Genomic DNA, 72,089 nt, shown 5'->3' with positions numbered 1-72,089 from the left:
CAGAAAAGGCTGATTTGGTTGCCATGAATTCCGAGCTCCTACTGAAGTTGGGTGCAGCATCACCGGACGATTCATTTGTTGAAATTCGAATGGTGGAGGCTGCGGATGATGGCGAATTAAAAGCAGCAAAGGAGCCCCAGTGCAAGGTTACAAACAGCCCTGCAGCCTATACGTCAAAAACACATGACGACGATACTGGGAAACGTCTGATGTCAGAAGAGTTAACGGTCAACCAACTCCTTCATATGCTGAGGGACAAGACTCTGAAATGGGAAAAACTTGAACACGAGCTTCAATCTTCAAAGGAAAGGGGTTCGGAGCTCTCAAAAGTTATTGAAATAGCTGAGGTTGCAACACAGACTGAGAAGATTGCAGCAGAGCAGCCCTTGGATGCCAAGAGTACGCTGACTCACGTCAATGTAGAACAACAGAATGCTGAAACAGCTGCTCCAGTAGAGGGATTGAATAGTCCGATCAATCAATCTCCGAATGAAGTTGAAGTATTGAAATCACAAATGATGTCATTAGTAAAAGACTTGCAGGAAGCCCAGAAAAAGTTGGATGAAGCTGAACACATGAAGAAGTCTCTTCAGGAGAGATGTCTGGATTTGGAACAAAAGCTGGCTAACGTCCAGCTGGGCAGGGAGGAAATAGAAGACCCTCTCGCTAGCCTAGTTCAGGACGACACCAAATATTACCACGACCTGTTCTGCCCAGCTTGTGGGGAAATCTTCCAAAGTGCAAAAACCATGAAGAATCACGAAAAGTCTAAGAAACACTGGGAGATGGTGGCGCTACTACGGCAACAGGAGGAAGAGGAGGAGGAACTGTGCATGCAGCTGGGAGTGGAGCCCAGAGAGTCTCCAAGAAGCAGAAAAGGAAAAGATGAAGCAGAAGATGATGACCCATCTGAACCATTATCACCTCTACCAGGTCACGCACGTGGTCCCTCCGAACTGAGTCAAATCAGTTTGGAAGTAGAAAAACTTCCCAAGGTACTCGAGCTTTTAGAAGTCAGCAATGCTGGTTCTGAAGTTACGAAAGTTCAAGCTGTTAAGTCCAGTGAAGGACTATTAGATGAGTCACCCCAGCAACGTGAACCTACTACACCACCGAGGCGTTATCCAGACCGAGTCAGGAAGCACAGGAGGCGCCTCCGCAGAGACTGAATCTGTGAACTGTTTTCCGCAGAGACTGAATCTGTGAACTGTTTTACATGAAGTTGTATATCTATGTTATGATGTTATGTTTAATGGGGAATATATATATCGTAAGCTAAAAAGGGAGGATTGTAGTGTATGTAACCGTTCCACCTTTAAGAGAACTATTGTATGTAGCTGTTCCACCTTTAAGAGAACTATTTTAAGAGTTGCACTACTTTATCTTGGCTGCTGTATACTGTAATACCGGCGGTGACCACACCGGTATATAAGTGCTGTGTAATGATTTATTGGGCAGTTCCGCCCTGACCTTCAACCAGTAAAGTCCTGTTAAAGTTTACTCTTGTGGTCTGTGTAGTAATTCGCAATATAACACACAGACTTAACAACAATACTCAAGGTGTGGTCTCACCAAGGCCCTGTACAACTGCAGCAAGACATCCTTGTTCCTGTACTCAAACCCTCTCGCTACGACGGCCAACATACCATTTGCCTTCTTAACCGCCTGCTGCACCTGCATGCTTACCTTCAGCGACTGGTGAACCAGGACCAGTACAAGATAGATTAAGGCGATACTTAGTACAACTAAATCAGGAGGTACAAGCACTAAATAAAAAAGTAAGGAACCAACAACAGATTAAAGATCTAGAAAGGCAGAATGCTGGACTTAAACCAGACGAGTTGTCCAGAATAGGTCAACAAGTAATGACGCAAGTTATCGGAAGAAAGGGAATGGGGCCCGTTGGATGGGGCCATGTACTGTATTAATGACAAGTGATACGTGTGTTTGTCTACAGGAACCGATGGGTATGCGATGGAAGCAATGGACCCAGGTGAAACCATTTAACACTAAAGACCCCCATTCTACCCTCTCTAGGGGAAAGAGCTTGTGTAGTGTATGTGCCTTTAAGAGCCCCAGGTGTGCTGTAATGCCGGTAATGGCCACTCGGGCTATATAAGCCTGTATATTGTGTATATCCGTTAGAACCCCCCCCAGTCTTTGCTTAGTAAACACCTATGAACCAACTCCTGTCTTCAGTGTCTTTATCAACACACGGACACTACAGTGGCGATGAAGTGGAAACGGACTTACCTGCAATTCGGCAGCACCTCCAGGACATCGATTCCTCGGGCGTCCAGAAGACTCAGGAAAGTGAGAGAAGCTGTGGTTTCACCAGCTGGCCAAGCTGGTGGCAGGTACTGCGCTAATCCTTCCTGGGCGTCAGGCTGGTGCTCCAGCGGCTGGCTCTACAGCTGAGACAGGCAGCGAAATCGGAGGCAAGGAATAACGGACTGGGAGGAAGCACTCGGGAGATGGCCGGCGCGGCAAGCAGGTCAGCATTCAGACCTGGAGAAAAAGTCCGGCGGGAACGAGTCTCCAACTGTAAACAAATAAAAAAACAAAGAACGGAAACCGCGGGAAACAGCGTTGTCATCGGCAGCAGCGGCGGGAAAGTGCCATATCTTTTCTGAAATGCCTAAGTCTGGCAATATTGATGCTTTTGATAGCGAAATAGAGGATTGGACCACATACGTGGAAAGAGTAGAGGTATATTGCACTGCAAATGGAATAGAAGATGAAAAAAAAGCTTCAGTACTGCTGAACCTAATGGGCACAAAGGCATACGGGCTGCTACAAAATTTAATCACTCCAGCCAAACCAAAGGACAAGAATTTTAAAGAAATTGTTGATACCCTGCAGGAGCACTTAAACCCAACACCGCTGCTGATAGCGGAACGATTCAAATTCTTCAAGAGAAATCAACACAAGAATGAAAGTAACGCTGATTACCTGACCGAATTAAGAAAGCTATCAAAGTACTGCCAATTCGGGGCAGGACGAGCAGATTATCTTCGAGACAAATTCGTTTGCGGTCTCTTAAGTGAAGGAACACAAAAAAGGCTGCTTTCTGAAAAAGATTTAGCATTGGACAAAGCTTTCAGTATGGCTGTATCATACGAAGCAGCAGCAAGAGGAGCTGCAGAGATACAACAAAAGACACACGACTTCGGCACCCATGAAATGACACAGGGTTTCGAAAGATGTTATCGCTGCGGCAGATCCACCCATAACCAGAAGGACTGCTGGTTCAAGGACAAAGCATGCAGGCAATGCGGAAAAATAGGACACATTGCACGGGTATGCCGATCTGGACAAAATAAATCAACGGACAGAAAAAAAAAAATCAATAAAGGAAAGTACAGGAAGGTACAAATGATGACAGACAGTAGCTCCGAAGACCAGAAGAGCGATCGCGACTCCGAAAACAAGAGACTAAGCTGTCTCAAATTACATAATGTACTTGCCAAAGATGATTACCAAACCATTTGAGTTAGCCTCACAATAGCAGGGTCCCCAGTTAAAATGGAGCTAGATACAGGATCAGCTCTAACTGTAATAAATCGACGGGATTACGAGAGGCTATTTTCACATATACCTCTAAAAGACACATCCATTATCTTAAAAACATATACGGGGCAGAAAGTATACCCCAAAGGAAAAATAAGGGTGCCTGTTGTATACAACGGCAAAGAAATACAAAAGTTGTATTTATACATTCTACAAGATGGTGGTCCACCGTTGTTGGGACGTGAATGGATCAGAAAGATACGTTTAGACTGGCACTCCATTCAGGCACTGACGGTGACCAGTAAGAAAAAAAACTGATGACATCATACCTGAACGATTAAAAGACATCTTGGCCAACGCCAAAGGAGTGTTTCAGGAGAAACTAGGAACCTTGAAAGGCATCACCGCCTCAATAAAAGTGGAAGATGCAGCAATTCCCAAATTTTTTAAGGCAAGACCGGTGCCATACGCAATTCGTCCAGCAGTCGAGGCAGAGCTGGAGAATTTGGAAAAGGCAGGCGTATTATCCACAATAGATTGGAGCGAGTGGGCAACACCAATCGTTCCAGTCATGAAAAAAGCATTGAATAATGATAAATCTGAAGAACAGAGAAAAATTCGCATCTGTGGAGACTTCAAGGTGACTGTAAACCCGGTCCTTTACACAGTACAGTATCCTCTTCCGAGGATAGAAGATATTTTCGCCTCACTATCCGGAGGGAAACATTTCACCAAAATTGACTTGGCACAGGCATATCTACAGATGGAGGTTGAGGAGGCCTCTAAAAAGTATCTCACGATAAACACACACAAAGGCATGTACCAGTACAATCGACTGGTTTTTGGAGTAGCATCAGTTCCAGCTATCTGGCAAAGAGCTATGGAGCAAGTCCTGCAAGGGATTCTGGGGACTCAATGCTACCTAGACGACATCCTTGTAACAGGAGAAAACGACAACGAGCACCTTGCCAATTTGGAGCAGGTGCTCACTAGGCTGAAAGGACGGGGCCTACGAGCAAATCGCCCCAAGTGCGAATTTTTCCAAAATCAGATATCATATTGTGGCCACATAATTAATAATGAAGGGTTGCATAAGTCACCTGAAAAAATTGAAGCGGTCATAAAAGCCCCAGCACCTGAAAATGTTTCACAATTAAGGTCGTTCCTGGGATTAATAAATCATAAATTTTTACCGAACTTATCAACTCTTCTACACCCTCTTAATGAACTTCTACAAACAGGAGTGATTGGGAAATGGAACGAAGACTGTAAACATGCCTTCCATAAATGCAAAGACTTAATCACATCCGAAGAAGTTTTGGCTCATTACAACCCATCACTGCCAATCAGACTGGCGTGCGATGCATCCCCTTACGGCATAGGAGCAGTATTATCCCATAAATTCCCTGATGGCTCAGAACGGCCGATAGCTTTTGCGTCACGCTCATTAAACTCAGCTGAGCGTAACTATGCCCAAATCAACAGGGAAGCACTCAGCCTGGTATGGGGAGTGAAGAAATTCAACCATTACCTACACAGACAAAAATTTACCTTGTTGACTGACCATCAACCCCTCGTCTCCATATTCAACCCTAAAAAGGGTGTTCCCATTATGACAGCGCAAAGGCTACAGAGGTGGTCCCTTTTTCTAGGGGCACACCAATACAACATAGAATACAAAGGATCAAAACAGCATGGGAATGCTGACAGTTTATCGCGCCTACCGTTGCCAACGGTAGAAGAGGCACCTACAGTAGACCCAGTAGAGATGTTCCACTCTACCATAGTGGAATGTCTACTAGTAACAAATTCTGCCATTGAAAGGGAGACGAGAAATGACCCGACTCTCTCACGGGTCTACGATTTAACAGTGAAGGGATGGCCAGCACATGGCGAACTACTGTTGTCAGCATTCTCGCAAAGAAGAGAACAGCTGTCAGTATGCCGAGGAACCTTGATGTGTGGATCCAGAGTGGTGATTCCACCCAAACTCCAGGATAAAGTGCTAAAGGTGCTTCACGAGGGGCATCTGGGTGGAGTGAAAATGAAGAACCTAGCCAGGGCGTTTGTATGGTGGGCAGGTATCGATGGAGACATCGAAGAAATGACCAAGAGCTGCCTAGGATGCCAGAAGGTCCAAAACGCTCCACCACAAGCCCCTCTACATCCATGGGAGTGGCCCTCATCTCTCTGGAAAAGGGTACACATCGACTTTGCTGGTCCATTTATGGACTCAATGTTCTTAATCGCGGTTGATGCACACTCCAAGTGGCCGGAAGTAATAAAGATGTCCTCCACCACCACGGAAAAAACCATCACAGTATTAAGAACCATATTTGCCAGGAATGGGCTGCCGGAACAGATCTGTTCTGATAATGGACTGCAATTTGTGTCCGAAGAATTCAGGAAGTTCTTAAAAAACAATGGGGTTAAGCACTACACGTCCACCCCATACCATCCCGCCAGCAATGGATTGGCTGAAAGGTTTGTCCAGACATTCAAGAAGGCCATAAAGGCCATGGGTAATGAAGACATAAAACTTCAGCACAAGGTGGATAGCTTCTTGTTCGCATACAGGAATGCAACACATATGGTTACCAACCAAACTCCCGCCATGATGTTCTTCAATAGAAACCTAAGATGCCGGCTGGATTTGTTCAAGCCCAACATCAGAAGGGACGTGGAGAAGCGGCAGTTTCAAGGCATGAATGAAAGGCCAACTAGAACCTTCCAGATAGGTCAACAAGTTTTGGCCCGGGACTACCGTACTGAGAAATGGCAGCCTGGAACAATCTGCACACGACTAGGACCACTGATGTATACCGTGGACATCGGAGAAAGCATAATAAGGCGCCATGCTGACCAAATCATAGAGTCATCCGAAAATGGACAACCTACACCACAACTCTATACGCCTAACGATGAAGTAGAGATACCCATATCTACCTCCGATCCAGTGATACTGGAACCCGATGAACCCGACACTGGCATTCAAGCCGAATCAACCTTGCCAAAAGAACCTACTACACCACCGAGGCGTTATCCAGACCGAGTCAGGAAGCCTCCAGAGAGACTGACTTATAATTAATTAACTACAGCAATGAGTATGTTATTTTTCTTATAATACGTAATTAATAATTACTTAAAATATGATGTACTGGTTAGCTAAAAGGGGAGGAATTGTAGTGTATGTGCCTTTAAGAGCCCCATGTGTGCTGTAATGCCGGTAATGGCCACTCGGGCTATATAAGCCTGTATATTGTGTTATATCCGTTAGTACCCCTCCAGACTTTGCTTAGTAAACACCTATGAACCAACTCCTGTCTTCAGTGTCTCTATCAACACACAGACACTACAATTGTGAAGGGGTTGGATCGGGTGGATGTGGGGAGGATGTTCCCGATGATGGGTGAAACTAGAACTAGGGGGCATAGTCTTAGAATAAGGGGCTGCTCTTTCAAAACTGAGATGAGGAGGAACTACTTCACTCAGAGGGTGGTAGGTCCATGGAATATGCTGCCCCAAAAAGCTGTAGAAGCTACATCATTACATAAATTTAAAACAGAAATAGACAGTTTCCTAGAAGTAAAGGGAATTAAGGGTTACGGGGAGCGGGCAGGAATTTGGACATGAGTCTAGGTTCGGATCAGACATGACCCTGTGGGTAGCGGAGCGGGCCCAGGGGCTGTGTAGCCTGATCCTGCTCCTATTTCGTGTGTCTAATTCTGTTAGATTCAGGAGATGGTTCTGTGATAGTAGATTGGCGGTTAGGATCAGATCAGCCATGATCTTATTGAATGGCGGAGCAGGCTCGAGGGGCCGATTGGCCTACTCCTGCTCCTATTTCTTATGTTCTTATGTTCTGTATCTAACCCGTGCTGTACCTGCCCTGGGAGTGTTTGATGGGACAGTGTAGAGGGCGCTTTACTCTGTATCTAACTCGTGCTGTACCTGCCCTGGGAGTGTTTGATGGGAAAGTGTAGAGGGAGCTTTACTCTGTATCTAACCCGTGCTGTACCTGCCCTGGGAGTGTTTGATGGGACAGTTTAGAGGGAGCTTTACTCTGTATCTGACCTGTGCTGTACCTGCCCTGAGAGTGTTTGATGGGACAGTGTAGAGGGAGCTTTATTGTATATCTAACCTGTGCTGTACCTGCCCTGGGAGTGTTTGATGGGACAGTGTAGAGGGAGCTTTACTCTGTATCTAACCCGTGCTGTACCTGCCCTCACGAGCAAATTTAGCTAGGGTAAGTAAATCAGAGAGTTAAATGCGTGGCTCAAAGACTGGTGTGGGAGAAATGGGTTTTGCTTCTTGGGACACTGGCACCAGTACTGGGACAGGAGAGAGCTGTTCCTTTGGGATGGACTTCACTTGGCCAGTGCTGGGACTTGAATCCTGGTGAATCAAATAACTAGGGCTGTAGAGAGGGCTTTAAACTAATTAGTGTGGGGGGGGGAGGTTTCAAGAGAACAAAAAATAAAAATGTCAGCGGAGAAGGCAATAGAGCAAGGTAGCAGTGGGGGAATTAAAAACCAGAGCGTGTCAGGGACAGAATATATAAAGATAATAAAGATAAAGTAGCAAAGGGGGTAAAAGCAGGAATAAATTGTCACAAAACATATTTAAAAGTTCTTTATCTGAATGCACGCTGCATTCATAACAAAATAGATGAGTTGACGGTACAAATAACTACACATGGGTATGATCTGGTGGCCATTACGGAGACATGGCTGCAGGGTGAACATGACTGGGAACTAAACATCCAGGGGTATTTGACTATTAGGAAGGACAGACAGGAAGGAAAAGGAGGTGGGGTGGCTGTGTTAATAAAGGATGGAATCACTGCAATAGTGAGAAATGATATTGGGTCAAAGGATCAGGATAGTGAAACGGTTTGGGTGGAAATAAGGAATAATAAGGGGAAAAAGTCACTCGTGGGTGCAGTCGATAGGCCTCCTAACAGTTGCAACTCTATTGGTCGGAGTATAAATCAGGAAATAGTTGGGGCTTGTAATAAGGGAACAGCTATAATCATGGGAGATTTTAACTTTCATATTGACTGGACAAATCAAATTGGGCAGGGCAGCCTTGAGGAAGAGTTCATAGAGTGCATTAGGGACGGGTTCCTTGAGCAGTATGTTACTGAACCAACCAGGGGCAGGCAATCTTAGATCTGGTCCTGTGTAATGAGACAGGATTAATAAAAAATGTCCTAGTAAAGGATCCCCTTGGAATGAGTGACCATAACATGGTTGAATTCCAAATTCAGTTGGAGGGTGAGAGAGTTGGATCTCAAACCAGCGTACTAAGCTTAAATAAAAGGAGACTATGAAGGTATGAGAGCAGAGTTGACTAAAGTGGACTGGGAAAATAGATTAAGGTGTAAAACGGTACAGGAGCAGTGGTGTACATTCAAGGAGATATTTCACAACTTTCAAGAAAAATATATTCCACTGAGGAAAAAGGGGCGTAAAAGAAAAGATAGCCATCCGTGGCTAAGTAAAGTAATAAAGGACAGTGTCCGACTGAAAACAAGGGCATATAAAGTAGCCAAATCTAGTGGGAGGATAGAAGAGTGGGAAGCATTTAAAAGCCAGCAAAGAATAACTAAAAGATTAATTAAGAAAGGGAAGATAGATTATGAAAGTAAACTAGCAAAAAATATAAAAACAGATAGCAAGAGTTTCTACAGTTATATAAAAAGAAAAAGGGTGCCTAAAGTGAATGTTGGTCCCTTAGAGGATGGGACTGGGAAATTAGTAGTGGGGAACATGGAGATGGCAAATACGCTGAACAAATATTTTGTATCAGTCTTTACAGTAGAGGACACTAAAAATATCCCAATACTGGACAAACAGGGGGCTATGGGGGGGTGGGGGGGGGAGGACCTAAACACGAATAAAATCACTAAGGAGGTGGTACTCGGTAAGATAATGGGACTTAAGGCAGATAAGTCCCCTGGACCTGATGGCTTACATCCTAGGGTCTTGAGAGAAGTAGTGGTAGGGATTGCGGATGCATTGGTGGTAATTTTCCAAAACTCCCTGGATTCAGGAAAGGTCCCAGCAGATTGGAAAACTGCTAATGTAATGCCCTTATTTAAAAAGGGAGGTAGACAAAAGGCTGGAAACTATAGACCAGTTAGCCTAACATCTGTGGTTGGTAAAATGTTGGAGTCCATTATTAAGGAAGCAGTAACAGGACATTTGGATAAGCATAATTTAATCGGACAGTCAGCATGGTTTTATGAAGGGGAAATCATGTTTGACAAATTTGCTCGTATTCTTTGAGGACGTAACAAACAGGGTGGATAAAGGGGAACCAGTGGATGTGGTGTATTTGGACTTCAAAAAGGCATTTGACAAGGTGCCACACAAAAGATTACTGCACAAGGTAAAAAATCACGGGATTGGGGGTAATACACTGGCATGGGTGGAAGGTTGGCTATCTAACAGAAAACAGAGAGTTGGGATAAATGGTTCATTCTCGGGCTGGCAATCAGTAACTGGTGGTGTTCCGCAGGGGTCAGTGCTGGGACCCCAACTCTTTACAATCTATATTAACGATTTGGAGGAGGGGACCAAGTGCAACGTATCCAAATTTGCCAACAATACAAAGATGGGAGGGAAAGCAGTGAGTGAGGAGGACATAAAAAACCTGCAAAAGGACATAGACAGGCTAAGTGAGTGGGCAGAAATTTGGCAGATGGAGTATAATGTTGGAAAGTGTGAGGTTATGCACTTTGGCAGAAAAAATCAAAGAGCAAGTTATTATCTAAATGGAAAAAAAACTGCAAAGTGCTACAGTACAAAGGGATCTGGGGGTCCTGGTGCATGAAACACAGAAGGTTAGTATGCAGGTACAGCAGGTGGTCAGGAAGGCCAATGGAATCTTGGCTTTTATTGCAAGGGGGATGGAGTATAAAAGCAGGGAAGTCTTGCTTCAGTTATACAGGGTACTGGTGAGGCCACACCTGGAATACTGCGTACAGTTTTGCTTTCCATATTTAAGAAAACATATACTTGCTCTCGCAGTAGTTCAGAGAAGGGTCACTTGGTTGATTCCGGAGATGAGGGGGTTAACTTATGAGGAAAGGTTGAGTAGGTTGGGCCTCTACTCATTGGAATTCAGAAGAATGAGAGGCGATCTTATCGAAACATATAAGATTGTGAGGGGGCTTGATCGGGTGGATGTGGGGAGGATGTTTCCACTGATGGGTGAGACTCGAACTAGGGGGCATAATCTTAGAATAAGGGGCTGCCCTTTCAAAACTGAGATGAGGAGAAACTTCTTCACTCAGAGGGTGGTAAATCTATGGAATTTGCTACCTCAGAGAGTTGTGGAAGCTGTGACATTAAATTAATTTAAAATGGAGATAGACAGTTCCCTAGCAAATAAGTGAATTAGGGGTTACGGGGAGAGGGCAGGGAAGGGGACATGAGTCTAGATTCAGATCAGCCATGATCCTATTGAATGGCAGAGCAGGCCCGAGGGGCCGTATGGCCTACTCCTGCTCCTATTTCTTATGTTCTTATGAAAGAGCAGGGCAGTGGGACTAATTGCATCGCTCTTTCAGAGAGCCGGCACCAGCACGATGGGCCGAAAGGCATCCTACTGTGCTCTATGATTCTATAACATCAGCTTCTCTCTGCTCACTAGTACTGAGAGAACAGGGAATAATCTTTAAATCCAGCCCAGTTATTGGGGTTTTAACATTAACAAGCCCCAGTTGCCTGAATTAACACGTTTCAGTCCTGGATGTGATTAAAGGCATCGGAAACAGTGGAATCGACCCACCGCAGTCACACTGTGGACACTCTGGTGTGTCAGCGGGTGGGATACACCAGGGAATCCCTTTCCACACACTGAGGTTGACTCTAATGATCGGGAGTCCTGGGGTTTCGGATACCAGATAATCAAGCTCACAAGAACACAGATTGTCTCTCCAGGCTTTATTAAGAGCGCTGCATAACACAGATCGGGTGATAATTCCCTCAATCTGGAGAATAGAAGTACAGTGGATTCGCGCGCGATCTTCTCGAGTCTGTTCCAACTGACAACGGCTTAAGTGGCCTGTTCTTAAACACAAGCTTGGTTACCGCTCAGGAAATGGGATTGTTTGGACCCGTCTGTTGGCCGCCTCCTGAACTCCTGCTAATTCAGGGAATTTAGTCCATCTGTGACCAGACTATAACCACAAGCCCGTCTGGTTATCACACCTATACGGTCCGTGAGGTTATTATTAGATTCACACCCAGACGTTGTGCCTTCACTTGTCTGGCACTTCATCCCATAACACGGGTACAGGGGCTCAGTAATGTTTCATTCATCAGAAAAAGACACAGTACAACAACATACTGGTCAGCTTAACAGAATCTCATCATATTTATGTGGCTATAAATATAAAAGTCACCAATAAATCCAGGAGGGAATTCAGGAGAAACTTCTTTACCCAGAGAGTGATGAGAATGTGGAACTCACTCCCACAGGGAGTAGTTGAGGTGAATGGCATAGATGTATTTAAGGAGAAGCCAGATAAACATAGGAGGATATGTCGGAGGAGGCTCGTGTGGAGCATAAACCCCGGCATGGACCAGTTGGGCCGAATGGCCTGCTTCTGTGCTGTACATTCGATGTAATAACATGAACAGTCCACCGGCGCGCTCGAGGCCTTCCGTGACCGGTGGGTACCGGAGGGACTGGCGTGCATCATCACCACCGAAAATAGAATTTTAATTTCATTTAAGTTTCCTTTAAACTTTTTTTTGTTATGTTACAGGTTTTATTGGTTGAGATGGTTGACTTTTAATAGGCAATTGCCTGTGATAAGGAGAAAAACAAAAATAACATTAACAGTCAAATCAAGGGGATCATCAGCACAACAGATTGAAAGATTAAACAGCAGTACAAGAATTTATAAAACATTCATCCATTCCACGTTCATGTCACCCCAGCTGTCGACAGGACCCTGCGCTAAAGAACAGTGTGAACTCGCTGGTGACTCAGCAGGTCATTGGAGCTTTTAAAGCTCTTCCCACAGTCAGAACATGTAAACGCTCTCTCATCAGTGTGAACAAGCTGGTGTGCCAGCAGGTTGGTGGACTGCAAGAATCCCTTCCCACACAGAGCAGGTGAACTGCCTCTCCCCAGTGTGAACTTGCTGGTGTCTGGTCAGAGCCCTGGAGTGTTTAAAACTCTTACCACAGTCAGAACATGTAAACGGTCTCTGATCTGTGTGAACAAGCTGGTGTTGCTTCAGGTCCCGGGAGTATTTAAAGCTCTTCCCACAGACAGAACATGTAAACGCTCTCTCATCAGTGTGAACAAGCTGGTGTCTGGTCACAGCCCCGGATCTTTTAAAGCTCTTCCCACAGTCAGAACATTTAAAGGGTCTCTCATCAGTGTGAACAAGCTGGTGTATCAGCAAGTTAGATGAATCAGTGAATCCCTTCCCACACACAGAGCAGGGAAATGGCCTCTCCCCGGTGTGAACTCGTTGGTGACTGGTCAGAGCCCCGGAGCTTTTAAAACTCTTCCCACAGTCAGAACATGTAAATGGTCTCTCATTAGTGTGAACAATCTGGTGTTGCTTCAGATCCCTGGGGCATTTAAAGCTCTTCCCACAGTCAGAACATTTAAATGGTTTCTCATCAGTGTGAACTCGCTGGTGTTTGGTCAGAGCCCCGGAGCTTTTAAAACTCTTCCCACAGTCAGAACATGTAAACGGTCTCTCATCGGTGTGAACAAGCTGGTGATCCTTCAGATCCCTGGGGCATTTAAAGCTCTTCCCACAGTCAGAACATTTAAATGGTTTCTCATCAGTGTGAACAAGCTGGTGTATCAGCAGGGTAGATGAATCAGTGAATCCCTTCCCACACACAGAGCAGGGAAATGGCCTCTCCCCGGTGTGAACTCGTTGGTGACTGGTCAGAACCCTGGAGCTTTTAAAACCCTTCCCACAGTTGGAACATGTAAATGGTCTTTCATCAGTGTGGACAAGCTGGTGTTGCTTCAGGTCCCGGGAGTATTTAAAGCTCTTCCCACAGTCAGAACATGTAAACGCTCTCTCATCAGTGTGAACAAGCTGGTGTCTGGTCATAGCCCCGGATCTTTTAAAGCTCTTCCCACAGTCAGAACATTGAAACGGTCTCTCATCAGTGTGAACAAGCTGGTGTCTCAGCAGGTGGGATGTGCAAGTGAATCCCTTCCCACACACGGAGCAGGTGAACGGACTGTCCCCAGGGTGACTGTGCGGATGAACTTCTGATGTAGACGGGGAACTGAATCCCTTCCCGCTGTCCCCACCTTTACCCGGTTTCTCCCCGGTGTGACGGAGCACGTGTCTCGCCAGGTCAGGCGATCGGCTGAATCCGAGTCCACACATGGAACACGTGTGCGGTTTGTCTGCGCTGCGATCGCTGCTCTCTCCTTCCATGTGCAAAGGCCGATGATATTCAGGTCCTGATGAATTGAGCGACTCTGTCAGATCCTGATGTGATGTTTGGTCTGAGCTTCCTGTCTGTAAATGCTCCATTTCTAAAACCCTGTAAAAGGAGTGTAGAAAGGGGTAAGAGGGAGAATGTTGTCTCATGTCCCCCTTTCCCAGCCCAGGGGCAGTGAAGCTGATTTTCAGGCCCCAGCTGCTGCACAGGTTGGTTGAAAGTATCAACAGTAATGGCGGCTGCAATTCCCACAAGCCCCCGCGCTCCAGAAAGCGCTCCAGCCGCCGCGCTGAGTTGTGGCTGACACCACGCAGCGCCCCATGGCCCCACCCTCTCCTGCTCCACAGGCGCCCGGCCCGCGCCGCGCATGCTCAGCACACACCCTGGGCCCCTGTCAATCATCCTCCCCTGCACCTGCGCGCTGGGCCCCTGAGCTCCAGGCTGCCGCACGGGGCTTTCTTTGTAAAGTCGGTGTTGGTGAAGAGCCACGATCAGTGAGGGAAACATAGAAACATAGAAGATAGGAGTTGGCCATTCGGCCCCTCGAGCCTGCTCCGCCATTCAATGAGATCATGGCTAATCATCCAAATTCAGTAACCTGTCCCTGCTTTCTCCCCATATCCCTTTAGCCTTAAGAAATATATCCAACTCCTTCTTGAATATATTTAATGAATTGGCCTCTACTGCCTTCTGTGGTAGAGAATTCCACAGGTTCACCACTCTCTGGGTGAAGAAATTCCTCCTCATTTCTGTCCTAAATGGCTTACCCCTTATCTTTAAACTGTGACCCCTGGTTCTGGACTCCCCGGCCATCAGGAACATCCTTCCTGCATCCAGTCTGTCTAGTCCTGTTAGAATTTTATAAGTTTCAATGAGATCCCCTCATTCTTCTGAACTCCAGCGAGTATAAGGCCAATCGACCCAATCTCTCCTCATACGTCAGTGCCTCTCTATTTCTGTATCGTGTAAGAGCAGGGAGGTTATGCTTGAACTGTACAAAACACCAGTTAGGCCACCGCTAGAGCGCTGCGTGCAGTTCTGGTCGCCCCATTGCAGGAAAGATGTGACTGCTCGAGACGGGAGATTTACGAGGATGTTGCCAGGACTAGAGAATTTCAGCTATGAGGAAAGATTGGAGAGGCTGGGGTTGTTTTCTTTGGAACAGAGGAGGCTGAGGGGAGACCTGATTGAGGTGTATAACATTGAGGGGCAGAGAGAGAGTGGATAGGAAGGACCTATTTCCCTCAGCAGACAGATCAATAACCAGGGGGCACAGATTTAAAGTAATTGGTCGGAGGTTTAGAGGGGATTTGAGGGGAAATGTTTTCACCCAGGGGGTGGTGGGGGTCTGGAACTCACTGCCTGACAGGGTGGTAGAGGCAGAGACCCTCATCACATTTAAAAAGTACTTGGATATGCTCTTGAAGTGCCGTAACCTACAAGGCTACGGACCAAGTGCTGGAAAGTGGGATTAGGGTGGAGAGCTCTTTGTCGGCCGGCACGGACAAGATGGGCCGAATGGCCTCCTTCTGTGCTGTAAATTTCTATAATTCTATGAATTGTAGTTAAAGGGACAGACACCCCACAAACTCCGTTCCCTAGCCACTGACTCCATCCCTCTCCCTAACATTTGTCTGAGGCTGAACATAGAAACATAGAAGATAGGAGCATTCGGCCCCTCGAGCCTGCTCCGCCATTTAATGCGATCATCGCTGATCATCCAAAGTCAGTACCCTGTCCCTGCCTTCTCCCCATATCCCTTGATCCCTTTAACCTTAAGAAATATATCTAACTCCTTCTTGAATATATTTAATGAATTGGCCTCCACTGCCTTCTGTGGTGGAGAATTCCACAGGTTCACCACTCTCTGGGTGAAGAAATTCCTCCTCATCTCTGTCCTAAATGGCTTCCCCCTTATCCTTAGACTGTGAACCCTGGTTCTGGACTCCCTGACCATCGGGAACATCCTTCCTGCATCTAGTCTGTGTAGTCCTGTTAGAATTTTATAAGTTTCAATGAGATCCCCTCGCATTCTTCTAAACTCCAGCAAGTACAAGCCAAATCGACCCAATCTCTCCTCATACATCATTCCTGCCATCCCAGGTATCAGCCTGGTGAATCTTCGCTGCACTCCTTTCATGGCAAGAACATCCTTCCTCAGATAAGGCGACCAAAACTGCACACAATACTCAAGGTGTGGTCTCACCAAGGCCCTGTACAACTGCAGCAAGACATCCTTGTTCCTGTACTCAAACCCTCTCGCTACGAAGGCCAACATACCATTTGCCTTCTGAACCGCCTGCTGCACCTGCATGCTTACCTTCAGTGACTGGTGCACAAGGACACCCAGGTTTCGTTGCACTTCCCCATCTCCCAATCTATTGCCATTCAGATAATAATCTGCCTTCCTGTTTTTGACACCAAAGTGGATAACCTCGCATTTATCCACGTTATATTGCATCTGCTATGCTTCTGCCCAATCACCCAACCTGTCCAAATCATACTGGAGTTTCTCGGCATCCTCCTCACAACACACACGCCCACCCAGCTTTGTGTCGTCTGCAAACTTGGAGATATTACATCTAGTTCCCTCGTCCAGATCATTAATATATATTGTGAATAGCTGGGCTCCAAGGACCGATCCCTGCGGTAACACACTAGTCACTGCCTGCCACTCGGAAAAAGACCCGTTTATTCCAACTCTTGGCTTTCTGTCTGCCAACCAGTTCTCTATCCAAGTCAATACCTTGCCCCCAATCCCATGTGCCTTAACTTTACACGCTGTCGAACGCCTTTTGGAAATCCAGGCCGGGCCCGGTGGACATGCGGCCAGAGCCCCGGCACCAGGAAACCCAGGGTGCAGTGCCTCCCCCATCCGAGCCGCCGCTTCCCGGTTTCTTCAGCCTGTTCCACCGAGTCCGACTCAGGACAAAGGACAGGAGCCAGGATCCCAGAATGGCCCACAGCCCCGGGGAGCATGCGCACTCTCAGCGGGGAAATCAGCGCGTTGGATAGAGCGGTTTCTGGGGCGCGGGGCATTGTGGGTGCTGCGGCCGCCATTAGTCAGCGGCTGTCGGGAAGAGTTTTATTGCAGGTGACAGAAGTCGGTCCCTGGCCGCCTGTGTACGTCTTTTTGTTGCAGCAGTTTGAGCTGGAGTGGAGATGGAGGAGAAGCTGCTGGGTTTTCGATGGAATCTGGAACAGTTCCCATGGATTGGAGGGTAGCTAATGTTGCCCTACTATTCAGAAAAGGTGGTAGAGAGAAAACGGGGAATTACAGACCGGTAAGCCTGACATCGGTAGTGGGGAAAATGCTAGAGTCCATTATAAAAGATGTAATAGCAGAGCACTTGGAAAACAGTGACAGGATCGGACAAAGTCAACATGGATTTACAAAAGGTAAATCGTGCTTGACTAATCTACTGGAATTTTTTGAGGATGTAACTAATAAAATAGATAAGGGCGAACCAGTGGATGTGGTCTATTTGGACTTTCAGAAGGCTTTCGATAAATCTACAACATAAGAGATTAGCATGTAAAGTTAAGGCACATGGGATTGGGGGGCAAGGTATTGACTTGGATAGAGAACTGGTTGGCAGATAGAAAGCAAAGAGTTGGAATAACCGTGTCTTTTTCCGAGTGGCAGGCAGTGACTAGTGGGGTACCGCAGGGATCGGTCCTAGGACCCCAGCTATTCACAATATATGTTAATGATCTAGACAAGGGAACTAGATGTCATATCCCCAAATTTGCAGACGACACAAAGCTGGGTGGGCGTGTGTGTTGTGAGGAGGATGCCGAGAAACTACAGGATGATTTGGACAGGTTGGGTGATTGGGCAGAAGCATGGCAGATGCAATATAATGTGGATAAATGTGAGGTTATCCACTTTGGTGTCCAAAACAGGAAGGCAGATTATCATCTGAACGGCAATAGATTAGGAGAAGGGGAAGTGCAACGAGACCTGGGTATCCTTGTGCACCAGTCGCTGAAGGTAAGCATGCAGGTGCAGCAGGCGGTTAAGAAGGCAAATGGTATGTTGGCCTTCATAGCGAGAGGGTTTGAGTACAGGAACAAGGATGTCTTGCTGCAGTTGTGCAGGGCCTTGGTGAGACCACATCCTGAGTATTGTGTGCAGTTTTGGTCGCCTTATCTGAGGAAGGATATTCTTGCCATGGAAGGAGTCCAGCCAAGATTCACCAGGCTGATACCTGGGATGGCAGGAATGATGTATGAGGAGAGATTGGGTCGATTGCGCTTGTACTCGCTGCAGTTTAGAAGAATGAGAGGGGATCTCATTGAAATTTATAAAATTCAGGCAGGACTGGATGCAGGGAGGATGTTCCCGATGGTCGGGGAGTCCAGAACCAGCGGTCACAGTCTAAGGATCAGGGGTCGGCCTTTTAGGACAGAAATGAGGAGGAATTTCTTCACCGAGAGAGTGGTGAACCTGTGGAATTCTGTACCACAGAAGGCAGTAGAGGCCAATTCATTAAATATATTCAAGAAGGAGTTGGATATATTTCTTAAGGCTAAAGGGATCAAGGGGTATGGGGATAAAGCATGGACCGAGGACTGAACTTGGATGATCAGCCATGATCGCATTGAATGGCAGAGCAGGCTCGAGGGGCCGAATGGCCTACTCCTGCTCCTATCTTCTATGCTATCTCTTATGCGGGACCTTATCGAAAGCCTTCTGAAAGTCCAAATGCACCACATCCAATGGTTCTCCCTTATCTATTTTACCAGTTACATCCTCAAAAAATTCCAGTGGATTAGTCAAGCACGATTCACCTTTTGTAAATCCATGTTGACTTTGTCCGATCCGGTCACTGTTTTCCAAGTGCTCTGCTATTACGTCTTTTATAATGGACTCTAGCATTTTCCCCACTACCGATGTCAGGCCTACCGGTCTGTAATTCCCCGTTTTCTCTCTACCACCTTTTTTGAACAGTGGGGTAACATTAGCTGCCCGCCAATCCATGGGTACTGTTCCAGAGTCTATCGAATTGTGGAAGATGACCAGCAATGCATCTACTATTTCTAGGGCCACTTCCTTAAGTACTCTAGGATGTAGATTATCTTCTATGTTTCTATGTATTCAATCTTTCCTTGTAGCTGAAATTCTCTAGTCCTGGCAACATCCTCGTAAATCTCCCGTCTCGAGCAGTCACATCTTTCCTGCAATGGGGCGAGCAGAACTGCACACAGCACTCTAGCCGGTGGCCGAACTGGTGTTTTGTACAGTTCAAGCAGAACCTTCCTGCTCTTACATGATACAGAGAGAGGCACTGCCCCTTTAAATACCTGGGGGGGGCACCCATTCCCCGTTAAATGGCCAAGCAATAATTTTTTGGGAAAAGGGGCCGCAGTCCCCTTTGACTCACCCCCCCACCCTCCCCCTCTCCCTCTCCCTCTCACCCACCACAAATACTCACGAGAGAGAGAGGAGGAAGAATGCTGGTCTTTGTCCCTTTAAAAGTGGCTGCCCACCAAAATGTTCACAGCACCAGGGCTCTTTGTTCTGGATAAAAGTTGACAAGGTTCACTTATTTTTAAATGAATGCAGTTGATGAATAGCCTTGCAATAAAGGTAATGCAAAGGAATAAACACTCACAAGCTGGTTTTTTTTCCACCTCCTCCTCCCCTTCCCTTTAACAGCTCCTGCAGACAATGAAAGCAGGAAAGCGGCCTGCAGCCCACCGAGGTCCCGCCCCCCTCCCTCCCGCGCCGCCATTGGTTGGAGGACCGTCAGCCCGCCCGGTCCTCCCAGCGTTTTCCGCGCTCCTGATTGGCGGCCCCCTCGCGTCAATCAACCCCCTCCCGCTTACGCGCTGACGCCAGCACGCAACGACCAGGGTCGGTTGGATCGGCGCACGCCACCGCAAGGTAAAAAAAAGACACCCTACACAAATGAGGAAAAACAAGAATAATAATAATCGCACTTTAGAGGGGAGGAGGTTGGGGGAATTAATGAGTGTTTTCAATTTGTTTCGCAAAAAAAAAATATTTGAAAATCTTCCCAACGGTGCGAGGCGGGCTGCGCATGCGCTCCAGCCATCCTTTGTCTCCCCACGTGGGCCCGGGGCCCGGACACGCCCACTTGCCTTCCCCTGCACCAATCACAGCGCGGGCAGGCGCTTCTATCAATCGTCACCTGTCAATCACCCTCCCTTCCCGCTCGTGGTGTCGATTGACAGCGGTGTCAGCCAATGAGGTGCAGGAAGGGACGGGACCAGGGCCAGGACTGACAGCAAGCCTGAACTAACTCAATTAAATACCTGCATGCAGCCAAAGAAACACTTTTATTTACTCAGCCAAAAAACAGCAAAGCAAATGAGGTTTGCTGAGTCAGCAAAGTCTATTTTAGAAACATAGAAACATAGAGGAACATAGAAACACTCATCCCACAAAATAGGTCCATTTTATTTCGTTTTATTGAACTATATAAATGCGTTCTTTCCACATAAGCTGCTGGAATATCCAGGGCCTCCGCTCCTCAACTTTTGGGATGAAGAGTACAGACCCTGAATTCCTAAAAGCTATAAAAGACATTGATATAATTGTGTTAACAGAAACATGGTGCCAAAAGGACGTGCCGACCCACTGTCCTCCAATGTACCATGAAATCATTGTGCCCTCAGTAAAGAACACTAAAACACGCAAGGGCAGAACCTCCGGGGGAATATTGGTGTGGTATAAGGGAGAACTGGACAAACACATCTCACCGGTAAAACAGGGAAAATCACACGTATGGCTAAAACTAGATAAAAATATAGGAATAGCAAAAAAAGATGTTTACTTATGTGCGATCTACATACCTCCAATAGAATCGCCATATTTCGAAGAGGAGTTATTTGATACTCTCCACATGGAAATCAGCCATTTCCAGGCCCAAGGAAAGGTGATAATATGTGGGGACCTAAATGCAAGGACCGGTTGTGAACCTGACTTCATAGACCCACAGGGAAACAACCATGTGTTTGGCCAGACCCCTTTAGATGTCACACCAGCCATCGCAAATCGGAACAACCTTGATCGTGAAATAAATAAAAGCGGTAGGGAGGTAGTGCAACTCTGCCGAGCCTTAGGCCTGTACATAGTTAACGGTAGGTTCAGAGGGGACTCCCTAGGGAGACTCACATACTCCTCAACTCTTGGGTCTAGTGTGGTGGACTATACAATCACTGACCTGGACCCCTGCGATATCAACTCATTCACTGTCAGGCAGCAATCCCCCCTCTCAGACCATAACCAAATAAATATGTACCTTAAACTTTCTGCCCAAACTACAGACACAAAAAAGGAACCCAGTAAGCTCCATAAAATAAACCAGACATACAGATGGGCCCCAGACAGTGGAGAAAAATTCATCACAGCACTAAAGTCACCTGATCTCACAAGTAAAATATCAAAATTTAAAGAAAACCCATACGAGATCACCAGAGATGGTGTAAACATGGCCATAGAGGATATAAATATGATCTTCCATGAGGCAGCTGTAAAAGCCGACCTTGTGAAACAGAAGAGGAAGCGTCACAAAAGACAAAATAAAAATAAGAAATGGTTTGACCACGAATGCAAAAATGCCAGAAAAGACCTGAGAAAAATATCAAACCAAAAGCATCGCCAACCAAACAATCCGGACCTACGTACTAGATACAATGAAACCCTCAAAAGATATAAACACACCATTAGGAACAAAACACAAAACTATACCCACAAAATACTCGAAGAAATTGAAAACTCCACCAATCCAAAACAATTCTGGGAAATGTGGAATAACCTGAGTACAACACAATTGCAAGCATTACCAATCCAAGATGGCGACATCTGGAGAACACATTTTGAAAACCTCTACAAAGACATCCCAATAAACGAAACAAACCCAAGTCAACATCAGGTCACAGAAAAACTCCACACATTAGAAGCAACAATTAAAGACAACCAAAACCCTCTAGACTCCCCAATCACATGGAAAGAACTGGCCACAAAAACAAAATCTCTCCACCTAAAGAAAGCCTGTGGCCCAGACAACATAAAAAATGAAATGCTCAAGTTCAGCAATATGGAGATGCAGGGTGCGGTACTCAAATTATTCAACATCATATTACGTTCAGGCTGTTTTCCCGATATCTGGTGCCAAGGACTAATCTCCCCCATATATAAAAGTGGAAACAAATCAGACCCAAATAACTACCGCGGCATCTGTGTCAACAGTTGTCTAGGGAAGTTATTCTGCAGTATTCTAAATAGTAGATTACTTGATTTTCTTAACAAACATAATATCCTCAGAAAAAACCAAATAGGCTTTCTTCCAAAACACCGCACCGCCGACCATATCTATACCCTTCACACCCTCATTGAAAAACATATACACCAAACAAAAAATGGGAAAATATTCGCCTGTTTCATCGACTTCAAGAAAGCCTTTGACTCTATATGGCACGAAGGGCTCTATTATAAACTTCTTCAGTGTGGAATAGGGGGCAAAGTCTATGACCTTATTAAATCAATGTATCTGAAAAACAAATGCGGGGTCAAAATTGGAGACAAACGCACCGATTTCTTCACCCAGAGAAGAGGCGTCCGGCAGGGCTGCAATTTGAGCCCGACCCTGTTCAACATATACATAAATGAATTAGCAGACATGCTGGAGCAAAGCGAGTCACCAGGTCTCCGTCTCCTGGATGGAGAAGTGAAATCCCTGTTCTATGCGGACGACCTGGTTCTGCTGTCTCCCACAGAACAGGGATTACAGCAACAACTAGACCTACTCGACAAATACTGCCAAAATTGGGCTCTAACAGTAAATCTAAAGAAAACCAACATCATGATTTTTCAAAAAAGGCCCAGATGTCAGGAAAACAAATACCAGTTTACCCTCAGTGATACCACTATAGGACACACTATGAGCTACACCTACCTTGGTCTAACTATTACAGCATCAGGGAGCTTCAGCATAGCAGTGAATGCACTAAAAGAAAAAGCCCGAAGAGCCCTATATGCAATAAAAAGAAAATTCTACAACATCCAAATCCCAATCAAAATCTGGCTCAAAATATTTGACAGCATAATCCTGCCCATTGCACTGTACGGTAGTGAAGTATGGGGCCCGCTAAATCACCAAAGCTACACTAAATGGGAAAAACACACAATAGAAGCCCTACATGCAGAATTCTGCCGAAGCATCCTTCGCACCCAAAGAAAAACGCCAACAAATGCATGCAGAGCCGAACTAGGCAGATACCCACTGATAATAAACATCCAAAAACGAGCACTAAACTTCCTAAATCACCTCAAATCTAGCTCCCCAGACACCCTTCATTTCAAAGCCTTTCAGACCCAAGAGCTAAACCCAGAAAAGAGTCCCCTGAGTCAGCTGCTACTGAAACTAAGTACTCAGCCGGACCCTGACCAGCCCCAGACCAACACAGCCGTCCAAACACCAATCCGAGTGAACCAAATCATTAAAAAATGCAAAGAAACCTACCTGGAACATTGGAACAAAATAACCGAAAGCCAAAGCAGATTAGAATGTTACCGGGCCCTAAAAAGAGAATATAAACTGGCAGACTACCTCACGACCATCAGAGACACAAAACAGAGACAGACCCTCCCTCACCAGGTACAGACTAAGCGACCACCAACTGGAAATTGAAAAAGGCAGATACAAGAAATCCTGGCAGCCTAGAGAGAATAGAATATGCGATCAATGTCTGGCCGGCGAGGTTGAAACAGAGATGCATTTCCTCCTAAAATGCGAAAAATTCAACACATCAAGAAACATATTATTCAACAAGCTCAGCCAAACAACCCCAGATTTCAAGGAATTGGATGACCTGTCAAAATTGAGATTAGTCCTAGGAGAAGGAGACAGACCATACCTTGGGGCCAAATATGTAACAACATGTCACAACCTGAGGACTGTTTAAAATTAAGACTGTTTAAAATTAATATTGAACGTACCAAATGAAGTACAAAGACTGTTTAAAATTAATATTGTTTAAAAGTAATATTGTATGTACCCAACAAATGTCAAATCGATTGACACCTACAGAATGTTGGAAAACTGTACCTTTTTGCTATGTAAGCTTTGGCAATATGGTTCTCTGTAAACTTTCATGCCAATAAAGCATTTGAATTGGAATTGGAATTGGAATTGGATAGGAGCAGGAGTCGGCCATTCGGCCCCTCGAGCCTGCTCCGCCATTTAATGCGATCATGGCTATTCAAGAAGGAGTTGGATATATTTCTTAAGGCTAAAGGGATCAAGGGGTATGGGGAGAAGGCAGGGACAGGGGACTGAATTTGGATGATCAGCCATGATCTCATTAAAGGGCTGAATGGCCTACTCCTGTTCCTATCTTCTATGTTTCTATGTTTTTATGATCACGACCCCCACAATGCTCTCCCACTGATACCCCTTCCACCTGCCCGGCTAAGGTTCAGGGGAGATCTGATAGAGGGGGTCAAAACCATGAAGGGTTTGGATGGAGTAAATAAGGAGAAACTGTTTGCAGTGGCTGGAGGGTCGGTAACCAGAGGACACAGATTTCAGGCAAAAGATCCAGAGGCGACATGAGGAAACCGATTTTAAACACAGCCAGTTATGATCTGGAACGCGCTGCCTGGAAGGGCGGTGGAAGCAGATTCAATCGTAACTCTCAAAAAAGAAGTGGGTAAATACTTGAAGGGGAGACATTTACAGGGCGAGGGGGAAAGAGCAGGGGGGAGTGGGACTAATCGGAGAGCTCGACCAAAGAGCCGGCACAGGCACGGTGGGCCGAATGGCCTCCTTCTGTGCTGTTTCATTCGATGGTTCCGTCCCCATAATGAGACCTTCTCAGCCCCGGTGTCCTCCTGGTGAATCTGCCCGGCACCCCCTCCGAGGCCAGTGTGTCCCTTTCTGAGGTGCGGTGCCTGAAACTGAAGGCAGTCCTCCGGATGGGGCCTGAGCAAGGCTCTGGACAGCTGAGGCATGGCTGTGGATATCTGGAGTTGTGGTGTAGACAGTCCGACCTTGTCAAGTTAAGTGGGTGGCGATCAGGAGCAGGTGCCCTTTCCTCCCAGGGTGCCGTCACACTAAATTAGGGCTCATGGGATTGGGGGTAATATTAGCATGGATTGAGGATTGGTTAACGGTCAGAAAACAGAGAGTAGGAATAAACGGCTAATTTTCGGGCTGGCAGGCTGTAACTAGTGGGGTCCCGCAAGGATCAGTGCTGGGGCCTCAGCTATTCACAATCTCCATCAATGACTTAGATGAGGGGACCAAGTGCAATGTGTCCAAGTTTGCTGACGATACAAAGCTAGGTGGGAAAATAAGTTGTGAGGAGGACACAAAGAGGCTGCAAAGGGATATCGACAGGTTCAGTGAATGGGCAAGAACATGGCAGATGGAATATAATGTGGAGAAGTGTGAAGTTATCCGCTTTGAACATAAGAAATAGGAGCAGGAATAGGCCATTTGGCCCCTCGAGCCTGCTCCGCCATTCAATAAGATCATGGCTGATCTTGGGCTCAAAGCCACTTCCCCGCCCGCTCCCCATAACCCTTCACTCCCGTATCTTGCCAAAATCTGTCGATCTCCACCTTAAATGTATTTAATGACCCAGCCTCCACAGCTCTCTGGGGCAGAGAATCCCACAGATTTACGACCCTCGGAGAGAAGAAATTCCTCCTCATCTCAGTTCTAAAAGGGCGACCCTTTAGTCTGAAACTATGCCCTCGAGTTCTAGATTTCCCCACGAGGGGAAATATCCTCTCTGCATCTACCCTGTCGAGCCCCCTCAGTATCTTATGTGTTTCAATAAAATCACCTCTCATTCTTCTAAATTCCAATGAGTATAGGCCCAGCCTGCTCAACCTTTCCTCATAAGTCAACCCCTCATCTCTGGAATTAACCTAGTGAATCGTCTCTGAACTGCCTCCAATGCAAGTATATCCTTCCTTAAATACGGAGACCAAAACTGTACGCAGTACTCCAGGTGTACCCTGTACAGTTGTAGCCGGATTTCCCTGCTTTTATACTCCACCCCTCTTTGGTAGGAAAAATAGAAAAGCAGAGTATTTTTCAAATGGTGAGAGATTGGGAAATGTTGGTGTTCAGAGGGACCTGGGTGTCCTTGTACACGAGGCACTGAAAGTTAACACGCAGGTGCAGCAAGCAATTAGGAAAGCAAATGGTATGTTAGTCTTTATTACAAAAGGATTGGAGTATAAGAGTAAAGTCTTACTGCAATTATATAGGGCCTTGGTGAGACCACACCTGGAGTATTGTGTACAGTTTTGGTCTCCTTACCTAAGGAACGATATACTTGCCTTAGAGGGAGTGCAACGAAGGTTCACCAGACTGATTCCTGGGATGGGGGGATTGTCCTATGAGGAGAGATTGAGGAGACTAGGCCTATATTCCCATGAATTTTGAAGAATGAGAGGTGATCTCATTGAAACATCTACAATTCTTACAGGGCTTGACAGGGTAGATGCTGGGAGACTGTTTCCCCTGGCTGGGGAGTCTAGAACCAGGGGTCACAGTCTCAGAATAAGGGGTCGGCCATTTAGGACTGAGATGAGGAGAAATGTCTTCACTCAGAGGGTGGTGAATCTTTGGAATTCTCTGCCCCAGAGGGCTGTGGAGGCTCAGTCATTGAGTATAATCAAGGCTGAGATCGATAGATTTTTGGACTCATGGGGAATCAAGGGATATGGGGATCGGGCGGGAAGGTGGAGATGAGGTAGAAGATCAGCCATGATCTTATTGAATGGCGGAGCAGGCTCGAAGGGCCGAATGGCCTGCTCCTGCTCCTATTTCTTATGTTCTTAAGAAAGCGGTTTGCTATAGCCTGCTGCCCCACGACAAATACACAGAGGATTTCAGTTATGTGGAGAGACTGGAGAAGCTGGGATTGTTCTCCTTGGAGCAGAGAAGGTGCAGCGGAGATTTAATAGAGGTGTTCAAAACAGGAAGGGTTTTGATAGAGTAAATAGGAGCATGGGAACAGGAGGAGGCCATTCAGCCCCTCCGGCCTGTTCTGCCATTCAATGAGATCATGGCTGATCTGTGTCTTAACTCCACCCACCTGCCTTGGCTCCATATCCCTTTGCTCCCTTGTCTAGCAAAAATCTATCGCTCTGGGATTTAAAATGATTAATTGAGCTGGCATCGACTGCATCCTGTGGGAGAGGGTTCCACACTTCTACCACCCTTTGTGTGAAGAAGTGTTTCCCAACTTCTCTCCTGAATGGCCTGGCTCTGATTTTAAGGTGATGTCCCCTTGTCCTCGACTCCCCCACCGGCGGAAAAAGTTTCTCTCTATCTACTCTACCAATTCCTTTCAAAATCCTAACATCCTCAATCACTCCTTAACCTTCTAGATTCCAGGGAACACAAGCCTAGTTTATGTAATCTCTCCTCATAATCTAACCCTTGGAGCCCGGGTAACATTCTGGTCAATCTGTGCTGCACTCCTTCCAAGGTCAGTATATCCTTTCTGAGGTGCGGTGCCCAGAACTGTACACAGTGCTCCAGGGAGTTCCTGGGAGTTACTGTGCGTAGGTCCCTGAAGGTGGCGGGACATATTGAGAGAGTGGTTAACAAAGCATATGGGATCTTGGGCTTCATAAATAGAGGTATTGAGTACAAAAGTAGAGAAGTGATGCTGAACCTTTATAAAGCGCTGGTTAGGCCACAACTGGAGTATTGCAGACACTTCTGGTCAACACACTTTAGGAAGGATGTGAAGGCCCTTGAGAGGGTGCAGAGGAGATTTACCAGAATGGTTCTGGGGATGGGGGATCTTAGCTACAAGGACAGGTTGGAGAAGCTGGATTTGTTTTCATTAGAGCAAAGGAGGTTGAGGGCTGATTTGATAGAGGTGTACAAGATTATGACGGGTTTGGATAGGCTAGACGGGGAAAGGCTGTTCCCACTAGTTGATGGTACAAGGACTAGGGGACACAGATTTAAGGTTTTGGGCAAGAGATACAGGGGGGATGTGAGGAAAAAAAAATTTACGCAGCGAGTGGTGAGGACCTGGAACTCGCTGCCGACGGAAGTGGTGGAAGCGGAGACACTCAATGTTTTCAAGGGGAGACTGGATTGGCAGCTGAGGGAAATAAACTTGCAGGGCTACGGGGATAGAGCGGGGGAATGGGACTGACTGGATTGCTCTAGAGAGCCGGCTCGGACTCGATGGGACGAATGGCCTCCTGTTGTACCGTTATGACTCTCTGGGGTCTAACCAGGGCTTTGTGTAGCTGTAGCTTATAAGGAGAAACTGTTTCCAGTGGCAGGAGGGTCGGTAACCAGAGGACACAGATATAAGGTCATTGACAAAAGAACCAGAGGCGAGGTGAGGAGAATTTTATTGACGCAGCGAGTTGTTGTGATCTGGAATGCGCTGCCTGAAAGGGCGGTGGAAGCAGAGTCAATAATAACGTTCACTGGGGAATTGGATAAATACTTGAAGGGGAAACATTTTCAGGGCTATGGGGAAAGAGCAGGGGAGTGGGACTAAATGGAGAGCTCTTTCAAAGAGCCGGCACAGGCACGATGGGCTGAATGGCCTCCTTCTGTGCTGTATGATTCTAGGAGCCACTCCTAGAGTGGAGAGGTGCCCGCAGGGATCGCTTGGCAGGAAATTGGGAGGAGGTGGGTCACACGCAGACAGCACCTGATTTCGAGACGCTGTCCTTTTAAAATTGGTCCTCCACAGGCAAGGAGGGACTCGGACCCTTTAATGAAAATCACATTGAAAAGGAGAGTCCCTGTCCCTTTAAGAGCCCTCCGCCCACCACTCCCACCTTTTTCTTAAAGTCTTTGAAATTAATAATAAAAGTTCATGCAGGAAAAATGTGAGGGTGTGACTGTAGTGAGTATCTGTGTCTGTCTGACTGTATGTGTGTGTGTCTGTGTAGAATAGCATCATAGAATGATACAGCACAGAAGGAGGCCATTCGGCCCATCGTGCCTGTGCCGGCTCTTTGAAAGAGCGATCCAATTAATCCCACTCCCCCTGCTCTTTCCCCAAAGCCCTGTCAATGTTTTCCCTTCAAGTATTTACCTCAATCTCTTTTGAATTATAATATCGAATCTGCTTCCACCGCCCTTTCAGGCAGCGCATTCCAGATCACAACAACTTGGTGTAAAAATCTGTTTCCTCTCGTCACCTCTGGTTCTTTTGCCAATCGCCTTAAATCTGGTTTCTGTCCCTTCAGCCATTGGAAACGGTTTCTCCTTATTTACTCTCTCAAAATCCATCCTGATTTTGAACTCTATCAAATCTCCTCTTAATCTTCTTTGCTGCACAGAATGGGAGGAAAAAGAGGGGTAGAGCTATAGTAATAGGGGATTCTATTGTAAGGGGAATAGATAGGCGTTTCTGCGTCCGCAAACGAGACTCCAGGATGGTGTGTTGCCTCCCTGGTGCAAGGGTTAAGGATGTCTCTGAGCTACTCCAGAACATCTTGGAAGGGGAGGGTGAAGAGCCAGTTGTCGTGGTGCATATAGGCACCAACGATATAGGTAAAAAGCGGGATGAGGTCCTAAAAGCGGAATATAGGGAGTTAGGAGATAAATTAAAAAACAGGACCTCAAAGGTAGTAATCTCAGGATTGCTACCAGTGCCACATGCTAGTCAGAGTAGAAATAGAAGTATACTTCAGATGAATATGTGGCTAGAGGAATGGTGCCAGGGGGAGGGATTCAAGTTCCTGGGACATTGGAACCGGTTCTGGGGGAGGTGGGACCAGTTCAAACCGGACGGTCTGCACCTGGGCAGGGCTGGAACCAATGTCCTAGGGGGAGTGTTTGCTAGTGCTGTGGGGGAGGGTTTAAACTAAAATGGCAGGGGGTTGGGAACCTGAGCAGGGAGACAGAGGAAAGGGAAACAAGGATAAAAGCAAAAGATAGGAAGGAGAAAAACAAAAGTGGCAGTCAGAGAAATCAACGGTTTAAATCAAACATGGCCACAGTATATAATAATTCTAATAGGTCTAAGAGCGTTAAAAAAACAAGCCTGAAGGCTTTGTGTCTTAATGCAAGGAGCATTTGTAATAAGGTGGATGAATTGGCTGCGCAAATAGAAGTAAACAAATACGATTTGGTTGGGATTACAGAAACGTGGCTCAAGGAAGGCCAGGACTGGGAACTCAACATCCAGGGGTATTCGATATTCAGGAAAGATAGGCAAAAAGGAAAGGGAGGTGGGGTAGCATTACTGGTTAAAGAAGGGATTAACACAATTGTAATGAAGGATATTAGCTCTGATGAGGTGGAATCTGTATGGGTAGAATTGAGAAATACTAAGGGGAAAAAAACGTTAGTGGGAGTGGTTTATAGACATCCAAACAGTAAGGCGGAGGTTGGGGATGGCATTCAAAGAGAAATTAAAGAAGCGTGCAATAAGGGCACAGCAGTCATCATGGGTGACTTTAATCTACATATAGATTGGGCGAACCAAATGAGTAACAATACTGTGGAGGAGGAATTCCTGGAGTGTTTACGGGATGGTTTCCTGGACCAATATGTCGAGGAACCAACCAGAGATCAGGCCATCTTAGACTGGGTATTATGTAACGAGAAAGGATTAATTAGCAATCTTGTTGTACGAGGCCCCTTGGGTCGGAGCGATCATAATATGATCGAATTCTTCATTAAGATGGAGAATGAAGTAGTTGACTCGGAGACCAGGGTCCTCAATTTAAATAAAGGAAACTATGAGGGTCTGAGGAGCGAGTTGGGTAGGATTGATTGGGGAATGGCACTCAAAGGGTTGACGGTGGATAGGCAATGGCAAACATTCAAAGACCGAATGGATGAACTACAGAATTTGTTCATCCCAGTTTGGTATAAAAATAAAACAAAAAAGGTGACCCAACCGTGGCTAACAAGGGAAATTAGGGATAGCATAAGATCCAAGGAGAGGGCATATAAATTGGCCAGAAAAAGCAATAACCCTGAGGATTGGGAGCAGTTTAGGATTCAACAAAGGAGGACAAAGGGATTAATTAAGAAAGGGAAAATAGAATATGAGAGTAAGCTTGCAGAGAACATAAAAACTGACTGTAAAAGCTTTTATAGATATGTAAAGAGAAAAAGATTGGTGAAGTCAAGCGTAGGTCCCTTGCAGTCAGAATCGGGGGAATTTATAATGGGGAACAAAGAAATGGTAGACCAACTAAATACATATTTTGGTTCTGTCTTCACAAAGGAGGACACAAATAACCTCCCAGAGATGCCGGGGAACATCGGGTCTGATGAAAGGGTGGAACTGAAAGAAATCAGTATTTGTAGGGAAATGCTGTTAGGAAAATTGATGGGACTGAAGGCCGATAAATCCCCAGGGCCTGATAATCTACATCCTAGGGTACTTAAGGAAGTGGCCCTAAAATAGTAGATGCATTGCTGGTCATCTTCCAGAACTCGATAGACTCTGGAACGGTACCCATGGATTGGCGGGTAGCTAATATTACCCCACTATTCAAAAAAGGTGGTAGAGAAAAGGCGGGGAATTATAGACCGGTAAGCTTGACATCGGTAGTGGGGAAAATGCTAGAGTCCATTATAAAAGATGTAATAGCAGAGCACTTGGAAAGCAGTGACAGGATCGGACAAAGTCAACATGGATTTACAAAAGGTAAATCATGCTTGACTAATCTACTGGAATTTTTTGAGGATGTAACTGGTAAAATAGATAAGGGAGAACCAGTGGATGTGGTGTATTTGGACTTTCAGAAGGCTTTCGATAAGGTCCCGCATAAGAGATTAGCGTGCAAAATTAAGGCACATGGGATTGGGGGCAAGGTATTGACTTGGATAGAGAACTAGTTGGCGGACAGAAAGCAAAGAGTTGGAATAAACGGGTCGTTTTCCCGAGTGGCAGGCAGTGACTAGTGGGGTACCGCAAGGATCGGTCCTAGGACCCCAGCTGTTCACAATATATATTAATGATCTGGACGAGGGAATTGGATGTAATATCTCCAAATTTGCAGACGACACAAAGCTGGGGGGGAGGGTATGCTGTGAGGAGGATGTCGTGAAACTCCAGCACGATTTGGACAGGTTGGGTGATTGGGCAGAAACATGGCAAATGCACTATAATGTGGATAAATGTGAGGTTATCCACTTTGGTGGCAAAAACAGGAAGGCAGATTATTATTTGAATGGTAATAGTTTGGGAGAAGGGGAAGTACAAAGAGACCTGGGTGTTGTTGTACACCAGTCGCTGAAGGTAAGCATGCAGGTGCAGCAGGCGGTTAAGAAGGCAAATGGTATGTTGGCCTTCGTAGCAAGAGGGTTCGAGTACAAGAACAAGGATGTCTTGCTACAGTTGTACAGGGCCTTGGTAAGACCACACCTCGAGTATTGTGTGCAGTTTTGGTCGCCTTACCTGAGGAAGGACGTTCTTGCCATGGAAGGAGTGCAGCGAAGATTCACCAGGCTGATACCTGGGATGGCAGGAATGATGTATGAGGAGAGATTGTGTCGATTGGGCTTATACTCACTGGAGTTTAGAAGATTGAGAGGGGATCTCATCGAAACCTATAAAATTCTGTCAGGCCTGGACAGACTAGATGCAGGAAGGATGTTTCTGATGGCCGGGGAGTCCAGAACCGGGGGTCACAGTCTAAGGATAAGGGGTAGGCCATTTAGGACAGAGATGAGGAGGAATTTCTTCACCCAGAGAGTGGTGAACCTGTGGAATTCTCTGCCACAGAAGGCGGTGGAGGCCAGTTCATTAAGTATATTCAAGAAAGAGTTGGATATATTTCTTAAGGCTAAAGGGATCAAGGGATATGGGGAGAAGGCAGGGACCGGGTACTGAATTTGGATGATCAGCCATGATCTCATTGAATGGCGGAGCAGGCTCGAAGGGCCGAATGGCCTACTCCTGCTCCTATCTTCTATGTATCTATGCTTAAGGAGAACAACCCCAGCTTCTCCCGTCTCTCCACGTTACTCAAGTCCCTCATCCCTGGTCCCATTCTCGTAAATTTCTTCTGCACCCTCTCCAAGGCCTTGACATCCTTCCTAAAGTGTGGTGCCCAGCGGAAGCCTAGCCAGTGTTTTATAAAGGCTTAGCATAACCTGCTTGCTTTTGTACTCTATTCCTCTATTAATAAAGTCAAGGATCCTGTTTGCTTTTTTAACAGCCTTCTCAACTTGTCCTGCCACCTTCTAAGATATGTGTACATACACCCCGAGGCCTCTCTGTTCCTGCACCCTCTTTAAAACTGGACCATTTAGTTTATATTGCCTCTCCTCATTCTTCCTACCAAAATGTATCACTTCACACTTCTCTACATTAAATTTAATCTGCCACGTTTCTGCCCATTTCACCAGTCTGGCTACGTCCTCCTGACGTCTGTTACTATCCTCATTGTTTGCTACATTTCCGAGTATCGTGTCATCTGCAAATTTTGAAATTTTGCCCTGGATCCCCAAGTCCAGGTCATTAATATATTATCAATAAAGCAGTGGTCCGAATCAATGTTCACGTTAAGTTGCGCGGCCACGCAGCGGTCTGGAGGTCCCGCGCAGCCGGCTCACCGCCCTATAAATGGAATAAACGCGCATGCGCGGAAATTTGAATGGGTCGTGCAGCCCATTAAAGGGGCCACGCACCTCAAAAAAAAGAGGGGACATTGATCCTAATACCGACCCCTGGGGAACATCACTGTTTACCTCCCTCCAGTCTGAAAAGAAACCGTTCACCACTACTCTCTGCTTTCTGTCCCTTGGCAGAAAATTGGGAGGGGGCGAGTGCAAACAGCACCTGATTTCTCGCCAAGCACTCACACAGGGGAGTTGCCCTACTTTAAATGTCAGTCTCTTACACATACATTATAAAAAAGGGAGACGCTGTCCCTTTAAAATCGGTCATCCACGGGGACACGGTCCCTTTAATGAAAATCTCATAGAAAGAGCGCCTGTCCCTTTAAGAGAACCCCCACCACTCCCATATTTCTCTTAAAGTGCTTGAAATTAATCATTAAAAACGCAGAAAATTAATATTTAAAAAATTAATTCAGGGAGAAAAGATATTTTTACTCACATTTGCTCCCCAGGGTTTCTTGTTTCTGTTTCATCAATTTAAAAACAAACTGCTTTTTTTATGATCAGCCTGTCTTCTATGTTTCTATGTACTTTCAGTGATGACTTTTATAAACTGGTTTTACAGGAAATTAGAAGAGGAGGGGAGAGATTTGAAGACACTCGGTCCCTTTGTGACTCTAAAGTTGCAGCTGAACCCACGCATGCGCCCCATGGCCCCGCCCTCTCCTGCGCCACAGGCGCCCGGCCCGCACCGCGCATGCTCAGCACACACCCTGGGCCCCTGTCAATCATCCTCCCCCACTGAACAGGCCCCGCCCCCTCCGCCCGACTCCGCATGCGCCGCCGGGCCCCGCTCCCGAAGTTGAGCCGCTACCGCGCCTGCGCAGGGCCTCGCATTCTGGGGAAGGCCCGGGCAACCGCGAGAGTCCGGATCACCGGCGGAAAGTGAGTTTTATCAGGGTTTTTTATATATAGCGGAGAGAAGCGCGGGCGGGGAGATAAATAAAAAGAAAATACAAACCGCACCGTCCCAGCGCCCTCCCGGCATGGAGCGGCCGCAGCACCTTGTCTTCTGCAGGGAGCCTGACTGGGTAACGTCATCAACTCCACGGCGGTGACTGACGGGAGCTCCGACCAATAGGGAGAGAGCGGGCGGAGCTCGGAGGACTGAGATGGCGGCGGGTCCTCCAACCAATCGGGGTGTCCGAGGGGCGGGACTTCCGCCGCCTGCTTCTCCCGCTGCTGAGACAAGCGGAATGCAGCAGAGGGCGCTCTTCTGAGTTTGGGGCTCAGGCCTGTTCGTGGAGCAGTGTAGAGGGAACTTTACTCTGCACTGGGCTTTACTCCCTCAGCACTGCACTGGAGGGGCAGCACAGAGTTTTAGACTCGAGTCTCTGGAGTGGGACTTCAACCCACAACCTTCTGACTCAGAGGAGAGAGTGCTGCCGCCTGAGCCACAGCTGACACCCCGTATCTAACCCGTGCTGTACCTGCCCTGGGAGTGTTTGATGGGACAGTGTAGAGGGAGCTTTACTCTGTATCTAACCCATGCTGTTCCTGCCCTGGGAGTGTTTCATGGGACAGTGTAGAGGGAGCTTTACTCTGTACCTAACCCGTGCTGTACCTGCCCTGGCAGTGTTTGATGGGACAGTGTAGAGGGAGCTTTACTCTGTATCTAACCCGTGCTGTACCTGCTCTGGGAGTGTTTGATGGGATCGTGTAGAGGGAGCTTTACTCTGTATCTAACCCATGCTGTACCTGCCCTAGGAGTGTTTGATGGGATAGTGTACAGGGAGCTTTACTCTGTATCTAACCCGTGCTGTACCTGCCCTGGGAGTGTTTGATGGGACAGTGTAGAGGGAGATTTACTCTGTATCTAACCCATGCTGCACCTGCCCTGGGAGTGTTTGATGGGACAGTGTACAGGGAGCTTTACTCTGTATCTAACCCGTGCTGTACAGCCCTGGGAGTGTTTGATGGGACAGTGTACAGGGAGCTTTACTCTGTATCTAATCCATGCTGTACCTGCCCTGGGAATGTGTGACCTGCCCTGGGAGTGTTTGATGGGACAGTGTAGAGGGAGCTTTACTCTGTATCTAACCGGTGCTGTACCTGCCCTGGGAGTGTTTGATGGGACAGTGTACAGGGAGCTTTACTCTGTATCTAACCCGTGCTGTACCTGCCCTGGGAGTGTTTGATGGGACAGTGTAGAGGGAGCTTTGCTCTGTATCTAACCCGTGCTGTACCTGCCCTGGGAGTGTTTGATGGGACAGTGCAGAGGGAGCTTTACTGTGTATCTAACCCATGCTGTACCTGCCCTGGGAGTGTTTGATGGGACAGTGCACAGGGAGCTTTACTCTCTATCTAACCCGTGCTGTACCTGCCCTGGGAATGTGTGATGGGACAGTGTAGAGCGAGCTTTACTCTGTATCTAACCTGTGCTGCACCTGCCCTGCGAGTGTTTGATGGGACAGTGCAGAGGGAGCTTTACTCTGTATCTAACCCGTGCTGTACCTGCCCTGGGAGTGTTTGATGGGACAGTGTAGAGGGAGCTTTACTCTCTATCTAACCCGTGCTGTACAGCCCTGGGAGTGTTTGATGGGACAGCGTACAGGGAGCCTTACTCTGTATCTAACCCGTGCTGTACCTGCCCTGGGAATGTGTGATGGGACAGTGTAGAGGGAGCTTTACTCTGTATCTAACCCGTGCTGTACAGCCCTGGGAGTGTTTGATGGGACAGTGTAGCGGGAGCTTTACTCAGTATCCAGCCCGTGCTGTACCTGCCCTGGGAATGTGTAATGGGACAGTGTAGAGGGAGCTTTACTCTGTATCTAACCCGTGCTGTTCCTGCCCTGGGAGTGTTTGATGGGACAGTGTGGAGGGAGCTTTACTCTGTATCTAACCCGTGCTGTACCTGCCCTGGGAGTGTTTGATGGGACAGTGTCGAGGGAGCTTTTGTCTGTATCTAACCCGTGCTGTACCTGCCCTGGGAGTGTTTGATGGGACAGTGTGGAGGGAGCTTTACTCTGTATCTAACCCGTGCTGTACCTGCCCTGGGAGTGTTTGATGGGACAGTGGAGGGAGCTTTACTCTGTATCTATCCCGTGCTGTACCTGCCCTGGGAGTGTTTGATGGGACAGTGTAGAGGGAGCTTTACTCTATATCTAACCCGTGCTGTACCTACCCTGGGAGGGTTTGACGGGACAGTGTAGAGGGAGCTTTACTCTGTGTCTAACCTGTGCTGTACCTGCCCTGGGAGTGTTTGATGGGACAGTGTCGAGGGAGCTTTACTCTGTATCTAACCTGTGCTGTTCCTGCCGTGGGAGTGTTTGATGGGTCAGTGCAGAGGGAGCTTTACTCTGTATCTTACCTGTGCTGTACCTGCCCTGGGAGCGTTTGATGGGACAGTGTAGAGGGAGCTTTACTCTGTATCTAACCCGTGCTGTACCTGCCGTGGGAGTGTTTGATGGGTCAGTGTAGAGGGAGCTTTACTCTGTATCTAACCCGTGCTGTACCTGCCGTGGGAGTGTTTGATGGGACAGTGTGGAGGGAGCTTTACTCTGTATCTAACCCGTGCTGTACCTGCCCTGGGAGTGTTTGATGGGACAGTGTAGAGGGAGCTTTGCTCTGTATCTAACCCATGCTGCACCTGCCCTGGAAGTGTTTGATGGGACAGTGCACAGGGAGCTTTACTCTGTATCTAACCTGTGCTGTACCTGCCCTGGGAATGTGTGATGGGACAGTGTAGAGGGAGCTTTACTCTGTATCTAACCCGTGCTGTACCTGCCCTGGGAGTGTTTGATGGGACAGTGTAGAGGGAGCTTTACTCTGTATCTAACCCATGCTGTACAGCCCTGGGAGTGTTTGATGGGACAGCGTACAGGGAGCCTTACTCTGTATCTAACCCGTGCTGTACCTGCCCTGGGAGTGTTTGATGGGACAGTGTGGAGGGAGCTTTACTCTGTATCTATCCCGTGCTGTACCTGCCCTGGGAGTGTTTGATGGGACAGTGTAGAGGGAGCTTTACTCTGTAACTAACGCGTGCTGTACCTGGCCTGAGAGTGTTTGATGGGACAGTGTAGAGGGAGCTTTACTCTGTATCTAACCTGTGCTGTACCTGGCCTGAGAGTGTTTGATGGGACAGTGTAGAGGGAGCTTTACTCTGTATCTAACCCGTGCTGTACCTGCCCTGGGAGTGTTTGATGGGACAGTGTAGAGGGAGATTTACTTTGTGTCTAACCTGTGCTGTGCCTGCCCTGGGAGGGTTTGACGGGACAGTGTCGAGGGAGCTTTACTCTGTATATAACCTGTGCTGTACCTGGCCTGAGAGTGTTTGATGTTGACACCAGGTGCTGAGAATGTTAAAATGTTCCTTTTCCCCACAGTGACATCCAGCACCTTCTTGAGCACAAAAATTCACTTTAAGAAAGTAACACAAACCCAGCAGCTTCTCCCCTGGACACCGACATTGAGAGGACAGGGAATGTCTGTAACAAGTCATCAATTAGCTCTCGGCTTATCTTAGAAACAAGGCCTCAATAGACTGGGTGTTTCAAACAAAGCTGATTTATTGATACAGAATATTAAAATCCAGTCCAGTTATTGGGGTTTTAATATCCACGAAATATAAGATGGCCACTAATAAATCCAGGAGGGAATTCAGGAGAAACTTCTTTACCCAGAGAGTGGTGAGAATGTGGAACTCGCCACCACAAAGAGTAGTTGAGGCTAAAAGTACAGATGCATTTAAGGGGAAGCCACATGAGTGTGTAAGGAATAGGAGGATATGTTGATCGGGTTAATTGAAGTAGGGTGGTTGTGGGGCATAAACACCGGCATGGACCAGTTGGGTTGAATGTCCTGATTCTGTGCTGTACATTCTCTGTAACACCAAGAACAGTCAAAAGAAGGGAATCATAGAAACATAGAAGATAGGAGCAGGAGTAGGCCATTCGGCCCCTCGAGCCTGTTCCGCCATTCAATGCGATCATGGCTGATCATCCAAACTCAGTACCCTGTCCCTGCCTTCTCTCCATATCCCTTGATCCCTTTAGCCTTAAGAAATATATCCAACTCCTTCTTGAATATATTTAATGAATTGGCCTCTACTGCCTTCTGTGGTAGAGAATTCCACAGGTTCACCACTCTCTGGGTGAAGAAATTCCTCCTCATCTCTGTCCTAAATGGCTTACCCCTTATCCTTAGACTGTGACCCCTGGTTCTGGACTCCCCGACCATCGGGAACATCCTTCCTGCATCTAGTCTGTCTAGTTCTGTTAGAATTTTATAAGTTTCAATGAGATCCCCTCTCATTCTTCTAAACTCCAGTGAGTATAATCCCAGTCGACCCAATCTCTCCTCATACATCATTCCTGCCATCCCAGATATCAGTCTGGTGAATCTTAGCTGCACTCATGGCAAGAACATCCTTCCTCAGATAAGGTGACCAAAACTGCACACAATACTCAAGATGTGGTCTCACCAAGGCCCTGTACAACTGCAGCAAGACATCCTTGTTCCTGTACTCAAACCCTCTCACTACGAAGGCCAACATACCATTTGCCTTCTTAACTGCCTGCTGCACCGGCATGCTTACCTTCAGTGACTGGTGCACAAGGACACCCAGGTCTCGTTGCACTTCCCCTTCTCCCAATCTATTGCTGTTCAGATAATTATCTGCCTCCCTGTTTTTGCCACCAAAGTGGATAACTTCGCATTTATCCACGTTATACTGCATCGGTCAGGCATCTGCCCAATCACCCAACCTGTCCAAATCATACTGGAGTTTCTCAACATCCTCCTCACAGCACACACGCCCACCCAGCTTTGTGTCGTCTGCAAACTTGGAGATATTACATCTAGTTCCCTCGTCTAGATCATTTATATTGTGAATAGCTGGCGTCCTAGGACCGATCCCTGCAGTACCCCACTAGTCACTGCCTGCCACTCGGAAAAAGACCCGTTTATTCCAACTCTTTGCTTTCTGTCTGCCAACCAGTTCTCTATCCAAGTCAGTACCTTGCCCCCAATCCCATGTGCCTTAACTTTACACACTAATCTCTTATGCGGGACCTTACCGAAAGCCTTCTGAAAGTCCAAATACACCACATCCACTGGTTCTCCCTTATCTATTCTACCAGTTGCATCCTCAAAACATTCCAGTAGATTAGTCACGTACAATTTACCTTTTGTAAATCCATGTTGACTTTGTCTGATCCTGTCACTGTTTTCCAAGTGCTCTGCTATTACATCTTTTATAATGGACTCTAGCATTTTCCCCACTACCGATGTCAGGCTTACCGGTCTATAAGTCCCTGTTTTCTCTCTACCACCTTTTTTGAACAGTGGGGTAACATTAGCTACCCTCCAATCCATGGGAACTGTTCCACTGTCTATAGAATCATCAGCACAGCAGTTATATAATTTTTTTGATATATAAAAATGACCTGGATATTGGAATTCAGTGTAGAATTTCTAAATTTGCCGATGACACCAAACTTGGGGGTGTGACAAACAGTGAGGATGATACCAATCGACTGCAACAGGACATAGAAAGGCTAGCAGAATGGGCAGGCAATTGGCAGATGGAATTTAATACAGAGAAGTGTGAGGTGATGCATTTTGGCAGAAGGAACAGGGAGAGGCAATATACACTTAATGGCACAGTTTTAAAGTGTGTGCAGGGACAGAGGGACCTGGGAGTTACTGTGCGTAGGTCCCTGAAGGTGGCGGGACATATTGAGAGAGTGGTTAGCAAAGCATATGGGATCTTGGGCTTCATAAATAGAGATATTGAGTACAAAAGTAGAGAAGTTATACTAAAATTTTATAAAGCACTGGTTAGGCCACAACTGGAGTATTGCGTCCAGTTCTTGTCACCAAACTTTAGGAAGGATGTGAAGGCCCTCGAGAGGGTGCAGAGGAGATTTACCAGAATGGTTCCGGGGATGGGGGATCTTAGCTACAAGGACAGGTTGGAGAAGCTGGATTTGTTTTCATTAAAGCAAAGGAGGTTGCGGGGTGATTTGATAGAGGTGTACAAGATTATGACGGGTTTGGAAAGGCTAGACGGGGAAAGGCTGTTCCCACTAGTTGATGGTACAAGGACTAGGGGACACAGATTTAAGGTTTTGGGCAAGAGATACAGGGGGGACGTGAGGAAAAACTTTTTTACGCAGCGAGTGGTGATGACCTGGAACTCGCTGCCGACGGAAGTGGTGGAAGCGGAGACACTCAATGTTTTCAAGGGGAGACTGGATAGGCACTTGAGGGAAATAAACTTGCAGGGCTACGGGGATAGAGCGGGGGATTGGGAGTGACTGGATTGCTCTATAGAGAGCTGGCATGGAATGATGGGCCGAATGGCCTCCTTCTGTGCCGTTATGACTCTATGACTGTGACTGGAACCGTGTGAACTCGCTGGTGTCTCAGTAGGCTGGAGTACTGAGCGAATCCCTTCTCACATACGGAGCAGGTGAATGGCCTCTCCCCAGTGTGAACTCGCTGGTGCATCAGCAGGTTGGAGGACTGAGTGAATCCCTTCCCACATACAGAGCAGGTGAATGGCCTCTCTCCAGTGTGGACTTGCTTGTGTGTCAGTAGGTGGGGTGATCGAGTGAATTCCTTCCCACACATGGAGCACGTGAATGGCCTCTCCCCAGTGTGAACTCGCTGGTGTCCATTCAAAATCCCAGCGCTTTTAAAGCTCATCCCACAGACAGAACATGTAAACGGTCTCTGATCGGAGTGAAGTCGCTGGTGTTCCTTCAGATCCCCAGAGGTTTTAAAGTTCATCCCACAGTCAGAACATTTAAATGGTCTCTCATCAGTGTGAACTCGCTGGTGTCCCAACAGGTGGGATGACTGAGTGAATCCCTTCCCACACACGGAGCAGGTGAATGGCCTCTCCCCGGTGTGAACTCGCTGGTGTCCGTTCAGAGTGCTGGAGCTTTTAAAGCTCATCCCACAGACAGAACATATAAATGGTCTCTGATCAGAGTGAACTCGCTGGTGTTGCTTCAGATCCCAAGAGGTTTTAAAGCTCTTCCCACAGGCAGAACAGTTAAATGGTCTCGCATCAGTGTGAACTCGCTGGTGTGCCTGTAGGTGGGATGGCCGAATGAATCCCTTCCCACACACGGAGCAGGTGAATGGTCTCTTTCCTGCTCTCTCCAGCTGGTGTCCCTTCAGCTCCTGGGACATTTGAAAGCTTTTCCCACAGTCGGAATGTTTCACCAGCCTCTCCCCAGTGTGAACTCGCTGGTGTGCCAGCAGATTCGAGGACCGAGTGAATCTCTTCCCACACAGGGAGCAGGTGAACAGAATCTCTCCTGCTCTCTCCAGCTGGTGTCTCTTCAGCTCCTGGGACCTTTTAAATCTCTTCCCACAGTCAGAACACTTAATCGGTCTCTCATCACTGTGAACAAGCTGCTGTCTCAGGAGGGTGGCAGAGTGAGAGAATCACTTCAAAAACACGGAGCAGGTCAATGGTCTCTCATCGGTGTGGACAAGTTGGTGTCTCAGCAGCACGGATGGTGCAATTAATCCCTTCCACACACGGGGCCGGTGAACAGTTTCTCCCCAGTGTGTAGCCACTGTTGTCGCTTCAAGTACTTGTAGATTTTGAAGCTCTTCCCACACTCAGAACATTTAAAAGGTCTCTCATCAGTGTGATCTCACGGCTGTGCCAGCAGATTGGATGAGCGACTGAATCAGGTCCTGAGGAAACGTGTAACTCTGTCAGATCTTGAGGTGCTGTTTGGTTTGAGCTTCCTGTCTGTAAATGCTCCACTTCTAAAACCTTGTAAAAGGAGTGTAGAAAGGGTAAGGGGGGAAGCAGGAATCTTTTTTGGCTTATTTTGCCTCAAAGAACAAACAGGGTAAAGCCGGTCCCACTGGTGTCCTGCCGTGCCCACAATAACCAGCGGGCCAGAAACAGCCCAATCCACCTCACTGACTTGGCCCTAAAGTCAAATCAAGTCTCATCAAAGTCTCATCAAATGTCATCCTTTGTGACTGTGACAAAGGTAAACTATCTCTACTCGTCCTTCTTGACTTGTCTGCAGCCTTTGACAGTTGACCACTCCATCCTTCTCCCAACGCCTCTCCACCATTGTCCAGCTGGGCGGGACTGCACTCGCCTGGTTCCATTCTTATCTATCTAATCGTAGCCACAGAATCACCTGCAACGGCTTCTCTTCCCACTCCCGCATCGTTACCTCTGGTGTCCCCCAAGGATCTATCCTTGGGCCCCTCCTATTTCTCATCTAAATGCTGCCCCTTGGTGACATCATCTGAAAACACAGCATCAGTTTCCACATTTACGCTGACAACACCCAGCTCTACCTCACCACCACTTCTCTTGACCCCTCCACAATCTCTAATCCGGTTCTGGGTGAGCAGAAATTTTCTCCAATTAAATATTGGGAAGACTAAAGCAATTGTTTTCAGTCCCTAGCCACTGACTCCATCCCTCTCCCTAACATCTCTCTGAGGCTGAACCAGACTGTTCACAACCTTGGTGTCATATCTGACCCCGAAATGAGCTTCCGAACACATATCCGCAGCATAACAAAGACCGCCTATTTCCACCTCGGTAACGTGGCCCATCTCCACCCCTGCCTCAGCTCATCCGCTGCTGAAACCCTCACCCGGGCCTTTGTTACTTCTAGACTCGACTATTCCAACGCACTCCTGGCTGGCCTCCCACATTCTACCCTATGTAAACTTGAGGTGATCCAAAACTACCCGTGTCGTAACTCAACGCCAAGTCCCGTTCACCCATCACCCCTGTGCTCGCTGACCTACATTGGCTCCCGGTTAAGCAATGCTTTGATTTCAAAATTCTCATCCTTGTTTTCAAATCCCTCCATGGCCTCGCCCCTCCCTATCTTAGTTATTCCCTTCAGCCTCACAACCACCTGCCCCCCCGCGATAGAATCACAGAAAAATAATGACACGGAAGGAGGCCATTCGGCCCATCTTGTCCGTGCCGGTCAATTAAGTGCTATCCACACTAATCCCACTTTCCAGCACTTGGTCCGTAGCCTTGTAGGTTACGGCACTTCAAGTGCATATCCAAGTACTTTTTAAATGTGATGAGAGTTTCTGCCTCTACCACCCTGTCAGGCAGTGAGTTCCAGACCCCCACCACCCACTGGGTGAAAACATTTCTCCTCAACTCCCCTCTAAACCTCCGACCAATTACTTTAAATCTACGCCCCCTGGTTGTGGACCCCTCTGCCAAGGGAAATAGGTCCTTCCTATCTAGGCCCCTCAGAATTTTATACACCTCAATCAGGTCTCCCCTCAGCCTCCTCGGTTCCAAAGAAAACAACCCCCGCGCCCCCCCCCCCCCGACACATCTGCGTTCCTCCAATTCTGCCCTCTTGAGCATTCCTGATAATAATTGCTGCACCATCAGTGGCCGTGTCTTGTGTTGCCTCGGCCCTAAGCTCTGGAATTCCCTCCCTGAACCTCTCCGCCTCTCTTTCATAGAAAATAGGAGCAGGAGTAGGCCATTCGGCCCCTCGAGCCTGCTCCGCCATTCAATGAGATCATGGCTGATCATCCAAACTCAATACCCTGTCCCTGCCTTCTCCCCATATCCCTTGATCCCTTTAGCCTTAAGAAATATATCTAACTCCTACTTGAATATATTTAATGAATTGGCCTCCACTGCCTTCTGTGGTAGAGAATTCCACAGGTTCACCACTCTCTGGGTGAAGAAATTCCTCCTCATCTCTGTCCTAAATGGCTTACCCCTTATCCTTAGACTGTGACCCCAGCTGTTCACAATATATATTAATGATCTGGACGGGGGAATTGGATGTAATATCTCCAAATTTGCAGACGACACAAAGCTGGGAGGGAGGGTAAGCTGTGAGGAGGATGTCGTGAAACTCCAGTACGATTTGGACAGGTTGGGTGATTGGGCAGAAACATGGCAAATGCACTATAATGTGGATCAATGTGAGGTTATCCACTTTGGTGGCAAAAACAGGAAGGCATATTATTATTTGAATGGCAATAGATTGAGAGAAGGGGAAGTGCAAAGAGACCTGGGTGTTATTGTGCACCAGTCGCTGAAGGTAAGCATGCAGGTGCAGCAGGCGGTTAAGAAGGCAAATGGTATGTTGGCCTTTGTAGCAAGAGGGTTCGAGTACAGGAACAAGGATGTCTTGCTACAGTTGTACAGGGCCTTGGTGAGACCGCACCTTGTGTATTGTGTGCAGTTTTGGTCACCTTACCTGAGGAAGGACGTTCTTGCCATGGAGGGAGTGCAGCGAAGATTCACCAGGCTGATACCTGGGATGGCAGTAATGACGTATGAGGAGAGATTGTGTCGATTGGGCTTATACTCACTGAAGTTTAGAAGATTGAGAGGGGATCTCATCAAAACCGATAAAATTCTGTCAGGTCTCGACAGACTAGATGCAGGAAGGATGTTTCTGATGGCCGGGGAGTCCAGAACCAGGGGTCACAGTCTAAGGATAAGGGGAAGGCCATTTAGGACTGAAATGAGGAGGAATTTCTTCACCCAGAGAGTGGTGAACCTGTGGAATTCTCTGCAACAGAGGGCAGTGGAGGCCAGTTCATTAAATATATTCAAGAAAGAGTTGGATATATTTCTTGAGGCTAAAGGGATCAAGCGGTATAGGGAGAAAGCAGGGACAGGGTACTGAATTTGGATGATCAGCCATGATCTCATTGAATGGCGGAGCAGGCTCAAAGGGCCGAATGGCCGACTCCTGCTCCTATCTTCTATGTTTCTATGACCCCTGGTTCTGGACTCCTCCGCCATCGGGAACATCCTTCCTGCATCTAGTCTGTCTAGTCCTGTTAGAATTTTATAAGTTTCAGTGAGATCCTCTCTCATTCTTCTGAATTCAAGAGAATACAGGCCTAGTTTACTCAATCTCTTCTCATACGACAGTCCCGCTATCCCAGGAATCAATCTCGTGAACCTTCATTGCACTCCCTCTATGGCAAGTATATCCTTCCTTAGGTAAGGAGACCAAAATTGTACACAGTACTCCAGGTGTGGTCTCACCAAGGCCCTATATAATTGGAGTAAGACTTCTTTACTCCTGTACTTATATATTTCTTAAGGCTAAAGGGATATGGGGAGGAGGCAGGGACAGGGTACTGAATTTGGATGATCAGCCGTGATCTCATTGAATGGCGGAACAGGCTCGAGGGGCTGAATGGCCTAATCCTGCTCCTATCTTCTATGTTTCTATGTATTCAATCTTTCCTTGTAGCTGAAATTCTCCAGTCCTGGCAACATCTTCGAAAATCTCCCGTCTCGAGCAGTCACATCTTTCCTGCAATGGGGCGAGCAGAACTGCACGCAGCACTCTAGCCGGTGGCCTAACTGGTGTTTTGTACAGTTCAAGCAGAACCTCCCTGCTCTTACATGATAGAGAAAGAGGCACTGCCCCTTTAAATACCTGGGGGGCACCCATTCCCCATTAAATGGCCAAGCAATTTTTTTTGTTGAAAAGGGGCCGCAGTCCCCTTTGACTCACCCCCCCCCCCGCCACACATACTCACAAGAGAGAGAGAGAGAGAGAGAGAGGAGGAAGAATGCTGGTCTTTGTCCCTTTCAAAGTGGCTGCCCACCAAAATGTTCACAGCACCAGGGCTCTTTGTTCTGGATAAAAGTCAAAAAGAGAAAAGGTTCACTTATTTTTAAATGAATGCAGTTGATGAATAGCCTTGCAATAAAGGTAATGCAAAGGAATAAACACTCACAAGCTGGGTTTTTTCCACCCCCTCCTCCCCTTCCCTTTAACAGCTCCTGCAGACAATGAAAGCAGGAAAGCGGCCTGCAGCCCACCGAGGTCCCGCCCCCCTCCCGCGCCGTCATTGGTTGGAGGACCGTCAGCCCGCCCGGTCCTCCCAGCGTTTTCCGCGCTCCTGATTGGCGGGCCGCTCGCGTCAATCAATCCCCCCTCCGATTACGCGCTGACGCCAGCACGCAACGCCAAGGGGTCGGCTGGACCGGCTCACGCCACCGCAAGGTAAAAAAAAGACACCCCACACAAATGAGGAAAAACAAAAATAATAATAATCGCACGTTAGAGGGGAGGAGGTTGGGGGAATTAATGAGTGTTTTCAATTTGTTTCGCAAAAAGAAATATTTGAAAAGCTTCCGAACGTTGCGAGGCGGGCTGCGCATGCGCTCCAGCCAGCCTTTGACTCCCCCTTGCCGCGCCGCCATTGGTTGGCGGACCAGGCCGCCCAGTTCAGTCCTCCCACCTCAGCCCTCGTCCTATTGGACAGAGCTCCCGTCAGTCACAGGCCCGGGCCGACCTCCATCCTTGAATGGCCTCTTCCTGTGATGACGTCACAACCGGGCCCCAGCCTCAGCGCGAGGAAGATCCCGCCCCCTATCCGCGCTGCCATTGATTGGAGGACCAGGCCGCCTAGTTCCGTCCTCCCAGCTCAGCCCTCTTCCTATTGGTCAGCACTCCCGTCAGTCAGAATCACATTGTTCCGGCTCACTCCGCCACCCCGCGCAGCTTAGTTCGGTCCGCGGAGGTCCCGCCCGCCCGAATCTCAGGTTTGGGTTTTCTGATATTTTACCGGAGGCCCCGCGCAGGCGCACTACCAGCCTCGAGTTGTGGTGAGGGGCCCAATGAGCATGCGCGGCCCCGCCTCTCCACATTTAAAGGGTCACCCGCACCTCCACATTTGAAGGGACACCCACCCCCTCCACATTTAAAGGGATATCCACCACCTCCACATTTAAAGGAACACCCACACCTTGCACATTTAAAGGGACACCCATCTCCTCCACATTTAAAGGGACTCCACTCCCCCCCTCTCATGTCCTCTACTGTGGAGGAGGAATTCCTGGAGTGTTTACGGGATGGTTTCCTGGACCAATATGTCGAGGAACCAACCAGAGATCAGGCCATCTTAGACTGGGTATTATGTAACGAGAAAGGATTAATTAGCAATCTTGTTGTAAGAGGCCCCTTGGGTCGGAGTGATCATAATCTGATCGAATTCTTCATTAAGATGGAGAATGAAGTTGTTGACTCAGAGACTAGGGTCCTAAATTTAAATAAAGGAAACTACGATGGTCTGTGGAGCGAGTTGGGTAGGATTGATTGGGCAATGTCACTCAAAGCGTTGATGGTGGATAGGCAATGGCAAACATTCAAAGACCGCATGGATGAACTGCAGAATTTGTTCATCCCAGTTTGGTATAAAAATAAAACAAAAAAGGTGACTCAACCATGGCTAACAAGGGAAATTAGGGATAGCATAAGATCCAAGGAGAGGACATATAAATTGGCCAGAAAAAGCAGTAAACCTGTGGATTGGGAGCAGTTTAGTATTCAACAAAGGAGGACAAAGGGATTAATTAAGAAGGGGAAAATAGAATATGAGCGTAAGCTTTCAGGGATCATAAAAACTGACTGTAAAAGCTTTTATAGATATGTGAAGAGAAAAAGAACATAAGAACATAAGAAGTAGGAGCAGAAGTAGGCCATAGGGCCCCTCGGGCCTGCTCCGCCATTCAATAGGATCATGGCTGATCTGAACCGAGACTCACGTCCACTTCCCTGCCCGCTCCCCGTAACCCTTAATTCCCTTATCAGCTAGGAAACTGTCTATCTCCGCTTTAAATTTATTTAATGTTGCAGCTTCCACAGCTATCTGAGGTAGCAAATTCCATAGATTTACCACCCTCTGAGTGAAGAAGTTTCTCCTCATCTCAGTTTTGAAACGGCAGCCCCACATTCTAAGATTATGCCCCCTAGTTCTAGTCTCACCCATCAGTGGAAACATTCTCCCCGCATCCACCCGATCAAGCCCCCTCACAATCTTATATGTTTCGATAAGATCGCTTCTCATTCTTCTGAATTCCAATGAGTAGAGGCCCAACCTACTCAACCTTTCCTCATAAGTCAACCCCCTCATCTCCGGAATCAACCGAGTGAACCTTCTCTGAACTGCCTTGAGAGCAAGTATATCTTTTCTTAAATATGGAAACCAAAACTGTACGCAGTATTCCAGGTGTGGCCTCGCCAGTACCCTGTATAACTGAAGCAAGACTTCCCTGCTTTTATACTCCATCCCCCTTGCAATAAAAGCCAAGATTCCATTGGCCTTCCTGATCACCTGCTGTACCTGCATACTAACCTTCTGCGTTTCATGCACCAGGACCCCCAGATCCCTTTGTACTGTAGCACTTTGCAGTTTCTCTCCATTTAGATAATAACTTTCTCTTTGATTTTTTCTGCCAAAGTGCATAACTTCACACTTTCCAACATTATATTCCATCTGCCAAAGTTCTGCCCACTCACTTAGCCTGTCTATGTCCTTTTGCAGGTTTTTTATGTCCTCCTCACTCACTGCTTTCCCTCCCATCTTTGTATCGTCGGCAAACTTGGATATGTTGCACTCGGTCCCCTCCTCCAAATCGTTAATATAGATTGTAAAGAGTTGGGGTCCCAGCACTGACCCCTACGGAACACCACTAGTTACTGATTGCCAACCCGAGAATGAACCATTTATTCCAACTCTCGGTTTTCCGTTAGATGGCCAATCTTCCACCCATGCCAGTATATTACCCCCAATCCCGTGATTTTTTATCTTGTGCAGTAATCTTTTGTGTGGCACCTTGTCAAATGCCTTTTGGAAGTCCAAATACACTACATCCACTGGCTCCCCTTTATCCACCCTGTTTGTTACATCCTCATAGAATTCGAGCAAATTTGTCAAACATGACTACCCCTTCATAAAACCATGCTGACTCTGTCAGATTAAATTATGCTTATCCAAATGTCCTGTTACTGCTTCCTTAATAATGGACTCCAACATTTTACCAACCACAGATGTTAGGCTAACTGGTCAATAGTTTCCAGCCTTTTGTCTACCTCCCTTTTTAAATAAGGGCATTACATTAGCAGTTTTCCAATCTGCTGGGACCTTGCCTGAATCCAGGGAGTTTTGGAAAATTACCACCAATGCATCCGCAATCCCCACCGCTACCTCTCTCAAGACCCTAGGATGTAAGCCATCAGGTCCAGGGGATTTATCCGCCTTAAGTCCCATTATCTTACCGAGTACCATCTCCTTAGTGATTTTAATCGTGTTTAGCTCCTCCCCCGCTATAGCCCCCTGTTTGTCCAGTGTTGGGATATTTTTAGTGTCCTCTACTGTAAAGACTGATACAAAATATTTGTTCAGCGTTTTTGCCATCTCCGTGTTCCCCACTACTAATTTCCCGGTCTCGTCCTCTAAGGGACCAACATTCACTTTAGCCACCCTTATTCTTTTTATATAACTGTAGAAACTCTTGCTATCTGTTTTTATATTTTTTGCTAGTTTACTTTCATAATCTATCTTCCCTTTCTTAATTAATCTTTTAGTTATTCTTGGCTGGCTTTTAAATGTTTCCCAATCTTCTATCCTCCCACTAGATTTGGCTACTTTATATGCCCTTGTTTTCAGTCGGATACTATCCTTTATTACTTTACTTAGCCACGGATGGCTGTCTTTTCTTTTACGCCCCTTTTTCCTCAGTGGAATATACTTTTCTTGAAAGTTGTGAAATATCTCCTTGAATGTACACCGCTGCTCATGTACCGTCTTACACCTTAATCTATTTTCCCAGTCCACATTAGTCAACTCTGCTCTCATACCTTCATAGTCTCCTTTATTTAAGCTTAGTACACTGGTTTGAGATCCAACTCTCTCACCTTCCAACTGAATTTGGAATTCAACCATATTATGGTCACTCATTCCAAGGGGATCCTTTACTAGGACATTTTTTATTAATCCTGTCTCATTACACAGGACCAGATCTAAGATTGCCTGCCCCCTGGTTGGTTCAGTAACATACTGCTCAAGGAACCCGTCCCTAATGCACTCTATGAACTCTTCCTCAAAGCTGCCCTGCCCAATTTGATTTGTCCAGTCAATATGAAAGTTAAAATCTCCCATGATTATAGCTGTTCCCTTATTACAAGCCCCAACTATTTCCTGATTTATACTCCGACCAATAGAGTTGCAGCTGTTAGGAGGCCTATAGACTACACCCACTGGTGACTTTTTCCCCTTATTATTCCTTATCTCCACCCAAACTGTTTCACTATCCTGATCCTTTGACCCAATATCATTTCTCACTATTGCAGTGATTCCATCCTTTATTAACCCAGCCACCCCACCTCCTTTTCCTTCCTGTCTGTCCTTCCTAATAGTCAAATACCCCTGGCTGTTTAGTTCCCAGTCATGGTCACCCTGCAGCCATGTCTCCGTAATGGCCACCAGATCATACCCATGTGTAGTTATTTGTACCATCAACTCGTCTATTTTGTTACGAATGCTGTGTGCATTCAGATAAAGAACTTTTAAATATGTTTTGTGACAATTTATTCCTGCTTTTAACCCCTTTACTACTTTACCTTTATCTTTATATATTCTGTCCCTTCCTGACACGCTTCGGTTTTTAATTCCCCCACTGCTACCTTGCTCTATTGCCTTCTCCGCTGACATTATTATTTTTCGCTCTCTTGAAAGCTCCCCCCCACTAATTAGTTTAAAGCCCTCTCTACAGCCCTAGTTATTCGATTCACCAGGATTCTAGTCCCAGCACTGGCCAAGTGAAGTCCATCCCAACGGAACAGCTCTCTCCTGTCCCAATACTGGTGCCAGTGTCCCAAGAAGCAAAACCCATTTCTCCCACACCAGTCTTTGAGCCACGCATTTAACTCTCTGATTTTATTTACCCTAGCCAAATTTGCTCGTGAGGGCAGGTACAGCATGGGTTAGATACAGAGTAAAGCTCCCTCTACACTGTCCCATCAAACACTAACAGGGCAGGTATAGCACGGGTTAGATACAGAGTGAACCTTCCTCTACACTGTCCCATCAAACACTCCCAGGGCAGGTACAGCACGGGTTAGATACAGAGTAAAGCTTCCTGTACACTGTCCCATCAAACACTCCCAGGGCAGGCACAGCACGGGTTAGATACAGAGTAATGCTCCCTCTACACTGTCCCATCAAACACTCCCAGGGTAGGTACAGCACGGGTTAGATACAGAGTAAAGCTCCCTCTACACTGTCCCATCAAACACTCCCAGGGCAGGTACAGCACGGGTGAGATACAGAGTGTCAGCCGTGGCTCAGGCGGCAGCACTCTCTCCTCTGAGTCAGAAGGTTGTGGGTTGAAGTCCCACTCCAGAGACTCGAGTCTAAAACTCTGTGCTGCCCCTCCAGTGCAGTGCTGAGGGAGTAAAGCCCAGTGCAGAGTAAAGTTCCCTCTGCACTGCTCCACTAACAGGCCTGAGCCCCAAACTCAGAAGAGCCCCCTCTGCAGGGAGCCAGACTGGGGCACGTCATCAACTCCACGGTGGTGACTGATGGGAGCTTCCGACCAATAGGGAGCGAGCGGGGTGGGGCTGGAGGAGCGAGCCGGCGGCGGGCCCTCCAACCAATCGGGGAGCCTGAGGGGCGGGACTTGCGCCGGCTGGTTGGGACAGAGGAGGCTGACGGGAGATTTAATTTAAATGAATTTAATTTCCCGCCTGCTCCAACCGCCCACCCTGCAACGTCACGACGGCGCCGGCGTGCACTGACTGACACTGAGCTCTCCACCAATGAGCGAGGGGAGGCGGAGCCTGGAGGACCGACCGAGGGGCTTTGGTCCTCCAACCAATCGCGGCGAAGGAGGAGGCGGGACCTGGGATCGGCCCGCCGCCATTTTGTAAAGCGGCCTGGTCAGAATCTGTGATCCTGGGAAAGTTTATTTTTAATGTTCCTTTCACATTTTACAGCTCAAACTAATTTTGTTTTGCAGAAGATACTTTTTATTAAAGAAAAGAAGTTCGGTTTTAAATTGAGGAAATAACAAACCCTGTGGAACAAATACTTGTGAGTAAAAATATTTCTTCTCCCTGAATTCATTTTCTTAATATTAATTTTCATCATTTTTAATTATTAATTTCAAGCACTTTCTTAAGAGAAATATGGGAGTGGTGGGGGTTCTCTTAAAGGGACAGGCACTCTCTTTTTCTATGTGATTTTCATTAAAGGGACCGTGTCCCTGTGGATGACTGTTTTTAAAGGGACAGCGTCTCCCTTTTTATAATGTATATGTAAGAGACTGACATTTAAAGTAGGGCTAATCCCCTGCTCCCCTGAGTGCTTAGCGAGAAATCAGGTGCTGTTTGCTCTCGCCCCCTCCCAATTTTCTGCCAAGGGACAGAAAGCAGAGAGTAGTGGTGAACGGTTGCTTTTCAGACTGGAGGGAGGTAAACAGTGATGTTCCCCAGGGGTCGGTATTAGGACCAATGTTCCCTCTAATTTTTTGAGGTTCAGCATAACTTCTCTACTTTTTTACTCTATTTATGAAGCCCAAGATCCCATATAGAAAGGAACTTTTCCCCTTAGTAGAGGGGTCAATAACCAGGGGGCATAGATTCAAGGTAAGGGGCAGGAGGTTTAGAGGGGATTTGAGGAAAACCTTTTTCACCCAGAGGGTGGTTGGAATCTGGAACTCACTGCCTGAAAGGGTGGTAGAGGCAGGAACCCTCACAACATTCAAGAAGCATTTGGATGAGCACTTGAAATGCCATAGCATACAAGGCTACGGACCAAATGCTGGAAAATGGGATTAGATTAGATAGGGCTTGATGGCTGGCGTGGACGCGATGGGCCGAAGGGCCTCTTTCTTTGCTGTATAACTCTATGACTCTATAACTCCCTGGAACACTGTGTACAATTCTGGGCACCGCACCTCAGAAAGGATAACCGGCCTTGGAAGGAGTGCAGCACAGATTCACCAGAATGTTACCCGGGCTCCAAGGGTTAGATTATGAGGAGAGATTACATAAACTAGGCTTGTGTTCCCTGGAATCTAGAAGGTTAAGGAGTGATTTGAGGATTTTAGGATTTTGAAAGGAATTGGTAGAGTAGATAGAGAGAAACTTTTTCCGCCGGTGGGGGAGTCGAGGACAAGGGGGGCATCACCTTAAAATCAGAGCCAGGCCATTCAGGAGAGAAGTTGGGAAACACTTCTTCACATAAAGGGTGGTAGAAGTGTGGAACCCTCTCCCACAGAAAGCAGTCGATGCCAGCTCAATTAATCATTTAAAATCCCAGAGCGATAGATTCTTGCTAGACAAGGGAGCAAAGGGATATGGAGCCAAGGCAGGTGGGTGGAGTTAAGACACAGATCAGCCATGATCTCATTGAATGGCGGAACAGGCTGGAGGGGCTGAATGGCCTCCTCCTGTTCCCATGCTCCTATTTACTCTATCAAAACCCTTCCTGTTTTGAACACCTCTATTAAATCTCTGCTGCACCTTCTCTGCTCCAAGGAGAACAATCCCAGCTTCTCCAGTCTCTCCACGTAACTGAAATCCTCTGTGTATTTGTCGTGGGGCAGCAGGCTATAGCAAACAGCTTTCTTAAGAACATAAGAAATAGGAGCAGGAGCAGGCCATTCGGCCCTTCGAGCCTGCTCCGCCATTCAATAAGATCATGGCTGATCTTCTACCTCATCCCCACCTTCCCGCCCGATCCCCATATCCCTTGATTCCCCATGAGTCCAAAAATCTATCGATCTCAGCCTTGATTATACTCAATGACTGAGCCTCCACAGCCCTCTGGGGCAGAGAATTCCAAAGATTCACAACCCTCTGAGTGAAGAAATTTCTCCTCATCTCAGTCCTAAATGGCCGACCCCTTATTCTGAGACTGTGACCCCTGGTTCTAGACTCCCCAGCCAGGGGAAACAGTCTCCCAGCATCTACCCTGTCAAGCCCTGTAAGAATTGTAGATGTTTCAATGCGATCACCTCTCATTCTTCAAAATTCATGGGAATATAGGTCCAGTCTCCTCAATCTCCCCTCATAGGACAATCCCCCATCCCAGGAATCAGCCTGGTGGACCTTTGTTGCACTCCCTCTAAGGCAAGTATATCCTTCCTTAGGTAAGGAGACCAAAACTGTACACAATACTCCAGGTGTGGTCTCACCAAGGCCCTATATAATTGCGGTAAGACTTCTTCACTCTTATACTCCAATCCTTTTGTAATAAAGACTAACGTACCATTTGATTTCCTAATTGCTTGCTGCACCTGCGTGCTAACTTTCAGTGCCTCGTGTACAAGGACACCCAGGTCCCTCTGAACACCAACATTTCCCAATCTCTCACCATTTAAAAAATACTCTGCTATTCTATTTTTCCTACCAAAGAGGGTTGGAGTATAAAAGCAGGGAAGTCCTGCTGCAACTGTACAGGGTCTTGGTGAGACCACACCTGGAGTACTGCGTACAGTCTCGGCCTCCGTATTTAAGGAAGGATATACTTGCATTGGAGGCAGTTCAGAGACGATTCACGAGGTTAATTCCAGAGATGAGGGGGTTGACTTATGAGGAAAGGTTGAGCAGGTTGGGCCGATACTCATTGGAATTTAGAAGAATGAGAGGTGATCTTATTGAAACATATAAGATACTGAGTGGGCTGGACAGGGTGGATGCAGAGAGGATGTTTCCCCTCGTGGGGAAATCTAGAACTCGAGGGCATAGTTTCAGACTAAAGGGTCGCCCTTTTAGAACTGAGATGAGGAGGAATTTCTTCTCTCAGAGGGTCGTAAATCTGTGGGATTCTCTGCCCCAGAGAGCTATGGAGGCTGGGTCATTAAATACATTTAAGGTGGAGAGAGACAGATCTTGGCAAGATAAGGGAGTGAAGGGTGATGGGGAGTGCGCGAGGAAGTGGCTTTGAGCCCAAGATCAGCCATGATCTTATTGAATGGCGGAGCAGGCTCGAGGGGCCAAGTGGCCTATTCCTGCTCCTATTTCTTATGTTCAAAGCGGATAACTTCACACTTCTCCACATTATATTCCATCTGCCAGGTTCTTGCCCATTCACTGAACCTGTCGATATCCCTTTGCAGCCCCTTTGTGTCCTCCTCGCAACTTATTTTCCCACCTAGTTTTGTATCGTCAGCAAACTTGGACACATTGCACTCGGTCCCCTCATCTAAGTCATTGATGGAGATTGTGAATAGCTGAGGCCCCAGCACTGATCCTTGCGGGACCCCACTAGTTACAGCCTGCCAGCCTGAAAATGAGCCGTTTATTCCTGCTCTCTGTTTTCTGACCGTTAACCAATCCTCTATCCATGCTAATATTACCCCCAATCCCATGAGCCCTAATTTAGTGTGACGGCACCCTGGGAGGAAAGGGCACCTGCTCCTGATCGCCACCCACTTAACTTGACAAGGTCGGACTGTCTACACCACAACTCCAGATATCCACAGCCATGCCTCAGCTGTCCAGAGCCTTGCTCAGGCCCCATCCGGAGGACTGCCTTCAGTTTCAGGCACCGCACCTCAGAAAGGGACACACTGGCCTCGGAGGGGGTGCCGGGCCGATTCACCAGGAAGACACCGGGGCTGAGAATGTCTCATTATGGGGACGGAACCATCGAATGAAACAGCACAGAAGGAGGCCATTCGGCCCACCGTGCCTGTGCCGGCTCTTTGGTCGAGCTCTCCGATTAGTCCCACTCCCCCCTGCTCTTTCCCCCTCGCCCTGTAAATGTCTCCCCTTCAAGTATTTACCCACTTCTTTATGAAAGTGACGATTGAATCTGCTTCCACCGCCCTTTCAGGCAGCGCATTCCAGATCACAACAACTTGGTGTAAAAATCTGTTTCCTCATCTCACCTCTGGTTCTTTTGCCAATCGCCTTAAATCTGGTTTCTGTCCCTTCAGCCATTGGAAACGGTTTCTCCTTATTTACTCTCTCAAAATCCATCCTGATTTTGAACAACTCTATCAAATCTCCTCTTAATCTTCTCTGCTCTAAGGAGAACAACCCCAACTTCTCCCGTCTCTCCACGTAACTCAAGTCCCTCATCCCTGGTCCCATTCTCGTAAATTTCTTCTGCACCCTCTCTAAGGCCTTGACATCCTTCCTAAAGTGTGGTGCCCAGCGGAAGCCTAGCCAGTGTTTTATAAAGGCTTAGCATAACCTGCTTGCTTTTGTACTCTATTCCTCTATTAATAAAGTCAAGGATCCTGTATGCTTTTTAACAGCCTTCTCAACTTGTCCTGCCACCTTCTAAGATTTGTGTCCATACACCCCGAGGCCTCTCTGTTCCTGCACCCTCTTTAAAACTGGACCATTTAGTTTATATTGCCTCTCCTCATTCTTCCTGCCAAAATGAATCACTTCACACTTCTCTACATTAAATTTAATCTGCCATGTTTCTGCCCATTTCACCAGTCTGGCTACATCCTCCTGAAGTCTGTTACTATCCTCATTGTTTGCTACATTTGAGTTTCGTGTCATCTGTAAATTTTGAAATTTTGCCCTGGATCCCCAAGTCCAGGTCATTGATATATATCAAAAAAAGCAGTGGTCCGAATCAATGTTCACGTTAAGTTGCGCGGCCACGCAGCGGTCTGGAGGTCCCGCGCAGCCGGCTCACCGCCCAATAAATGGAATAAACGCGCATGCGCAGAAATTTGAATGGGCCGTGCAGCCCGTTAAAGGGGCCACGCACCTCAAAAAAAAAGAGGGAACATTGATCCTAATACCGACCCCTGGGGAACATCACTGTTTACCTCCCTCCAGTCTGAAAAGCAACCGTTCACCACTACTCTCTGCTTTCTGTCCCTTGGCAGAAAATTGGGAGGGGGCGAGAGCAAACAGCACCTGATTTCTCACCAAGCACTTACGGGAGCAGGGGATTTGCCCTACTTTAAATGTCAGTCTCTTAAATATACATTATAAAAAAAGGGAGACGCTGTCCCTTTAAAATCGGTCATCCACGGGGATTTTTAATGAAAATCTCATAGAAAAAGAGAGCGCCTGTCCCTTTAAGAGAACCCCCACCACTCCCATATTTCTCTTAAAGTGCTTGAAATTAATAATTAAAAACGCACAAAATTAATATTAAAAAAATTAATTCAGGGAGAAAAAATATTTTTACTCACATTTGCTCCACAGGGTTTCTTGTTTCTGTTCCATCAATTTAAAAACAAACAGCTTTTTTTATGATCAGCCATGATCGCATTGAATGGCGGAGCAGGCTCGAAGGGTCGAATGGCCTACTCCTGCTCCTATCTTCTATGTTTCTATATTTAAAACAAGTATCTTCTGTAAAATAAAATTAGTTTGAGCTGTAAAATGGGAAAGGAACATTAAAAATAAACTTTCCCAGGATCACAGATTCTGACCAGGCCGCTTTACAAAATGGCGGCGGGCTGATCCCAGGTCCCGCCTCCCCCTTCGCCGCGATTGGTTGGAGGACCAAAGCCCCTCGGTCGGTCCTCCAGGCTCCGCCTCCCCTCGCTCATTGGTGGAGAGCTCAGTGTCAGTCAGTGCACGCCGGCGACGTCGTGACGTTGCAGGGAGGGCGGTTGGGGCAGGCGGGAAATTAAATTCATTTAAATTAAATCTCCCGTCAGCCTCCTCTGTCCCAATCAGCCGGCGCAAGTCCCACCCCTCGGGCTCCCCGATTGGTTGGAGGACCCGCCGCCGGCTCGCTCCTCCAGCCCCGCCCCGCTCGCTCCCTATTGGTCGGAAGCTCCCGTCAATCAGGCCCTGGGCCCGGGTCCTATCACAGAATCACAGAAACCCCACAGTGCAGATAGAGGCCATTTCGGCCCATCGAGCCTGCACCGACACATATCCCACCCGATCCCCGCAACCCCTACACCAACACATATCCCACCCTATCCCCGTAACCCCACGTATTTAATCCCCCTAACACTAAGGGTCAATTTATCATAGTCAATCAACCTAACCCGCACATCTTTGGGCTGTGGGAGGAAACCGGAGCACCCGGAGAAAACCCACGCAAACACGGGGAGAATGTGCAAACTCCACACAGTCACCCGAGGCCGGATTCGAACCCGGGTCCCTGGCGCTGTGAGGCAACAGTGCTAACCACTATGTCACCATGCTGTACTTTCAATGATGACTTTTATAAACTGGTTTTACAGGAAATTAGAAGAGGAGGGGAGAGATTTGAAGAGACACGGTCCCTTTGTGACTCTAAAGTTGCAGCTGACCCCGCGCATGCGCCCCATGGCCCCGCCCTCTCCTGCTCCACAGGCGCCCGGCCCGCACCGCGCATGCTCAGCACACACCCTGTGCCCCTGTCAATCATCCTCCCCCTCTGAACAGGCCCCGCCCCCTTCCCCTACTCCGCATGCGCCGCCGGGCCCCGCTCCCGAGGATGAGCCGCTCCGCGCCTGCGCAAGGCCTCGGATTCTGTGGAAGGCCCGGGCAACCGCGAGAGTCCGGATCACCGGCGGAAAGTGAGTTTTATGAGGGTTTTTTTTTAATATAGCGGAGAGAAGCGCGGGCGGGAAGATAAATAAAAAGAAAATACAAACCGCACCGTCCCAGCGCCCTCCCGGCACCGAGCGAAGCCTCTTCCTCTGATGACGTCACTATCGGGCCCCAGCCTCAGGGAGGAAGGTCCCGCCCCCTTGCCGCGCCGCCATTGGTTGGAGGACCAGGCCGCCCAGTTCAGTCCTCCCAGCTCAGCCCTGTTCCTATTGGTCAGCGCTCCCGTCAGTCAGAATCACATTGTTCCGGCTCACTCCGCCACCCCGCGCGGATGAAACCGCTCCGTTCGGCGTCCGCGGATGTCCCGCCCGCCCGACTCTCAGGTTTGCTTTTTTCTTTATAATCTCGCTCTCCGCTCCCCCTTCACCTCGATTTAAATCGATTCCCCAACACTTTACTTTACCCCGGCCGCTGATTCCGCCTCTTCCCCGGGCCAACTTCCGTCTTCTCCTCAGAGGCGGCGCACTGGCAGCCTCGTTTTGTGTTGGGGCCAAATGAGCATGCGCGGCCCCGCCTCTCCACATTTAAAGGGACACCCACCCACACACAGAATCACACAGAATCCCCACAGTGCAGATAGAGGCCATTTCGGCCCATCGAGCCTGCACCGACACATATCCCACCCTATCCCCGTAACCCCACGTATTTAATCCCCTAACAGGAAGGGTCAATTTATCATAGCCAAATCAACCTAACCCGCACATCTTTGGACTGTGGGAGGAAACCGGAGCACCCGGAGGAAACCCACGCAGACACAGGGAGAATGTGCAAACTCCACACCCACACCCTGCACATTTAAAGGGACACCCACCCCCTCTACATTTAAAGGGACACACACCCCCTCCACATTTAAAGGGACATCCACCCTGCCACATTTAAAGGGACACCCACCTCCTCCACATTTAAAGGGACTACCTCCCCCCATCTCATGTCCTCTACTGTGGAGGAGGAATTCCTTGAGTGTTTACGGGATGGTTTCCTGGACCAATATGTCGAGGATCCAACCAGAGACCAGGCCATCTTAGACTGGGTATTATGTAACGAGAAAGGATTAATTAGCAATCTTGTTGTATGAGGCCCCTTGGGTTGGAGTGATCATAATATGATCGAATTAGCACTGTTGCCTCACAGCGCCAGGGACCCGGGTTCAAATCCGGCCTCGGGTGACTGTCTGTGTGGAGTTTGCACATTCTCCCCGTGTTTGCGTGGGTTTTCTCCGGGTGCTCCTGTTTCCTCCCACAGTCCAAAGATGTGCGGGTTACGTTGATTGGCTATGATAAAAATTGGCCCTTAGTGTTAGGGGGGATTAAATACGTGGGGTTACGGGGATAGGGCTTGGGTGGGATGGCTGTCGGTGCAGCGACCGGGTGCTAGGGTTTGGATGATCAGCCATGATCTCGTTGAATGGCGGAGCAGGCTCGAAGGGCCGAATGGCCTGCTCCTGCTCCTATCTTCTATGTTTCTATGTTTCATTAAGATGGAGAATGAAGTTGTTGACTCAGAGATTAGGGTCCTAAATTTAAATAAAGGAAACTACGATGGTCTGAGGAGCAAGTTGGGTAGGATTGATTGGGGAATGTCACTCAAAGGGTTCACGATGGACAGGCAATGGCAAACATTCAAAGACCGCATGGATGAACTACAGAATTTGTTCATCCCAGTTTGGCATAAAAATAAAACAAAAGAGGTGACTCAACCGTGGCTAACAAGGGAAATTAGGGATAGCAGAAGATCCAAGGAGACGACATATAAATTGGCCAGAAAAAGCAGTAAACCTGAGGATTGGGAGCAGTTTAGGATTCAACAAAGGAGGACAAAGGGATTAATTAAGAAGGGGAAAATAGAATATGAGAGTAAGTTTGCAGGGAAAATAGAATATGAGAGTAAGTTTGCAGGGAACATAAAAACTGACTGTAAAAGCTTTTATAGATATGTGAAGAGAAAAAGAACATAAGAACATAAGAGGTAGGAGCAGAAGTAGGCCATACGGCCCCTTGGGCCTGCTCCACCATTCAATAGGATCATGGCTGATCTGAACCTAAACTCACGTCCACTTCCCTGCCCGCTCCCCGTAACCCCTAATTCCCTTATCAGTTAGGAAACTGTTTATCTCCGTTTTAAATTTATTTAATGTCGCAGCTTCCACAGCTATCTGAGGTAGCAAATTCCATAGATTTACCACCCTGAGTGAAGAAGTTTCTCCTCATCTCAGTTTTGAAACGGCAGCCCCTTATTCTAAGATTATGCCCCCTAGTTCTAGTTTCACCCATCAGTGGAAACATCATCCCCGCATCCACCCGATCAAGCCCCCTCACAATCTTATATGTTTTGATAATATCGCCTCTCATTCTTCTGAATTCCAATGAGTAGATGCCCAACCTACTCAACCTTTCCTCATAAGTCAACCCCCTCATCTCCGGAATCAACCGAGTGAACCTTCTCTGAACTGCCTCGAGAGCAAGTATATCTTTTCTTAAATATGTAAACCAAAACTGTACGCAATATTCCAGGTGTGGCCTCACCAGTCCCCTGTATAACTGAAGCAAGACTTCACTGCTTTTATACTCCATCCCCCTTGCAATAAAAGCCAAGATTCCATTGGCCTTCCTGATCACCTGCTGTACCTGCATACTAACCTTCTGTGTTTCATGCACCAGGACCCCCAGATCCCTTTGTACTGTAGCACTTTGCAGTTTCTCTCCATTTAGATAATAACTTGCTCTTTGATTTTTTCTGCCAAAGTGCATAACCTCCCACTTTCCAACATTATATTCCATCTGCCAAATTTCTGCCCACTCACTTAGCCTGTCTATGTCCTTTTGCAGGTTTTTTCTGTCCTCCTCACTCACTGCTTTCCCTCCCATCTTTGTATCGTCGGCAAACTTGGATATGTTGCACTCGGTCCCCTCCTCCAAATCGTTAATATAGATTGTAAAGAGTTGGGGTCCCAGCACTGACCCCTGCGGAACACCACTAGTTACTGATTGCCAACCCGAGAATGAACCATTTATTCCAACTCTCTGTTTTCTGTTAGATGGCCAATCTTCCACCCATGCCAGTATATTACCCCCAATCCCATGATTTTTTATCTTGTGCAGTAATCTTTTGTGTGGCACCTTGTCAAATGCCTTTTGGAAGTCCAAATACACCACATCCACTGGTTCCCCTTTATCCACCCTGTTTGTTACATCCTCAAAGAATTCGAGCAAATTTGTCAAACATGATTTCCCCTTTATAAAACCATGCTGACTCTGTCCGATTAAATTATGCTTATCCAAATGTCCTGTTACTGCTTCCTTAATAATGGACTCCAACATTTTACCAACCACAGATGTTAGGCTAACTGGTCAATAGTTTCCAACCTTTTGTCTACCTCCCTTTTTAAATAAGGGCATTACATTAGCAGTTTTCCAATCTGCTGGGACTTTGCCTGAATCTAGGGAGTTTTGGAAAATTACCACCAATGCATCCGCAATCCCCACCGCTACCTGTCTCAAGCCCTAGGATGTAAGCCATCAGGTCCAGGGGATTTATCCGCCTTAAGTCCCATTATCTTACCGAGTACCATCTCCTGAGTGATTTTAATCGTGTTTAGCTCCTCCCCCCCATAGCCCCCTGTTTCTCCAGTGTTGGGATATTTTTAGTGTCGTCTACTGTAAAGACTGATACAAAATATTTGTTCAGCGTTTTTGCCATCTCCATGTTCCCCACTACTAACTTCCCAGTCTCGTCCTCTCAGGGACCAACATTCACTTTAGCCACCCTTTTTCTTTTTATATAACTGTAGAAACTCTTGCTATCTGTTTTTATATTTTTTGCTAGTTTACTTTCATAATCTATCTTCCCTTTCTTAATTAATGTTTTAGTTATTCTTTGCTGGCTTTTAAATACTTCCCAATCTTCTATCCTCCCACTAGATTTGGCTACTTTATATGCCCTTGTTTTCAGTCGGATACTATCCTTTATTACTTTATTAGCCACGGATGGCTGTCTTTTCTTTTACGCCCCTTTTTCCTCAGTGGAATATATTCTTCTTGAAAGTTGTGAAATATCTCCTTGAATGTACACCACTGCTCATGTACCGTCTTACACCTTAATCTATTTTCCCAGTCCACTTTAGTCAACTCTGCTCTCATACCTTCATAGTCTCCTTTATTTAAGCTTAGTACGCTGGTTTGAGATCCAACTCTCTCACCCTCCAACTGAATTTGGAATTCAACCATGTTATGGTCACTCATTCCAAGGGGATCCTTTACTAGGACATTTTTTATTAATCCTGTCTCATTACACAGGACCAGATCTAAGATTGCCTTGGACAGTGCAGAGGGAACTTTACTCTGTATCTAACCCGTGCTCTACCTGCCCTCATGAGCAAACTTGGCTAGGGTAAATAAAATCAGAGAGTTAAATGCGTGGCTCAAAGACTGGTGTCGGAGAAATGGGTTTTGCTTCTTGGGACATTGGCACCAGTACTGGGACAGGAGAGAGCTGTTCCGTTGGGACGGAGTTCACTTGGCCAGTGCTGGGACTAGAATCCTGGTGAATCAAATAACTAGGGCTGTAGAGAGGGCTTTAAACTAATTAGTGGCGGGGAGGTTTCAAGAGAGCCTGGTTGTTTCAGTAACATACTGCTCAAGGAACCCGTCCCTAATGCACTCTATGAACTCTTCCTCAAGGCTGCTCTGCCCAACTTGATTTGTCCAGTCAATATGAAAGTTAAAATCTCCCATGATTATAGCTGTTCCCTTATTACAAGCCCCAACTATTTCCTGATTTATACTCCGACCAATAGAGTTGCAACTGTTAGGAGGCCTATAGACTACGCCCACTAGTGACTTTTTCCCCTTATCATTCCTTATTTCCACCCAAACCGTTTCACTATCCTGATCCTTTGACCCAATATCATTTCTCACTATTGCAGTGATTCCATCCTTTATTAACACAGCCACCCCACCTCCTTTTCCTTCCTGGCTGTCCTTCCTAATAGTCAAATACCCCTCAATGTTTAGTTGCCAGTCATGGTCACCCTACAGCCATGTCTCCGTAATGGCCACCAGATCATACCCATGTGTAGTTATTTGTACCGTCAACGCGTCTATTTTGTTACGAATGCTGCGTGCTTTCAGATAAAGAACTTTAAAATATGTTTTGTGACAATTTATTCCTGCTTTTACCCCCTTTACAACTTTACCTTTATCTTTATATATTCTGTCCCTTCCTGACACGCTCTGGTTTTTAATTCCTCCACTGCTACCTTGCTCTATTGCCTTCTCCGCTGACATTTTTATTTTTCGCTCTCTTGAAACCTCCCCACCACTAATTAGTTTAAAGCCCTCTCTACAGCCCTAGTTATTCGATTCACCAGGATTCTAGTCCCAACACTGGCCAAGTGAACTCCGTCCCAACGGAACAGCTTTCTCCTGTCCCAGTACTGCTGCCAGTGTCCCAAGAAGCAAAACCCATTTCTCCCACACCAGTCTTTGAGCCACGCATTTAACTCTCTGATTTTATTTACCCTAGCCAAATTTGCTCATGAGGGCAGGTAGAGCACGGGTTAGATAGAGAGTAAATCTCACTCTACACTGTCCCATCAAACACTCCCAGGGCAGGTACAACACGGGTTAGATACAGAGTAAAGCTCCCTCTACACTGACCCATCAAACGCTCCCAGGGCAGGTACAGCACGGGTTAGATACAGAGTAAATCACCCTCTACACTGTCCCATCAAACGCTCCCAAGGCAGGTACAGCACGGGTTAGATACAGAGTAAAGCTCCCTCTACACTGTCCCATCAAACACTACCAGGGCAGGTACAGCACGGGTTAGATACAGAGTAAAGCTCCCTCTACACTGTCCCATCAAACACTCCCAGGGCAGGTACAGCACGGGTTAGATACAGAGTAAAGCTCCCTCCACACTGTCCCATCAAACACTCCCAGGGCAGGTACAGCACGGGTTAGATACCAAGTGTCAGCCGTGGCTCAGGCGGCAGCACTCTCTCCTCTGAGTCAGAAGGTTGTGGGTTGAAGTCCCACTCCAGAGACTCGAGTCTAAAACTCTGTGCTGCCCCTCCAGTGCAGTGCTGAGGGAGTAAAGCCCAGTGCAGAGTAAAGTTCCCTCTGCACTGCTCCACTAACAGGCCTGAGCCCCAAACTCAGAAGAGCGCCCTCTGCTGCATTCCGCTTGTCTCAGCAGCGGGAGAAGCGGGCGGCGGACGTCCCGCCCCTCGGACACCCCGATTGGTTGCAGGACCCGCCGCCACCTCAGTCCTCCGAGCTCCGCCCGCTCTCTCCCTATTGGTCGGAGCTCCCGTCAGTCACCGCCGTGGAGTTGATGACGTGCCCCAGTCCGGCTCCCTGCAGAAGACAAGGGGCTGCGGCCGCTCAATCCGCTCCGCTCGGTGCCGGGAGGGCGCTGGGACGGTGCGGTTTGTATTTTCTTTTTATTTATCTCCCCGCCCGCGCTTCTCTCCGCTATATATAAATAAACCCGGATAAAACTCACTTTCCGCCGGTGATCGGGACTCTCACGGTTGCCCGGGCCTTCCCCAGAATGCGAGGCCCTGCGCAGGCGCGGTAGCGGCTCATCCTCGGGAGCGGGGCCCGGTGGCCCATGCAGAGTAGGGAGAGGGGGCGGGGCCTGTTCAGAGGCCACGCTCACCTTGGAGCGACGCATGCGGTGCAGGGGGAGGGGGCGGGGCCTGTTCAGAGCCCGCGCTCACCTTGGAGCGGCGCATGCGGAATAGGGGGAGGGGGCGGGGCATGTTCAGAGCCCGCGCTCACCTTGGAGCGGCGCGTGCGGAGTAGGGGGAGGGGGCGGGGCCTGTTCGGAGCCCGCGCTCACCTTGGAGCGGCGCATGCGGAGTAGGGGGAGGGGCCTGTTCAGAGCCTGCGCTCACCTTGGAGCGGTGCATGCGGAGTAGGGGGAGTGGGCGGGGCCTGTTCAGAGCCCGCGCTCACCTTGGAGCGGCGCATGCGGGGGAGGGGGCGGGGCATGTTTAGAGCCCGCGCTCACTTTGGAGTGGCGCATGCAGAGTAGGGGGAGGGGGCGGGGCCTGTTCAGAGCCCACGCTCACCTTGGAGCAGCGCATGCGGAGTAGGGGGAGGGGGCGGGGCCTGTTCAAAACCCGCGCTCAGCTTGGAGCGGCACATGCGGAGTAGGTGGTGGGGGCGGGGCCTGTTCAGAGCCCGCGCTCACCTTGGAGCGGCGCCTGCAGTGTAGGGGGAGGGGCGGGGCCTGTTCAGAGCCCGCGCTCACCTTGGAGTGGCGCCTGCAGTGTAGGGGGAGGGGCGGGGCCTGTTCAGAGCCCGCGCTCACTTTGGAGAGACGCATGCGAAGTAGGGGGATGGGGCGGGGCCTGTTCAGAGCCCGCGCTCACCTTGGAGCGGCGCATGCGGAGTAGAGGAGGGGGTGGAGCCTGTTCAGAGCCTGCGCTCAGCTTGGAGTGGCGCATGCGGAGTAGGGGGTGGGGCGGGGCCTGTTCAGAGCACGCGCTGACCTTGGAGCGGCGCATGCAGTGTAGGGGGAGGGGCGGGGCCTGTTCAGAGCCCTCGCTCACTTTGGAGAGGCGTAGGGGGATGGGGCGGGCCTGTTCAGAGCCCGCGCTCACCTTGGAGCGGCCCATGCGGAGTAGGGGGAGGGGGCAGGGCCTGTTCAGAGCCTGCGCTCACCTTGGAGCGGCGCATGCGGAGTAGGGGAGGGGGCGGGGCCTGTTCAGAGCCCGCGCTCACCTTGGAGCGGTGCATGCGGAGTAGGGGGAGGGGGCGGGGCCTGTTCAGAGCCCGCGCTCACCTTGGAGCGGTGCATGCGGAGTAGGGGGAGGGGGCGGGGCCTGTTCAGAGCTCACCTCCAACAATGGGAACAACAACAACCTGTATTTCTATAGCGCCTTTAACGTAGGAAATCGTCCCAAGGCGCTGCACAGGAGTATTGTAAGACTTTGAAAAATGTGACCCCGAGCCACAGAAGGAGAAATTAGGGCAGATGGCCAAACGCTTGGTCACAGAGGTGGGTTTTGATCAGCTATGATCTCGTTGAATGGCGGAGCAGGCTCGAGGGGCCGAATGGCCGACTCCTGCTCCTATTTTCTATGAAAGGGAGGCGGAGAGGTTCAGGGAGGGAATTCCAGAGCTTAGGGCCGAGGCAACAGAAGACACGGCCACCGATGGTGCAGCGATTATAATCAGGGATGCTCAAGAGGGCAGAATTGGAGGAACGCAGATGTCTCGGGGGGGAGGAGGTTGTTTTCTTGGATATGCACTTGAAGTGCCGTAACCTACAAGACTACGGACCAAGTGCTGGAAAGTGGGATTAGTGTGGATAGCACTTAATTGGCCGGCATGGACAAGATGGGCCGAATGGCCTCCTTCTGTGCCGTAATTTTTCTGTGATTCTATCGCGGGCGGCGGGTGGTTGTGAGGCTGAAGGGAATAACTAAGATAGGGAGGGGCGAGGCCATGGAGGGATTTGAAAACAAGGATGAGAATTTTGAAATCGAAGCACTGCTTAACCGGGAGCCAATGTAGGTCAGCGAGCACAGGGGTGATGGGTGAACGGGACTTGGCGTTGAGTTACGACACGGGTAGTTTTGGATCACCTCAAGTTTACATAGGGTAGAATGTGGGAGGCCAGCCAGGAGTGCGTTGGAATAGTCGAATCTCGAGGTAATAAAGGCCCGGGTGAGGGTTTCAGCAGCGGATGAGCTGAGGCAGGGGCGGAGACGGGCCATGTTACCGAGGTGGAAATAGGCGGTCTTTGTTATGCTGCGGATATGTGTTCGGAAGCTCATTTCAGGGTCAGATATGACACCGAGGTTGTGAACAGTGTGGTTCAGCCTCAGAGAGATGTTAGGGAGAGGGATGGAGTCAGTGGCTAGGGAACAGAGTTTGTGGCAGGGACCGAAAACAATTGCTTCAGTCTTCCCAATATTTAATTGGAGAAAATTTCTGCTCACCCAGAACTGGATTAGAGATCGTGGCGGGGTCGTGAGAAGTGGTGGTGAGGTAGAGCTGGGTGTCATCAGCGTACATGTGGAAACTGACGCTGTGTTTTCAGATGTCACCAAGGGGCAGCATTTAGATGAGAAATAGGAGGGGCCCAAGGATAGATCCTTGGGGGACACCAGAGGTAACGATGCGGGAGCGGGAAGAGAAGCCATTGCAGGTGATTCTGTGGCTACGATTCGATAGATAAGAATGGAACCAGGCGAGTGCAGTCCCACCCAGCTGGATGATGGTGGAGAGGCATTGGAGAAGGATGGAGTGGTCAACCGTGTCAAAGACTGCAGACAAGTCACGAAGGATGAGGAGGGATAGTTTACCTTTGTCACAGTCACAAAGGATGTCATTTGATGAGACTTGATTTGACTTCAGGGCCAAGTCAGTGAGGTGGATTGGGCTGTTTCTGGCCCGCTGGTTATTGTGGGCACGGCTGGACACCAGTGGGACCGGCTCTGCCCTGTTTGTTCTTTGAGGCAATATTAGCCAAATAAAATTCATGCTTCCCCCTTACCCTTTCTACACTCCTTTTACAGGGTTTTAGAAGTGGAGCATTTACAGACAGGAAGCTCAAACCAAACATCACATCAAATTCTGACAGAGCTACGCGATTCATCAGGACCTGATTCAATCGCTCCTTGAATCTGCTGGCACCCCTGTGAGTTCACACTGATTAGAGATCGTTTAAATGTTCTGAAAGAGCTTCAAAATCTACAAATACCTGAAGCGACACCAGTGCCTACACACTGGGGGAAACCCGGGCCCCGTGTGTGGAAGGGAGTCACTCAGCCATCCACTTCGATGATACACCAGCAAGTTCACATGAGGGAGAGACCTTTAACCCGCTCCGTGTGTGGGAAGGGATTAATTGCACCCTCCATGCTGCTGAGACACCAGCTTGTCCACACCGATGGGAGACCTTTGACCTGCTCCGTGTTTTTGAAGTGATTCTCTCATTCTTCCACCCTCCTGAGACACCAGCTTGTTCACAGTGATGAGATTAAATGTTCTGTCTGTGGGAAGAGATTTAAAAGGTCCCAGGATCTGAAGAGACACCAGCTGGAGAGAGCAGGAGAGATTCTGTTCACCTGTTCCGTGTGTGGGAAGAGATTCACTCGGTCCTCGAATCTGCTGGCACACCAGCGAGTTCACACTGGGGAGAGGCCGGTGAAACATTCCAACTGTGGGAAAAGCTTTCAAATGTCCCAGGAGCTGAAGGGACACCAGCTGGAGAGAACAGGAGAGAGACGATTCACCTGCTCCGTGTGTGGGAAGGGATTCACTCGGTCATCCAACCTACTGACACACCAGCGATATCACACTGATGAGAGACCATTTAAATGTTCTGACTGTGGGAAGAGCTTTAAAACCTCTGGGGATCTGAAGCAACACCAGCAAGTTCACACCAATGAGAGACCGTTTACATGTTCTGTTTGTGGGATGAGCTTTAAAACCTCTGGGGATCTGAAGCAACACCAGCGAGTTCACACTGGGGAGAGGCCATTCACCTGCTCCGTGTGTGGGAAGGGATTCACTCAGTCATCAAGCCTGGTGAGACACCAGCAAGTTCACACTGATGAGAGACCATTTAAATGTTCTGACTGTAGTAAGAGCTTTAAATATTCGAAGAACCTGAAGAGACACCAGCTGGAAAAAAAAGGAAAGAGACTGTTTACCTGCTCCGTGTGTGGGAAAGGATTCACTCGGTCATCAGACCTACTGAGACACCAGCGAGTTCACATTGGTCTGTAGCGCAGGGCCCTGTAGACAGCTGGGGTTACATGAACATGGAATGGATGAATGTTTTATAAATTCTTGTACTGCTGTTTAATCTTTAAGACTGTTGTGCTGATGATTCCCTTCGATTGACTGTTCATGGTGTTCCATAGAATGTACAGCACAGAAACAGTCCATTCGGCCCAACTGGTCCATGCCGGGGTTTATGCTCCACACGAGCCTCCTCCGACATATCCTCCTATGTTTATCTGGCTTCTCCTTAAATACATCTATGTCGTTCACCTCAACTACTCCTTGTGGGAGTGAGTTCCACATTCTCATCACTCTCTGTGTAAAGAAGTTTCTCCTGAATTCCCTCCTGGATTTATCAGTGACTTTTATATTTAGAGCCACATAATTATGATGAGATTCTGTTAAGCTGACCAGTATTTTGTACTTTGTCTTTTTCTGATGAATGAAACATTACTGAGCCTCTGTACCCGTGTTATGCGATGAAGTGCCAGACAAGTGAAGGCACAACGTCTGGGTGTGAATCTAATAATAACCTCACGGACCATATAGGTGTGATAACCAGATGGGCTTGTGGTTATAGTCTGGTCACAGATGGACTAAATTCCCTGAATTAGCAGGAGTTCAGGAGGCGGTCAACAGACGGGTCCAAACAATCCCATTTCCTGAGCGGTAACCAAGCTTGTGTATAAGAACAGGCCACTTAAGCCGTTGTCAGTTGGAACAGACTCGAGAAGATCGCGCGTGAATCCACTGTACTTCTATTCTCCAGATTGAGGGAATTATCACCCGATCTGTGTTATGCAGCGATCTTAATAAAGTCTGGAGAGACAATTTGTGTTCTTGTGAGCTTGATTATCTGGTATCCGAAAACCTGGGACTCCCGATCATTAGAGTCAACCTCAGTGTGTGGAAAGGGATTCCCTGGTGTATCCCACCCGCTGACACACCAGAGTGTCCACAGTGTGACTGCGGTGGGTCGATTCCACTGTTTCCGATGCCTTTAATCACATCCAGGAGTGAACCATGTTAATTCAGGCAACTGGGGCTTGTTAATGTTAAGAGCCCCCAATAACTGGGCTGGATTTAAAGATTATTCCCTGTTCTCTCAGTACTAGTGATATAGAATCATAGAGCACAGTAGGATGCCTTTTGGCCCATTGTGCTGGTGCCGGCTCTCTGAAAGAGCGATGCAATTAGTCCCACTGCCCTGCTCTTTCCCCACAGCCCTGCAAATTTCTGCTTTTAGTATATATCCAATTCCCTTTTGAAAGTTACTATTGAATCTGCTTCCACCTCCCATTCAGGCAGTGCATTCCAGATCATCACAATTCGCTGTGTAAAAAAAGTCTCCTCATTTCCTCTCTAGATTCTTTTGCCAATGATCTGAAATCTGTGTCCTCTCGTTACCGACCCTCCTGCCAGTGACAACAGCTTCTCCTTGTTTGCTCGATCAAAACCCCTCATAATTTTGAGCACCTCGATCACAGCTCCACTTAACCGTCTCTGCTCCAAGTTATATTGCCGTTGTTTTGTGAATTGTTGCTGTGATCGAGGTGCTGGATGTCCGTGCCTGGGGAATGGGACATTCTGTCCTCGTGAGCACCGAGTGTCAGCATCCAGCAATCTCTGGTCAGGGACTGTCTTTTTAAACTGCCTCACCTGAGTTTTTTGACTCCCTGATTTCATTATTAAACATTTCAGAGTTTTTGCAGAGTGACCAAGGCTGAACAGATAAATGTGAGGTATCACATTTTGGTCGGAAGAATAGGGAGGTCACTTATCACTTGGAGGGTGCGAGTCTAGGTGGGGTAGAGGAGCAAAGGGATCTCGGAGTACAAATACACAAATTACTAAAAGTTGTGACACAGGTTAGCAAGGCCATAAAAAAAAGCAAACCAAGCACTAGGGTTTATTTTTAGAGGGATAGAATTGAAAAGTAGTGAAGTTATGCTAAACCTGTATCGAACCTTAGTTAGACCACACTTAGAGTACTGCGTACAGTTCTGGTCGCCATATTATAAAAAGGATATAGAGGCACTGGAGAGGGTGCAGAGAAGATTTACAAGGGTGATACCAGAAATGCGAGGGTATACATATCAGGAAAGGATGAACAGGCTGGGTCTCTTTTCTCTTGAAAACAGAAGGCTGAGGGGTGACCTAATAGAGGTCTTTAAAATTATGAAAAATGTTGATAGAGTGGATACAGAGAGAATGTTTCCACTTGTGGGGAAGAGCATAACTAGAGGCCTCAATATAAGATAGTCACCAAGAAATCCAATAGGGAATTCAGAAGAAACTTCTTTACCCAGAGAGTGGTGAGAATGTGGAACTCGCTGCCACAGGGAGTGGTTGAAGCGAATAGTATCGATGCATTTAAGGGGAGGCTCGACAAGCATATGAGGGAGAAGGGAATCGAGGGTTATGCTGATAGATTTAGATGAGGAAAGACGGGAGGAGGCTCGAGTGGAGCATAAACACCGGCATGGACTG

This window comes from Somniosus microcephalus, unplaced genomic scaffold (assembly GCF_052327205.1).
Source record: "Somniosus microcephalus isolate GS21.2 unplaced genomic scaffold, FLI_Smic_1.0 scaffold2, whole genome shotgun sequence".
NCBI classification, from domain to species: Eukaryota; Metazoa; Chordata; class Chondrichthyes; order Squaliformes; family Somniosidae; genus Somniosus; species Somniosus microcephalus.
This window is presented reverse-complemented; position numbering follows the sequence as displayed.